Raw genomic sequence first — 54,426 nt, 5'->3', positions numbered from 1 at the left:
TCTACGCATGTGTTCACCTGGGCAAGATCTTTTTGACATGTAGATGTGATTTTTTTGTGTTATAATGAATATAATTCAGCTGTAGAACACATCGACCTGGAGTATTTTGCCAACTTAGCAATGTATATACAGACATTCATCAACAACATTGATTGACTTCATGTTAGTTCCAGGATGTCCTTGAGTAAGGGATGCCGGCAGCTGCCTCTTCCAGTGGTTAGATCTCCATTCTTGCTGGTTAGGCTTGGAAATATACAAAGATCTTTCATGAAAGAATATCCTGATTTAAGATAATCTTGACATGCTCCCCATTTTGCAACACTCAGGCTGGCACCTTGCCCGCGTCCCAGGCTGGGCAGGGCTGGTGTTTCTCTGAGTGCTGTGCAGAGGACACTTTGTCTGAGGAAGCATCGGTATCTTGGAATAGTTTTGGTTGGCAGAGGCCTCTACAAGTGGTCAGAGAGCAGTCACACCTATCAGTGAAAAGTAGCATAAACCAGGGTTAACTTTCACAAGTGTATTGAATTGTGTTAGCAGACCTGTAGCTGGATTTTGGTAGTACCAGGAGCGTGCTTTTGAAGTGAACCTGGTTCGCACCTTGTTGGTGTGAGCGAGGTGTGTTCCTTTTGCAGAAAGACCTCAAGGTGCACCTCTAAAAGATGAGTGTGTTCCAGCTGTTCCCAGGCATTCCTTCCCTTCAGCAGATCCCACTAGAACTTGTCCAAAATGAAACCTGTACAACATGTATGGACCTCAGCAGTGCTTCTTCCACGTGACAGAGCCTCTCTCACTGTCCTGCCCCGTGTTGGTGCAGCCTGTGCTCTCTCAGTTCCACTCGCAGGTGTGACAGAAGAGGCTTTTGCTCATATACACAAATCCTGACCTGTGCCATCTCCATGGGCTGCACAGGTGCTGCTTCTCTCTGTTGGGGCACCACAATACAAGAAAAATCCAAAGCTCTCAGAGAATGTCCAAGGTAGGGTTATGGAGATGATGGTGAAGGGCCTGGAGGGGAAGCCACACGAGGGAGCAGCTGAGGGCACTTGGTCTGTTCAGCTGGAGAGGAGGAGACTGAGGTCAGAGCTCACAGCAGTTCTGCAGCTTCCTCACCTGGGGAAGAGGAGGGGCAGGCCCTGATCTCTGCTCTGTGTGACCAGGGACAGGACCTGAGGGAACGGCTGGAGCTGTGTCAGGGAGGGTTAGGCTGGATATCAGGAAAAGGTTCTTCCCCCAGAGGCACTGAACAGGCTCCCCAGGGAATGGTCACAGCCCCAAGGCTGCCAGAGCTGCCAGAGCTCCAGGAGCATTTGGACAATGCTCTCAGGAACAGGATGGGATTGTTGGAGGAGTTGGACTCAGTGATCCTTCCAGCCCAGGATATTCCATGATTCTATGAACTCAGGCATGAGGGAACTTACAGTGCAGCTGGTATTGCTCACCAGTGAGGCCAGAGCTACAGTCAGTGACGTGTGAAGGAAGCTCCTTCTGCAGGTGTTCTTCTCCCACTGTTCCAGGGGGCTTTCCTCACCTGTGATTAGTAGTAGGGATCCTGTGGAGCTGGCAAAAGGAGATGTATTGTTTTGCAAAGGATGTTATGTTCTTTCATCATCAGTTCTAGTGGTCAGTATGTAAGTTGTTAAAATTTATGCCGCTGCAGACAAGCGTTCAGTTTTTTTCAGATGTGGGGGCAGACTCTAAAGATAAAAACATCCTTTGCTAAAAGTGAATAAGAAAATGTGACTAAATACACACAAAAAGACAGTTGGGATCAGTCTCTTCTCCCAAGTAAAAAGCAATAGGATAAGAGGGAACAGCCTCAAGTTGTGCAAGGGAAGGTTTAGATTAAATATTAGGAAAAAGTTCTTCACTGAAGGGTTGTCAAGCATTGGAACAGTCTGTCAGGAAAGTGGTGGAGTCACCAACCCTGGAGGTATTTAAAGCACATGTGGACGTGGCACTTGGGGACATGGTTTAGTGGTGGATTTGGCAGTGCTGAGGTTACAATTGGATTCGATGATCTCAAGGGTCTTCTCCAAGCTAAATGATTCTGGGATTCTAAGGACTTGAGAAAGTAAATTCTCACAAAACACTGCGAGCCAAATCCATTCGAACACCTATGAATTTTATGTAATGTGGTGGAAAATCAGCAGCTCACCCAGTTAGGTAGAATTGGGGAAAGAAAAAACACAACCAGAAAACAGGGATGTGTTTCCTTTGTAGATTTCAGAGATGTATGCAGAATTCACTTGTCTAAACTCCAAACTATAATCTTGAGGATGGTTCCTCAGACGCAGTCCTGAACTCCATTCGTGACATCTTTTATAATTGGAAGCTCCCAACACATTTCCCATCTGATGTGGAAGCTCCTTGTCTGTGTGGGAGTGGGCAGCTCAGCATCTTGCCCATGGCTGAGCCCAAGGGTTAGAGCACGTGGAAGGAGTGTGTGCATGGCTCTGACAGAATATTCCAGGGAACAGGCCAGGGAATCGTGGCTCCCAGCTGGGGGTGCTGCTGAAGAAATCCCACTGTACTTCTGTGACAGTGCAGTGCACACTTATTCATAAGGTACTTTTTTCCCTTGGAAATCTGACTTGTCATTTTAGAGCTTTATGTTCTGTGTAATCCCACTGTTACTACTGCAATTTTATATATATATCTCCATCATGCTGGGTTCAGTTGGTCTTGCAGAATTAGCACTGTACAGAAGGAATTACAAACCCTTTCTGCCCTAAATGAAATTAAAAAACAGCAGGGAGAGCTAAAAATCAGGAGTTTAGATGCTGTTGCTGTCTTTGAGAAAACCGTTAGTATTAAGGCATATTAATTTTATTCATATACCACAATTGATACTGAGAAAATTGTCTGAGAATTTATTCCCAGGAAGCTGAAATGTCATGTTTTGTCCTGCTAAAATACTGTCTTGCCCCAGTTTTGAAGCTGGGAGCTCCCACCTCCAGGTTTGCATCACCAGTGGACACCCAAATGTTAAGGGGATTTCAGAAGTGAGTCAGCCACACTGACTGAAAACGTTTCAGGGACTCAGGAACCACAGAAAGTTGAAGATGGCTGTTATAAAGCTCAATGAGTTAAATATTTAAATAGCTCCCCATAACTGTTTTAACAAGCTTAATAGCTAAACAGCTATTAAATACAAACTCTCTCCACATGGGAACATTATTGAGGGCATTTAAAATTTTTATTTCTTTTAACTGACTCACTAGAAACAGAGCTACTGTACCTTATTTGCATTTTATTTCATATTTTTTAGTGCAATTGCAATTCACTGCAGAAGGTTTTGGCACTAGGTCAGAAAACCAGATCAGTCTCTTGGCAGTATTTCTGCCTGTTGTGTTCCTCATCCATGGTGCAGTGTATTGTCACCCGGCACTTGGATAATTCCTACAAACATAAAGCGGTGCCAGATCATTACCACAGATTTGAGACATCATTTATTATACTTGTTTCTTATTCAAAGGTGATGATTGGACTCTTCACTGAACCTTTAATACATGACATTAACTGGTGTTTATGGCACAGTTTGCCTTGAGTCTTGGCAGAGCAGGATCCCAGTTTATGTAAGGCGCTGATTCTGAGTAGGCCACACTTGATATTTTTGCCCCATTTTCAGGTGAGCACTTTCTCTTGAGTAGCTTTCAGCTATAAAATAGGGAGCAGAATGCTTTATGTAAGCCACGGATAGCCTCTTTTCTCCAAACAACTTATACAACAACATGCTAAAGGGGTAAAAATAACAATCAAACCTCGGGGCAGTTAAATAATAGCCTGAGACTGAGCAGTTAAAGGGTCTGTATTATTCCTCCTTTTTTTCTCTTCCGTCACAGCCAAAGCATAGCATGTCTTAGCTGTTTCCCAGGACATGGGAGATGCTGTCCTGAAGAGGATGTGGATTTCTTTGTGTATTTGCTGGGGCCAAAACACACCTCACCAACAAGACCTGGGAAAGGGAACACTGGGAGTCACTCTCCATTATTAGGGTGACTTGTGTTACTTCACACAAATACACCCCTAGGTGACTGCTCAGGGTGAGCCAGAGAACTTTTTTCTGCCAAAACTTAATAGCAGGAAACTGAAGTGACTCAGCTTTGTAAGTACAATCAGAGATTTTTCATAACCTTCTCTCCCAGAACACAAATGTTTATGGTTTCTCCTCAGACCACGGTCTTACATGGCTGAAAGTACACAATCAAGTGTGGTTTTTGTAGAGGACATGTGAACAAGTTAGCTGGCTAAAAGAATTAATCTTTTTTAAAAAAAATCTATTTCAGCCTGTTATTTGTATTTTATTCTGCCTGAAGGTCACTGGATTACTTTTAAGGGCACCACAAGCAATTTGCTGACTTTGCTATAAATTCTGTGTCTGTGTATTAGTAAAATCTGCTGTCACTTTAAAGTAGAAGTTCTGCCCCAAATATGAGAGCCTTTTCCTTCAAAAGTTATATAAATAGCATAATCATACTGTCGTTGGCCAACAGTAAAAATAAGCTCTTTAAAATTATTTCTGCTCAATAATTACTATGGAAGCCCCTCAAAGAAGCAAAACAGAGCACCAAAAAAAAAAACCAACCACCAAAAAACAACCAACCAAAAAAAAAACCAAAAACCCAACCAAAAAAACCCAATTCAGGCTTCACTAACAACGAACTGTGCTGTGCTCGCACAATACCAGGAGCATGGATTATGTTCTGCAGTATCCAACCAGATTGTGATAGGGATATACTCTGGCCTTGGATATCTGGGAATCATGGACAAACTCCATGATGAAACAAGTTTAACTCAAGAAGAGCATCCAAATCCTACTTGCTCTCCTTCTCTAATCTCAGTAATAGAGCCACCAGGATGATATAGTGTGTGATCTTCTAACAAAATTAAAGGCAGTCAAAAGAATTAACATTTTCCAAAGTGCCTGCTTCATTTTGGAGTCCAGGCTGGCAAGGTTTGTGCCCACAAAATAATTCACTTGCTTCTTAATCTCTTACCCCACAGTCTCTCAATTTGATGGTGCCGCTTCTGATTTAAAAACAAAGTAATCTTCAGTTTTGAAACAGCTTTTTTGTTCCTAGCAGAAACTGCTAATTTCTGAATGCCTAATGAGAACCTAAAAATGGCATTTAAATAAATTGTACATTTTGCAAAGTTACCTCGAGGCATTAGTTTGATTTTGTTTCTTAAAAACCAGGTGATATTGTCCTGTTTAACAGCAGAAGCACCATGCAAGTTTCTTACACCACTGCATTTGAAGCCAAAAGGTCTCCTCTCCACATCCTGCTTTTCAACCAGCCGAGTTGTATAAACAGTGAGATCTTTCTGTCTCATTTGTAAGGAACACCAAAGCATGGCATCAGCAACCAGTTTGCTTTGAAGACCATTCTTGTTCCTGGCTTCTTTGGGCTTTAGATAGGGATCTTTTGCTGACATCAATGGGAGTTGGATGAGACCTCAAAGAAAGCCTGCTGGACTGAAGATCCTGACGTGTGTGTCTAGATTGCCAGTGATTTCACACTGTCCTGACCAGAAAAGTTACTGCAGTTCTTATCTGATCATTCACTAGTATTAAATAGGTATAGTGAAGTCAGAAGTAGAATTAGGGAAACCAAGTGTCCAAAACTGTTGTAGTTTTGCACTCACAGTAAGTCACTGCTCCTGTGTCCAGTCTGTTTTGTGCACGGCCACACGTGCACAGACGAGGTCAGGGGGAATGTCCTGGCATCTGCCTCCTGTTGGAGCTCCATCACCTCCATCTCCCAGCCTGTACAGCCATGCTGGGGGGCAGATCCTGCACACATCTCTGGAAGGAAGGAGGGAAGGTGTTAGCTCCATGTGTCTGTAATGCTTGCTCTCTGTAGCTGCAGTCTCTCTTGCAAGATGTGGAGCAGGGGCTGTGGTTACACTTCTGCACAACAGCTTCAAGGGGTCAGCGCTTACTCTGCTGATGAGCCGCCCTCTCATCATTCAATTCCAAGGGCAGGAAATGTAGAGGCAAGGGCAAAGATTTTGTCTTTGGAGCGGGGAGGATGGGCAGAGGCACCTGGAGGGGAAGGAGCTGCTGCCAGTGGAAGTGAACTGCCTGGGGACAGCATGGAGAGCCAGCAGATATTCCTGGAGGAGGGAGAAGCCGCAGCAGATGGTGGCTCACTAGAAACAGATTAAAGCAGCTGGTACGGAAACAAGATATAGCACCGAGGGTCGGTTCAGATCCGAAACAAACTGCTCCTAGCAGAGCTGGGGCTTGGTGGGGAAAGGAGAAACCTGCACTCATTCCCTCCTCAGCATGAGAAGGTTGAAGTCTGTGCACCCCATCTCCCCTGGGAACAGGGACCTCCACGGGCTCCGATAACCTAAGGAGTGGCACTGGGAGGAGCAGGAGACGGCAGGATAAGCTCTCTCTGCGTTGGAAAGATTCATTTCCTCTCACACCCACTGTTCCTGAGTGATGAAGTATCCAAACCCTGGTGCTAGTTCAGTGCATGACAGCCACACCAATTTTCCCTTCAGCTGTCCCAGTATCAATGCACCTGGAACCCGTGGTTTTTAGGAGCAGGCATTCCATGCTGCAGAGCCTGGCACGGCTGAACCCAGCGTGGCAGGGCCTGCATGCACCTTTAGAACCCACTTTCACTTGGGAAATCAAACTGTGGGACAGGCATTTTAGTACCTCTCTGACATTTAAAATTCAAACCTGTAATGAATCACATTACCTTAGAGAAATGGAACCACAGAACCGTGAAGGTTGGAAAAGACCTCCAAGATTTTTTGGATCCAACTTGTGACCGATGCCCACCTTGTCACCCAGACCAGAGCACTGAGTGCCACGTTCAATCTTTCCTTAAAAACCACCAGGGATGGGGACTCCAAACCTCCCTGGCCAGCCCCTGACAACCTTCTTCATTACCAAATACATTAAGCACTTCCCGAACTACAAATGTATCCCTGCCTAGTCCAGAGCTGGGAGCCACTATCGTCCTCACTCCCAAGACAGACTGTTTGGATACTCCTCCCTTCTCCTTCCTTAGGAAGATTGTCAGAAAAAGCCTTTTATTGCCCAAAGCATAATTGCTTTGCTTAGATACCAGGCACACTTTGTAGAAGAACAAAGAAATGAAAAATGTAGATGTTTGGAGTATGTCTTATAAACCCTAAATTAAGATCACATTTTAAAAGAGATTTACTAATGCTGAAGGCATAGCCTTCATATTTTCCATTCAAGTGCTTTTTCTGAGGAATACCTGATTTGGAAACACAAGGAGGTAAAGAACTAAACCTGTATTTCCTTATGATGTGTAGCTCTACCATACAATCACGCACAGGTAAGGGAAGAAAAGGGTGATCCCATTAAACAGAACTTGCAAAATTCTGTTGTATTTTTACCTTTACTGAGGGCAGGAATTCTGGAGTGGAGGGAGGGATGCCCCTTGTTCTTCTCAGGAGGGCTCCACACAAGGCCAGGCAGTGGCTGCTCACTTCTCTTGGCTTTCAGCTGCTCCACTCTGATCACTTTTTTACACAACTTTCACTGCATCTGCTGCTGCCGCTCTGAACTTGGCAGGGAAAGTGGAACAGTAGGACAGAAAGGTTTCTATAGTGGATCAAAGGACACAGCTGCCTGTGGAAGTCTTTCCTGGATAAATTACAGCCTATGGGGAAGGTAAGACTCTGGAGATCAGTAACCATTTGAGAAGCAGCTTCTTCACGTGACTGCAGGTGGGACAAGTCAAACAATATTTGCTTTCTCTGCTTTCTGATTGAGTGTAACAACACTGGGGTGTTTAATTGTCTGTGGAATTCAAGATGAGAATCCACAAAATAGGATCTCAATTCCTTAGATGCCTCCCATTCTGGAAGAGAAATCCAGTACACCAGGGTGAAAGAAACGAAAACTGCGACTTTACAAAAAGAATGCTACTTTTATTTTCAAATGCTGTAAAAAGCCTCATATAAATTTTTATAATGCTTCTATGTAACTTTCCCAACCACAACTAATGAAACAGTCTAGGAAAAATATAGCAGTTGCCATTTTGACTCCGAGAACGAGCTGCTGTGAGATCCCAACAGTAAAAGGACAAGGTACGGTGTGTTACAACGCCTGTACTTGCTCTTCTTATTGAGAAAGTGAGAGCACTTCCTAAGCATTACCTGGGCTAGGCTGCAGCATTCCCTGCTTGCTGGGCACAGGAGGAATGTCAGCCCTAGGGAAGGAGCTGACAGCAGAGCTGTGTGCCATTCCTGGTGCCCATTCCTGGTGCCCCCAGCTGATCTCCCCCCAGCAGGTGCCCTTATCCCAGACTGTCTCCAACGGCTCAGGTGGGGAACAACTGACCTATAAAAATAACACTTCTATAACTCTCCAGCAAGGCAAATTGAACAGTGCAAATGCAGTATCAACAAGATTTGATTTCTGAATGCTGGCAATTTTTTTTTTAACTCCTTCTGCACACGAGACAACCTCTGCTGATGTCCTGTACCTAAGGCCACTCACTCGCGCTGATTGGAGATGGAATGAAGTGCGAAAGCTCAGCTGCAGTTCCCAATCCAAGCTTCCTCCCCACTTTCAGGGAATTCTGATCCAGAATTTGGATTCAGGCTCTCCACTTCCATCGATGCACTCAAGTTTCCCCTGCTGGAATAGGTAAACGTCCCAGCAAACCTCTGATAACAATTTGCATACACAATTCCACGTTTTAACAAAAGCTTAACAAAACATACTTCCAGAAAATAAATTTTCACATGGTTGCAATCATCAAGCCATTTCAGGATCTTTGGTACTCCAAGAAAAATAAATGGCACAGTGACAAACATTGCCAAAGGAAAACACACAACCATCCAAAGGAATCAGACAGAAATAACAAAACTAAAGATATGTTGCACTTCCTTTTTTTTTTTTTTGAAAGCCAGTGTAGATTAACCTGCTGTTCTCTTTAATCCATTACAGTGTCACAGTTTCACCTTTAAAAAAAAAAACCCTATCATCCTAAAAGCAGTAGTTAATATTGTTTAACTTGACTTACTGATTAAAATAACGCTATGTTTACAAAAAAATTTTAAAAAGTCAACTACCACAATACAGGAGTTTATGCTAGATAGGCTGCAGGCTGTTGTTTCCTTATGGATATAGCTCCTATGTGAGCACTGATATGATTAATCATCTGCAGTTTTAAATGAGTATTATCCTTAGTGTTGCAAATAGAAGGGTTGAGCTTTTTCCCGAGTTTGTAAACCAGTGAGTATGTACAGACATAGTTGTTTAATAGATAGCTTTAAATTAAGTGTGTATTTCTCTGCCCTCCCCTAAGCCCCACAGGAAAAAAAAATCACCAGTATCACTGCACATTTGCAGTTTCCATGAAACTGAGCTTGTCTCAACAAGTCTGAGCAAAGACTTCTTTGTAGGTCATGTTAATGGGGTTACTGTGCTCTTCTGAAAGGTGGTTTTTGCAGGAATTCCAATTCCAGTCCACACGGTGCCCCACGGATGAGACTGGAAATTAAAACCAATGAAAATTGTTTTGAATAGCAGTGTCTTTTGAGGCCAAGTTTGCATCTCAGGATTTTTTTTCTGCCTGAGCTTCCCTGTCTTGGAGTCAAGGCCTTAGGAAAGGCATTTCCTTTCCTGAGAAGCCTCAGGAGCTGCTGGGGCACTGGCAGAACAATGTCTGAAAGGTGGATTTAAGTGAGTTATTGTTTTTGTACAGCCTTTGGATGGCCACAGGTTGAGCCTCACCACACTGACAAGGCTAATAACAACACTGGAGAATTTTTAAGGACCTTGCCCCAGCAGCAGTACAGGGATGTTAATTAGTGTAGAGTCTGGGAAGCAAACCTGGGAGATCAGGGAGCTGTTCCCACCTCAGTCCAGCATTCAGGCAGAAGTTCAGCTTAGCTTTGCTCTGATGTAACACTGGACAGCCCTGAGGCACTGGCTACTCCTCTTTGAGAAGCTGAAGACTGAAACTGTTTGGTATAAATAACAGATATTAGATGCTTCAAGGGAAACAAAACCATGGAGGAAAGGCAGGATCAGGGAACCTGGCTGGATCAGGGAAGACTTCCTGCACATCACAGGCACTGATGCACAGAAATCTGGCAGGCAAATGGGCTCTTATGCAGCAGATGAACATCCCACTGTGTTTTTCAGAGCATACAAATAATTCAGAACAGCTGATACCACGGTGCCTAACAGCAATAAATATTTCTCTAACGGCTTTATAACAGTAGCTTCCATATTGCTGCAAAAGCTTGTCCAGTGGAATCTTTCCTACTGTATGCCAAAACATCCTGTGCTCCACTTGGAGTGGGCTGCAGACGTTTTAGGGTGCCTTTCACTGGTGTTCAGAGGGAGACAGCAACAGTGACTCTGCTTGTTCAGCCACTGGAGAATTGTTCATTGCTGTACAGCTCTTTTGACCAGAAAATGACAGCAGAGATCTCTGCTGTACTGTGACAGATTCAAAGCCCTGCAGATAAGCTGTGAGTGAGAAAGCTGTGAGGCAGAGAAAGTCACCAGTGACCAGATAACTGCAAACTGTTCAGGGAGTGCAAGTCAGTCCTGAACTGCTGCTGGGCTGATGAACAAAAGCAGAGCCTGCACATGGAGGTATTTCTGCTTCTGTTTCCTCTGCCCAGGGGAAGGAGACCTGGCTCAGCTGCCAGGTTGTCACCATCCTGCAGACTGGCCACAAGAACATTTAGGTGGTCCCTGAAAATTGGGCTGCAGGCTCAGCTGATCCCTTGTAAACCCATGGCCATGCCAGGTGGAGATACTGGAAGAAAAGGAGGCCACTGGAGAGTCTGAATCTAGTGGGACACTGTTTCCTCTACGTGAGCAGAGGCTGCTGTTCCGGAGAGAAGAGGTTAGAGCAGGATCCCTTCTGCCTGCAGCTGCTCAGGGAGGAAAAAAACAAAAAGCACCCATCTGAACACTTCTCTAGAACACATTTTGCAGAGAGAAAAGAGGATGTTTGAATTATGAGCAGCTCAAAGATTATCTGCTTTTGAGCAGAGGCAGGAATGCAGTCTTGGAAACTCTGCCATCTCCTCAAAACTTCGTATCAGAATGTTTCTCTTCTGCTAAAAATATTGATAATTTTTATTCAGATTCCTTTTTTCTTCTGAAATTACCAGCAGGCATCATCACCTCAAACAGCAGTACTGCCAACTATCATTTAAAGCAGAAAAACCACTAAACAGATCACAGGGACTGCCTCACTGCCACAGACTGTGGGAAAAGGGACAAAAGGGATGATGATAAAGGGCTGGTAAAATCCTGCACTGGGGGCAAGAGAGGGCACACAGGACACAAGGTGGCCCAGAAGACACTGCTATTTAAAATAATTCCATGTGCTACAGTCATGGGGGATCTGCAGACCACAAATGGAGCACCCCTGAGCAACTGCTCAGAGAGGTTTGCAAATGTGGACAGTTTTTTTATACTGCATATCTAAACCCCACCAGGTGAGCAGTACAACAACAGTGCTGCATCAAATGATATGTTTCCCTCCTGGGTGGATTAGATGGTTTACAGTACAAACAAAGCCACAGTACAGAGAGGCATAATTAACCGTTATCCACACGTAGGCAGTGCAGGAAAAGGGATGCATGTTCCTTTTATTCCAGTACCTTTGTATAATAAAGTTAACAAAAATATTCAAATATTTAAAAAAAAAAAAAAAAAGGAAAGAAAAAAAAAAGCAAAAAAAAAAAGCCAGCTGGCACTGCCAACTAATTCCTGTAGTAGTCTTAGAAATCCTAATCCTGTAGAATTTCTGTGTGAAATCGATGCGCACCAGAGTCGATGTGTTGATAACTAATGCCAAGTGGGCCTGGTGATGCAGCTACCTGAGGTTTGTGTTTGCAATTTCCTTTGGGGGGTTGTGTTCTGTTTCACAACTTCCCAGCTTTCATGTAGGAAGGGATGGAGCCACGCTGGGTGAGCCCTTCAAACCTCTTGTAGGTGTAATTGAGGAAAACCCAGTCTTTGGATTTGTAGTCAGGTTCCGTCGTGTTTGGCACTAGAATTCAGAAACAAAAGCAAACACACATTAAAACAGTTAAACCCAGGCTGCTTCTGAGAGGACTTTTCACAGAGCTAAACAGCTCTGAGCTCTTATTTCCTTAGTCAGCAGAAACTCCTGGAAGAAATAGTGTTTCTAATCAGGTCAGTTGCCTTTTGTCAATGGTCTGAGTTACAATTTCAGGATCGAACTCTGAAGCAGAAAAAGGTGGTGGTGGGGGGGGTTGTTTTGCTTTTTTTTTCTTTATTATGTCTACCCACTTTATCAGGCTTCCATACCTTGAGAGAAGCCTCTAACACACCCACAGGATACACAATTACAAACCCCTTGACATTTCTGATGTTCTGATTTTTAGGTATTTACATGTACAGTACTGTTTTCAGTGGGTCTGAAATGCCAAGATAATAGAGATGTTCTTGGCATTATGCAAATATGGGCTTAACCAGCTTAGGCACTGGAGATGAGTTGCTTTGCACCAAAAGGACAAACTTCCTCACCATTACACAAAAGCCATTTCAGAAAAGAAATAACCAACAGCTTTTGGATAATTCTTATGGCTGGTAACACAATTACACTTAGCAGACAGCAATTAATCACTGTTAAACATCTGCCAATCTTCAAGTAACTGAAACAATGGGACCTGGGACTATTTGTATGTCAGAGAACCAAGCCCTTTACATATGCAAATTTCCTATAACTAGCCAAGAGAAATCAACAATTTAAAAAAAACCCTGAAGTGATTTACAGAGCCCCCCAGGTTCGTGAATTACTGTGTTCAGTAATCAACTGTCTGAAAATTCTTACCCACAAATATCTCAACAATTATGTTTGGCACAAACCTCAAAAGTCATTGAAGATGAACAGCAAATCAGTGCATGATGTTTTACCAGAATCTGGTTAGACAGACTGCCTGGCAGAAAACTCCACTGCTTTCTGTGCTCACTACCTGTGCAAACTGTTTTTACCAATGGCTTTGACTCAAAATCTCTGGGCTTTGCAGCTGTGAGAGATCACAGGTTTACACTCATATTTCAAAGAAAACATAGAGACTTGATCTAGAGACTAACTTGATGAGGGCATCAGAAAAATGAATATAAACAACAAAAAAGGTATCTGTGGAGTATTCTGGCATGTCCCAGATGGAAATTTGGAATGTGACAATGGCAGTCTCACCTGGCTGTAAAATGTCTGATTCAGGAAATTCATCGAAGTTGGAAGTATCATCAATACTCTTGATTTCTATAGGGATTGCAGCTGGTCTTTCCCTGCAAATAAAGATAAATGCCAGAAGAGTGAATATTGGGAAATGAGACATTAAGTTCCAGCTTTAACTTCACTTTTTACACTTACAACTTCCTTTAATGCAGAGCACAAAGGTTCCACTGAGTGCATCACAGATGAATGTGACTCTGCTGTTTGCTGACACCATGGGGAGATTGTTTGGTTCCCTGTCCCTGTTGGTGTCTTCCTGGCAGGCTTGGGGCAAACATCATTTTCCCATTAAGGGAGAGAACATTCCACACTTATCTGCCACACAGCCATCACCATGATCTTGTCACCAGCCACCATTGTGGTTACTCTGTTTCACAAACACAGCCCAGCAGGATTGCACTTGCTGCCAGAGCCTTATAATTCCAATGCTCATCAGCCTGGACCTCATCCAATACCATTGGACTGCAGCTCCTCTTTGTGACACTCAGCATCTCTCTCCCAAACCAGGCTGGCTCTGCTTTAGCAGCTCCACAGTCAGGGAGCCCTTGAAGGAGTTTTAAGGTGGCTTTTGAAACTGCCCAAGGAATCTGTCCCCCCAAAACATTCACACTGGGACAGAGCACTGTGGGAAAGGCAGTGATTTACACCTGTAAACTCATCACAGTTCTAATTAAATCCACAGCCACCCTACAACAATTTCTTTCCGTTCTGGGCAGTCTGGAGCAATCTGAGGTATCTCAAAACAGTTAAACTCTGATCATTTCTGTGAATGTCAGCAAGGCCTGAAAACCTTCAGTGTAACCCACCTACTGCCAGTAGCTGCCTTTCAAAATGAAAGATAAATTGGAAATAATTGTCCTTGACATCATATTACATGAAATTCTTGCTTTCATGGCTTTTATTCTCCCTGTAAAACATGTGTGTATATACATACCTGATATGTCCCCAGTCTACTCCTTCAAAAAATGGATGACTTTTTATTTCCTCTACTCCATTGCTACCAATTCTATTTTCTGAGTCAATACAAAACCTGGAAAAGGGGAAAAAACAAAGGGAATGTTATGATAAATTCAGACAGAAGCAACAGTATCCAGTATCAAGAATTTCAAGAAGTTCTTTCAATTGTTCCCCACCACTTGGGGTAACCTCAAAGCAGCCCATTGCATCTAGGAGAGAAGGGAAATACCAGAAGCAGAACATTGTTAAATCCCAGAACAAAAAGCTATGATGCCAATGACTAACACCTTTTCTAAACTGCTGCATCCCCATTTTCCAGGTTTGTGAAAAGTTGCTGCATGTTCTAGTAAGATCAGTTTGGAATGGAGGCTTAAATCCTTACTACTGAGAACTCCTCTGCATGTTCTCAACTACTTAAACATCCATGTTTCAAAGTCAAACAAAGAATGGATATACTTAGTAAATCAGGACTGCTCTCTGTTGTCATATTTTGGATCCCAGTGAGCCAGCCCATTCCAAACATGCCATGGCCCTATTCTCCCCCTTCCCTCTCCTCAGAGGTGCAGGTGGTGCAAAGACCTGGGGGCCTGTTTCTGATACAGCCCTGCTGCATAACCTCAGCTCAGACCACAGAAGAAATTGTCAGTTTATAAGGAGCAGGAAGAAAAAGGTGAAATTGGAGACAGAGACAGGATTGGTGAGAGGGGAACTGTTACCTGTTCGAGCAGGCCAGACAGGAAAAGCCTAAAATCCTAAAGAATGAAAATAGGGTGGTGGAAGCTCTCTGACAGCAACTCAGTGACCTCAGGGATTTGTTCCAGGGAACAGCAGAGGCTGACCCTTCTCCTCTGGACTAATGCTGAGCTGGCTGGAAAAGCCTCTCAAGTATCTCATCCATTTGCTCAGAAATTCATTAAATCCCAGCCATCTTCTGCATGTGTAGCATAGCAGGTTAGGCTATAAACTGTCTCCAATGATAAATTAAAGTTCTTTTGCTTGTAGTTGGGTGTCACTGGGGAAGAAAACCTGCCTGTATTTGTATTGCAGCCCAGCAGGCTGGGTGGTGCCCAAGGACTAACAGCAGATCTCAAACCCTGTAACAACACCCAGCCAGAGCAGCCACAGGATTTGTCAGGCTCTATCTAAACCTGATCTTATTTTAGTTTGGATTTATCTGCATCCATAACAAATACCTTTAACTTTGTCTGCATCTCCCTTAAGCCAAAACACACATTGTCCAACTTGTCCAAGCCATAATGAACAAAGTACCCAAAATGCCCAGATGGTTGTTGTCCAACCTGTTTTGACCTCATTTTAGTAGATTACCTATAACTAAGATGTTTTGCCCCAATTTTAACCCTTCTCCTTGTGGAGACAAACTGATAAATTCAAGTAGTCACGTAAGTAGATGCATGAGCAAGATATGCTAACAAATACACTGAAATCTCTAAAAATTCCCCAAACACAGCCAGGATTGAGGAGGAAGAAATACACAGCAGTAATGCTGTACTCTGTCCAGCAGAGAACTTGGGATGCTGACAAGGAAGGTTGAGCAGAACACTAGAGAAAGAGACACCAAAAGTGCAATGTAACTGTTTTACACAAACTTATTCATGAGGCTTAGCAGCAATTTAATTTTTTGAACAGTAAGTATCACTAACTGGATGCAGGGTAACTGTTTCTTGTATTTGTTATGTTTCTGTAGGTTACTGGAGCACTGCTTGAACTAATAATAAATTCTAGTTTTGTGAAGCACATTCCCCTTTTTGCCTGTAACAAAACTGTATAAGGCTATAACGTTAGCTTTGAAAAGGAAAAAAAGGAAAAAATATCAAACCCAAAACGAGTGTGCCCCCTAAACCCTCCCAGGACAAGAGAGTACTTCTGCCTGACCTTGTCACCAAAACCCTCACAAAAGCCTCAATGCAAATTAAAAATTGGGATTTTGAAAGAAATGAGTAAATCCAAAACATCCAAAGATTTCTGTTCAGTGCATTAAATGCTGGTGAGTGGTTATTTTCTTGCCCCCTCTGAGAAGAGAAAAATTCTGTGTTAATCACTTTATTTTTGGTCTGCTCTGTTTCTCCTTATACCATGGTACAAATCAAGATCATTCCAGCTTATTTCTTCATGTTAAACAAATGGCAAAGGGAAAAAGACTTAAAAAAAAATCCATCAAGGATGGTGACAGAAGAAACCAGCCTTCCCTCCAACATAAAGCTTCCTTCAGACAGAACAGGAATTTACCCCGATGGAAGATGACCCTGGCTGGGCAAGAGGCCAGAATTGGGTTTTTCTTACTGACCTTAGAATTAAATCCTTTGCTTTCTCTGAAATGGGCACCTCTGGAGGAAATACCAACGTTTCTTTCCAGTTCATAACTTTCCTGTAAGTCTCTTGTGGTGTTTCTGAGCAGAAAGGTGGATACCCTGCACAAACAAATAAAAAATTCATAAACTTTTCCCAGAAGAGCAGTGAGCTCTGCTTTTGTCACTGGGGCTCCCAAATCTAACAAATATTAGCCAGAGGTTTTCTCTTCTAACAAATGGACCCTGTTACCTTTGAACAACTCTTAAGCTGGGGTTTTTCACATACCTATTAGCATTTCATACATAATCACTCCCAAGGACCACCAGTCACACAGCTTGTTGTACCCAGTCTGCATAAACACTTCTGGAGCAATATAGTCTGGGGTTCCAACAGTAGAATATGCCTGGAAAAAAAGTATAATCTCTTTAAAAGATAAATACTGTGGTTTTACACTTTGCAATACCTTTTCCTGGGGATTCACATACAGGATCTTGCTGTTTAGGTGAGCAAGAATTAATTAGAGAATTCACAGGAACTAAAATCCCAGTAATATTATTCTTTTATAATTCTTTTATAACAAACAGAGAGAACCTCGAAAATAAATGGAAATCATCCTCTTTAACATGACGCAATCATAGAATACTGCAACTGCAATATCAGAAGGTCCTCTTAGCTAAAGTTTCAGGTAGCTGCTTTACAAAAATACCCAAGAAGTTCTATTGTTGTGGTCTTTGTTTACTTTTAAAGGCATAATCAGTGGTAGATTCCCAAGTGTGACACTCACGATACACAAGCTGGGTATTGGGAATTTCTCTTAACTGGTGAAAAATCTTCCATGGGGCAGGAGGGAGAGAAAAAAACCCAAAACCTGACAAAAAAAACCCCTCAAGACCAAAAAAATCCTCCAAAAGCAGTTTTCCCACAAAAATACTTTACTTTCATTTGTCTGACCATAAAGAAGCACTTTGTTGGATTGAACAGACCCGAGACATTTAGGATTGAACCAATGGAAAAGTGAAAATGTGGCTCCTTTTCCAACAGTGTTGATGCAAATTGTCATTCTGGCCTTTCACTGTCTCTGTGGGACTGTTCTTCACCACACAGTTCTGCCACATCAGCCTTCACTGGACTTGAGAAAGTGTCTTTTCAGGGATCTAATTCCAGGCTGGAATAAGGCTGTGAAATACAGTCCCATGAGGCAGTGTGGTGCTTGCAATGTAATCTCTATGTCTCATGAAGAAAGAAGAGACAACCCTGAAGGTTTTTAGGAATACTGCAGTAGATGACTTTTTAAAAAGAGTGTGGAAAAATAAAAGGTTCCAAAATTTGACAGCTGAGGTTTTTTGGTGAAAATCATGGGCAGGGATGAAAGTCTGAAATCCCATGGCTGACAGACACTTTGCTTTGGTTCAGTTCATGCCACAACTCCCCCTATTACGTGACCACTCCTCATCACAAACCCAGGCTGGAGCACTCCAGTGCCAACACCCTCCCACAGCCTTTCCACCACATTCCCATTGAGCAGAATGGGAATTCCCCCCAATTCTCTAGAGAGGAATCCTGCAGCCACACATCTGCTTGTGACTGAGCTGCAGGAATCAGAGCCAGGAGTCCACGTTGCCCACACCAGGTCAGTGCTGCAGAGAGCTCCAGACACACCTTGGCCACATGGCTGCTGACATCTGAGGTCTTGGGCCATGTGCTCACAAGGGAAACAAAGGCATAGAGAAGAGCAGGGTCTTGCTATTCCAACCTGGACCCCCTTCTTTTGAGTTATTTGTGATTTTGGGAGCTTGTAGAGAGTGACATATGAGGGCCTTGCAGGTTTTAAGAACCAGGAACACTAGCATTGAGTTTTAGTTTAACATTTTGTGTAAATAGTTTAAAAGCAAAACAAAAATTATACATTATTTAATTAACTCACCAGCTGTCGCCTGTTCTTCTTCCATGTTTCTGCTTTCCTCTTTGAGTTCATATTCTGAAATGCTAATTTACAAAATAGTTATTAAATTAACAATTGCATTTGTGAGAATGAAGAGAAAAAACATTTATAGGGTTCCAGTTTTAAATAACTATTTTGTATATTTAGAATCCTTTAGTCTGGAAACAAATACTTGATTATAACTGAAAATGGGAACATGAGAACAACTACTGTCCAATGCACAGCTGAAACTCATGTAAGTAGGACACCTCATCAGCAATTCTAAATTGGAACTTGCTAAAATTTTTAGATCAGCTTCTGAAAAGATTCATGAGACTGAAGTCACTGACTTCAGTCTTTTGGCACATGAAACCCATGTCCCTCCTGAAAGAGCAGTTCTGTAACTTCACTAGCATTATGAAAAAAACATTAAAATATAGATATATTACATTATGTGTATTCATATCTGTGTATGAACGTGCAAAAATGCATGGTTACTGCAGAAATCATAATTTCTTGCCTGTGAAATGCTCCCATGTCCCAGGGAACAAGCATTTCCAGTTTTCCAATTAAATGCAATCTGCCTGCCCCATCTTGCTTATCCCAGCAGAAACACAGGTACAATGTACAGCTGCAGCTCAAAACCATTTACATGTTAAACTAGGACAGCTCATACTCACAGAAGTCACTTGGTGGGTTGTGTGTGAGGTTCCTGTAGAACTCTGTTCTGTGGGCTTTCTTTAAACCTGTGCAGAGCCCAAAATCAGACAGCTTTACATGACCCTAAAAAAAAAAAATCATCAGAGAATGTGAAACCCTTATTTAGATAGGTAGTGCTTGGAAAAAAGACTTTTAATCACTGCACATGCCCTCTCAGGCCATGATGGACTGGCACAGGACAAGCAGGGAAGCAATGACTGAACCTTGCTGTTCTGGAAGGGTCTGTTTTCTCTTCAGCAGGCTGTGGCCTCCCAGGAATGGTGATACCTACAATTTCCCAACAGCTGAGGGCAGCTACTTTGCCTGCTTTTGTTTTGAGCTGGACACCACTTCGATTGAGAAAGCCTCCAGGACAAAATTCCTTTGCTTTGTTTTGATGGTAACCTTGGCTTTAATCAGGTTTCCAGACATCAGTGCAAGATAGAACCCATCAAACCTGACAGACTCGTGCATGCTGTGATAACACCTGGCCTCCATCATCTTAAAGATCTCTTCCAACCTAGATAATTCCAAGATTCTGTGATGCTTACTGAGTGCATTTCATGGCCAGAATGGTCAGTCTAACTGAGGGAGTTTCCACAGGTGAGTGGGTGATTAAATAAATGTAACTGTAGGAATTGAACACTTAGCATTGTCTGAATTGTCCATAGCTACTTCAAGATGCATGAAAGGAAGAGTATCACCTTTTAATGTGTATGAATATGAGCATCTGGTCACCCTGAGTAGGTTTTCTCCCTTAAAAGCCTTGCCTTAAATGGTTAAAAGGCTTCTCAGTAGGATTTGGCTTTGTTTAAGCATATTGGTGTTCTCCAAGGAAAACACAGTGGCCATTCCCTGCCTTCCGTCCAGCCAGTTTAAATCTCTGGGATGGCACCAGTGGCTCCCACTGCTCAGCAGCAGGATGTGCAGCCTGAGATCTTGGAAACACCAGCAGTTGGTGAGCCCAGTACATGCCTTGGCATCCAGCAGGAGGTTGTCTGGCTTGATGTCCCTGTGGATAAATCCCAGCTGGTGAATGGCATCGATGGCCAGCACCGTCTCAGAAATGTAAAACTGGGTCTCCTCCTCTGATAGAGTGTCCTTCTTCATTAGTAAGGTCATCATGTCACCTCATCAAAGAGAAGAAAATACAGCTTAGGGATCAGAACATTTTAAATCACAAGCCTGATGTGAATCACAAGACTATAAGAAACCCCAGTAGAATCCAAATTTAACCTTGTAACTAGCCTTATAGTTACTAATTATAAAACTATTACTGCAAGGACCTACAAACCCAACTTACTTTTTTAGTTGAAAATCCTAAACAGGAATTTTAATTGAATAGCCCAGGAAAATAGAGTTGATTTTTACACACATTAAATTTACTGCACAAACTGTTTGAACAAGGGCTTTTGTTTTGTTTTTACTGTTAATAGCTTCAGCTGTAAAAAGCAGAAATTTCTATTAGAATAATTATTTAATTAATTCAAGTCTATTTAATACCACTTCACAACCTTTTTCCTTCTCCTAAAAATCAGGAATGGTCACATGACTGGAACTTCACTTAAAAGCGTGTTAACATTTTTATTTTCACAAATTATACAGCATGTTTGTTTCTAACATTTTATAAAGCTGCCAACAAAAGCTAAGGAAGAAGTACCTCTATCACCTGATGCCACAGCACCCAGCTTACCTCCAGGTAAGAACTCCATGATCAGGTAAAGGTTCCTTTTATCCTGGAAGCTGTAAAACATTTTCACTACCCACGCTCCATCCGCTTCAACCAAAATATCTCTTTCTGCTCTGATATGGGCCACCTAAAATTTTTTTTTAATTATTATTATTAAAGGGCAAATATTGAAATATTTCAACAAAGAACATCACATTACACTCTTAGCTCCACCCCATCTTTTCATGACCTTTAGCCAAGGAACTATTTTTATAGCTCTTTCCATGCTCATATTTTCCATTATTTTTTACAAGATCCTAGGGTTTCTCTAGAAACACAAAGCACAGCTTGTTAAACTAGTTCTGTTTGTTAGAAAGAACTGACAGAGCTGGTGGAAAAAGTGCAGGTGAGTTCAGGAATATCTGACCTTGCTCAGGATATGCCAGTTCCAGCTAAGGCTTTGGAAAAATATATGCAAAGCTGCTACCCCATAATTTGCTGGAAATTAAGAATAATGGAGATTGGAGGAGGGGTGTGTGTTTTCACTACAATGTACCCTCATCCTGGAGGAAAAATTAAAGACATATGCATGGAAAAATATTTCTTGACAGCTGTAGGAAAAGCAGCGAACAGTCTTCTGCATCTCTTCCCCAGTTCTGCTGGTGAGGAACATCTTTACATGAATCTTGTCACAGGGCTGCATGGGACAAAGGTTCTCCCTCTGCAGGAGACACTCCAGCTGGGATTTATCTGCCTTTATTTAGTTCATTAGAAAGTATATCTTTCCACCCTCCACTCCTCAATGCAGCTCTAAAATACAATAGGAAAACTTTGCTTTAAAATAGCCAGGATTTCTCCCAGTGCTGCCAGGCTTGGAAAAAAAACCCACTAGATTTCTTCTTTTTATGTGTGTGTCCTCTGTTGCTCTCCATGGAACAAGCCAGGCAATGAAAATTCCAGCAGATAAACACTCTCCATGGAAGATCACTGTCCCAAACTGAATGTAGAGCATGAGCTCAGACTCCTTCCCACATCAGGTTCTGAAATGGGGGCAGCACCACACAAATCCTGGCTGCTCTGCACACCATGCTGCTCCTCTGGTTCCCTAAATTCAGGGCATGGGCTGCAGGAGACAAAATAATCTGTGCCAGGAAAAAGAAAAGTACCACTACTGCAGGGAAATGATGTGCAAATGATAGGTAAGGTTTGGTCTAGTATGAAAAAAGTCCTCTTTTATCTCTGGAGACACCCACCCTTGATTTCTTTGCTTTGTGGCACTGAAGTACTTGCTGTGTCCTCACAGTGAATTGTTAGCTAAAAAGTAAAAGCAAAAACCAAACCAAACAAAACCAAAGCAAATAAACCCCCAACAAGATTAGACCCAACTATAAAGCAAATCCAAGGAAGACAAAGCTGATGAACAATGTGATTTCTGCTGGCTTTCTTGAACAGAAAACATTAAATACCTCTGTTTTTACTTTGGCACAGGATTATTTTTCCAGAAGCATTTTCCTTGAAATGCAGTTTTACAGATTCAGTACTATCAGCTCCATGTTGATAAGGGGAGAAAAATAAAATCTTTGTCACTATTGCAAATTGGCTGTAAATAAAGTATTTTTTAAAATACAGTTACATGACCTTATTTCCTAACTTCTGCTTCTTTTGTGTTGTGGTAGCAACGCCATAGACCCTTTGGACTGCCAGACCATTACAGGGGCTTTCAAAGGTGGAAAATATTTTCTAGACAGGGTAAGTTTGAAATTTAGGGGACTTATAGATCACAAACCTGCTCTTTCTCCAGCATATCTGCTTTTCTCAGTATCTTCATTGCATAAATGTGACCTGTATCCTTCTTCTGAACGAGGCGGACCTTGAATGAGAAAGAGAGAACCCAAGTCAGTCTTCTCTGCCTCAGAAATCCACTGGAAAGCTCCCAATTGCCAGGCATGGAAAAAGTCTCTTGTTAAATTAAAAACACATTGAAAAAGGAATTATTCTGCACCATGTACAACAATAACACTAGGGAGGAACAGTTACTGTTTGAGGAAAAGTCAGCAGGCAGTCCAGGTAGCTTGGACTGTGTAGGTTAAAATTCAGGAGGAGAAATAACTGATGTTACACAGGGCAGAAAGGAGGTTTATCAAGAGGAGCTGTGCCACTGCAAATCCATAATTTCAGAGGGCCATGTGGGCAACATCAGTGTGGGAAGCCATGGGAAACTAAGCATCTTCCCAGAAGCCTTGGGAAATCAATGCATGGGATTAATCACTACATTTATCACGCTTGGAGAATGACACAAATAGCTGCCATTCTGCAATAAAACAATTCATTAAACTGTAATTAAAATGCTTCATTACAGTGGTCAGTCCCATTTCAATCTCCTGTTCAAGCAAAAATGCCACAAACCTCCCCAAATGCTCCTCTTCCTATGACTTTCAAAGACTCGAAGTCATCCAAGCCGAGCCTGGTCCTCTTGAGCCGCAGGAACTCCGTTTCCTTGCGAGCGTGCTGTGACCTGCGCAGCTTTTTCTGAGGACACAAACACAGGAATCCATCAGGCATTTGGCAGTAGAGAGTCAAGATATGCACCTTCCCTTCCTGGAAAGTTCTTCTCTGGAATTCCAACAGGAGAAAGACTTCTCCTTCTACATTTCTTTCTGAATTTCTCGAAGTATGATCCTTGAGTATGGTCTTTTCTATAGAAGCCTCAGGCACAGTTTCACCTTTTTTCTTGGTGGGTGGTGGTATTTTATTTTTATTACTTAGTTATTAAAAAAAAAAGAAAAATAATGAAGAAAAACTATCATACTGGTCCACAGTGTATCAGTCCCAAGGCCAAAGTCACTCTGAGGCAAGAACTCTTCATTTTGGGCAGCATGAAGGATCAATAAAAGCTGAAACTTGTACCCCACCAAAAAGAGGGATGACAGGCAACAAGGAGCTTAGCAAGCAGCAGAGGTCCTGGTTACAGATCTATAACAAAGTCCATTTGGTTTATGGCAGGCAAGCACTCAATTCTGAAAGAAAAATCTGTCCAAATTCCATCATATATTTCATCTGATGAAAATGTCACCGGGATTCACCCTGAGAGAAGACAAACGCTGCTCCCAAAAATGCTGAGATCTCAGAGACTGCTAAGGAGGACCCTCAATCAGGCACCTGCCAGACTCTGTGCTGGGATTACAGCATCCCTTAAAGCCACAAGATGGCAATACACACCCACACTCATTTCCCACTTCCCAGTAGTTACAGCAGTCACAAAAACTCAAAAAGGACTGAGACACTCTTCCTACTTATTTCCCAGCCTATCCTGAAGGCAGGCATGGTGTAATGGGCCTCAGAAAAGCAACTTATTGACCAAAGTTCTGAGAGATGGCAACCAGACTGAGATCCCTCCTCATCTGTATCCAAACGGAGCAAAAGTGTGACGGTTTATTGTTTAAATCAAGAAAAATTGGTGCAGCATTTTGTTTTCTACCCACTTTTAACCACAGGCCACCTTTTTTTTTCTTGCCAAATAAAATAGCAAACAGTTTTAATCTTTGAAAAGCTTGCTATATACTTGCTGTTACTATAAGAACTACAGGTAAGCATGAAAAGCTTTGTGAGTATCAGTCAAGCATACTCCCAGCTTCCCTAATAAAAAGGTTATTGATAGGGGCAACATTCATGTACAAAATAAAACTTACTGTCATGCTGGCTGATGTTTCTGTGAGCTCCTCATATGCCCATTTGAAGCAGTGGGACAAAAGCAAAGCAGTTTGTAAGGTTACTTAAAGCAGTATTTACCTCCTCATCTGCAAGGCCTTCCTCTTCCATAGCCACTTCCAGCTTCTTCTGCCTGCCAAGGGGAGAAATAGGGGATTGCACCTTTTATTATTTATTAAAACCAAACATAACACCACAGCAAGTCAACACCTTTGCTTCACATACTCCAGTTACTGAAGAATTTGCCTCAAATGGAAATCTGAAGGCAGACAGCCCCACTCCACCCAGTTACTCATTTGTGAACAAAGCTGTGGAAAATGTAGAAGCAAATTTAAGCACATGCTTATGTACTTGCAGAATCAGGCATTAAACATACATGAAAAAGGATGTTTAATGTTTACATCTTGCTGAATTAAAGCTGTTTTTATCAATTAGGATTACAAATTAGAATAAAAATGGTTTTTTTCACCATTTCTATCTCAGCTCCATCTCCCACACCCCAGTCTGCTCCAGCTTCCATCCCCTCTGTGTGACCACCTCCCCCTGGTCACACACCTGGTCCTGCCCCCCTTCCTCCCATGCCAACTAACCCTACTCCCCTGGATGCACCACCTTTCCTCCCAGTGTCCTGGCCAGGCTAGGGCTCACAGCTCCAACTCTTTCACTGGTGCCATGCCAGGCTGGGAGGTTCTGAGTGGGGAGCAAAGCCTGGGAATACTCCACAGGTGGCAGTGGTCAGCACGTGGCAGTGTGGCTGCAGGACCCCTTTTTATCCACCCACAGGATGCTTCTTTATAGCTGCCAGGGTGCAGCTTTCTGAAGGCTGGTTACCCCCAGCAGCAGGCAAGAATTCAAAGGCTTGGAGGCTGCTGGTGCCTCTCTGCACTTTAGGAAGTACAGCAGGATCCTCTAAATTAAAGGCCCTTGATAGACAGTCTATTCTCCTAACTAGAAGCAACTCCATTACATGGAATAATGACTAAATATGATGAAGAGAGAAACCCTGCTGCTTGACTGAAAACCCTTCAATTAAAAACATATTAGCAGGGGAATGATAATTTCACACAATGATGACAATCCAACTCAACATTCATTATAATCAAACACTTGGTGCTTTGACACTTAATTCAAGTGGCACTTACACCACCTCAGAGACAGGACTGGGCACTGCTGGGAGAAGCTGAGTGGTGATGACCATCACATACTCCCATGCAAGGAGTACCAGGCAGCACCACCCAGGCAGAATTTACAGATGAGGATTACATTATTCCCAAAAGTCTTCCTGCCCACCCAAGAGCCTCTCAAACCCTCCAGCATCAACCCCTTATTTCTTTGCTTCCCCCGATTTCCACACCAGCTCTCTGCCTCCTTTCCTTGCCCCATCACCCCATCAAACACCTCTCAGTCCTGTTCCCCATCTCCTATACACTCCCTCCTGCAGGGTTTAGGAGTCCTGGCATGAGCTCCATGGTGTAGAGCAGGAACAGACACCACAGCCACTGCCTTATCCCAAACCAAGCTCCCACCCCACAGCAGCTCTGCAGAGTTCATTCCCTGGGGCACATGCAGAGGAATCAGAGGTCCCCAACCCCACATGGAAGGGGAAACCTCACATGTACTGCAAAATAAGACTCTGCACAGAGCAGTTTCTACAAGGTAACTCTGAGGAGGTAAATTGCATGAAAACATCAGACGTGGAGGTCCTTGATCACTCAGGGACTGGGATGTTCACCGGTCCCTCCAAAGACAGCCTGTGCCCTCCAGGAATTCACTCCCTGCCACCACATATAGAGAAACTTCCCAGAGCTGTCCCATTGCTGTGGACTGAAGTGCCCTTGAACAAACACCAAGAACAGCTGCAGAAGGGTGAGGAAGCAGAGGCAGTACCTGGTTTCCCTCTCCTCGTGCTGTATGATTAGGTTGCTGTAGAAATTCTCCAGCGTGAGTTTGGCCACCGTCACTCGCTCCCGGGTGTGGTTACTCATGGGAAAGGATGTTGTAGTCCCTGCAGTCATCGCCATGGTAACATGTACTGAAACAGAGCAGGTCAAATCATTACTCACTTCAAAAAGAAAATTTAAAAAATATATATTCCTCTTTCCCACTCTCCAGCTCCAAATTCTTAGGCACTCCAGAATTCATAGTAAAGGCACTGTTCTTTAGACATAAGAAACTCCATTAAAAGCTGCCTAATAAAATTATCCCAAGATAGCAGGGGGATGTGCTACCCACTCTCTAAAAAATAACATGTTGGCAAAACAAAGAATGAATCATAGCAAAGAGCACTGCATGCTCTGGGCAGCTCACCCAGCTGTGCTTGTCCACAAATAAGGAAAATGTCCCTCTGGCAGACCTGGGCCCAGCCTGGGGGAGGGAAAAGGAAAAGGGGAAGGAGGGGGAAGGATCAGGCAGCTCCCAGAGCTGGACTTGTCACAACTCTATGACAATTTCAAACTCCAAAAATTCTAGATGCTAAAAAAAAGGATGGGATAAAATGAGACAGCAAGTGGACCAAATCCCTAACCCCAGTCCAGAGGAAAAGTTATTTCAAGGATAAAAACAACCATCAAATATATTTGAATTTTAAAGCTGCTCCACAAAACTACATCTGTCCAGGTGGTACTTTTGGCTTAAGGTACATGGTCACTGGGCACCTAAAAACTGGGAAGAAAGAAGAAAAAGAAGAAAGTCTGCTCTCCTTGAGAGCTTTCATCCTGAACCCAAAGAATTTGGATGTACTGGAACAACACTTTTTAATGTTGGAAAAAGACATCTCAGGGCAGCTCCGAGTGCCCTGCAGCTGATCCAGGAAAGCCAGGGGAGATTAAAAAAAAAACAAAACCCAGCACAGTTTGTTCTAAGATTCATCCCCTGCCTGGAAGTGGGCTGAAGCACTTTAGCAGAGCCTCATGGAAGAAAAGCACGAAGAGCAGCATCTCAGCCCCACTCTCATTTGGTCAGGTTGTTTAGAGGTTAGTTTTGGAAAATTACACATATGTACACATCACAGAACCATGGAATGGCCTGGGTTGGAAGGGACCTTGAATATCTTGTTGTACCCCCTGCCACAGGCAGGGACACCTTCCACTATCCCAGCTTGCTCCAAGCCCCATCCAGCCTGGCCTTGGACACTGCCAGGGATGGGGCAACCACAGCTCCTCTGGGCAACCTGTGCCAGGGTCTCACCACTCCAGAGTAAAGAATTTCGTCCTCATATCCAATCTAAACCCACTCTCTGTCAGTGTGAAGCCATTCTCCCTTGCCCTGTCACTCCAGGCCCTTGTCAAGAGTCTCTCTCCATCTTTCCTGTGGGCTCCCTTCAGGCACTGGGCTTCCTTTTTATTATTTACTTAATCCTTCTATTTCACCAGGGGATTGTGCAGAAGACAAATCCCGAATTAGGCTTAATTTAAGCAGATCCTAATAGCTTTTAAGGTGAACTGATTAGGGGTTTCATACAGAAGAAAACTCGCACGTCCACACTGGGGCAGGAGGATCGCTGAACTCTGCTCCAGGCTCTTTGTTTTGATTCTGCCTGCTACACTCTGAGAGGGTGGGATTTTACCCTGTGGATTTTTCATGGCATCTGATGTGACAATAGGATATTTGTTGCCAGAAACGCAGCTGCTGTGTCCCAAATAAAGGCGTTTTATAGCATCATGTAGATATTATTTTAGCTGTTTATTTGAAGTGCACAAGACACCAGAATTCTGAGAATTAAAAATATGTCTCTCCATAAAGGCACAACGAGGTTTTAATAGCACTACAGCTGCTTCAAAGTGATGCCAGTATTTCTATTTTTTAATCAATTTTTTTATCCCCTTCAGTTTTCTACTAAAGAAAGATGAGATCTGTCAATTCCAAGTAGTGTTTACTCAAAAGTAGGCAGCTCTATTCTTCACACAGGGACATCCCCCATGCTAGACACATCTCCAAAATCTGAGAAATTAGCACTGGTCTCACTGTTGTGTTTATTGTACAATTTTACACTTTTTCCCTCGATAGGTGGGAAAAGATAAATACAAAAAAGTTGATAAAAGCAAATCAAACAGAGCAACTGCTGACCACACGCTGGCATCTGTGATTAAGCTATTTCAAGAAATGACCTAACAGAGTAAAAACCTTCCTTCTGATCATTTTGGAACATCAGGATAGAGCAGCATTAACCCAGGCTTGAAATGGATTAACCTTTACTTAAGGCATAGCGGGCACGCTCTCGCACCGGATATTTCTCTTTTGCACGTCTTGTATTCCTGGTAGGATAAAACAACACTGCAACTTGATTTCCTGTTCATTTGTTTTCCCCATGCTCTACACTCACAGTGCAGGCACTGCCAGACAGCAAATCCATGTCACTGGGCTTTGTTAAACTTGTAAAAAGGAGATCCCAATGCCAGCACTGGCACCCCACACTATGAACAGCAGGACTGACCCCCCTGTGCTTCACAGGAGGGAAATACAGATGAGTGTCCACAGTTAGCTCTGCCACTGTGGGGAAAAAAACCCAGAACCACCACAAAGAAAATATCTGTAAAACCAAGAGACGCCTTCAGCTCTCCAGCATCCCCAAAGTAAATGAAAAAGAGCACAGACCTGGCAGGAAGCACGAGATATCCCACAAAATCCTATGTGAACCCACAGCTCAGAAAACCTCTTCAGCCTTTTTCCTCCTGTGTCTCTGCTTCCACTAAGGAGCCCCCAAACACTGCACAAATCCACATCCCAGACAAAATATTCAGCTGGGAGTCATCAAGTACAGTCCTTAAGCATGACCTTTATAAACAAATGATGCAGAGGGATGGGGGCGGGAAGGAAGGAGCTTCAAAATAGGACCTTTTATTGACAGCACACTACTTGTACTGACCTCACCACATTAACGGGAATGCTTTGAAAAGGTGCCACCCATAATTCTTGGAAATGCCCTCACAAGCCTACTAGCTCGCCCAAATTCATGCCACTTCCATAATGGAACCATTCCACTCCTGCTGCATCACCAGAATTACTTTTGGCTCCCTGGACCACGAAGAAGGTCATATTCAACCAGCTGGCCACATTTAGCCAAAACTCCTCTGGCTGACAGGGATCTTTCTGAAGGGCCTGGAATATCCCCAAGTGTGAGGAAGAAAGACATCAAACGGATGTAGTCGACAGGAGCCACTGAGCCCGCGGGACCAGGGCTAGGAGCTGCCAGGACTGGGGATGCCATATGTGCTGCCTGGCCCAGAAAATGAGCCCGTGCCTCCCGCAGGGATGGCTGAACTCCCAGCCTGAGCTCTCCTGATGCCTGCTCAGCACCTGCAGCACGGGGATAAGCAATTATGGATGTGCAGCAATGGAGGAAAATCTTGCCACCAGAGGCAGGAGGGAGAACAGCACAGCGGGGAGGGAGAGGAGGGACGTTCCCGAAGGATGAGGGAGAGCAGGGAACAGCTACAGGAAGGCGAGAGCAGCCAAATGCTACTGAACTGGAGTTTTCAAGAGATGTCTCCAAGCAAGTCTCTCCTGATCCATCATTGAATAGAATATTTCAGTTGGAAGGGTCCTCTCCTTCCTGGTAGAAAAATGTTGCCTAATCAAAGCATACATTTGACCTTTTTATTCCTAGATCTTTCCTGACTGGGAAGCAGAGAAAGGCCAAGCAGCACTGACTACAACTTCAATCTGCACTCCTATTTGTCACAACAGCTCTAAATCAAACTCTGCATCTGTTTTCCTGGAGTGTCCACCATTTAAACCCCCACACCCAGATTCTGCTACACCACTGGTAACTCCAAACCCCACATCCTCTCTGGGGCACCTCTTGGCAGGTCCCACAGCCTGTCATTAATGTTTTCATTAGACTACTGGATTAAGTCTCCTGTTAAATGAGTGCAAAAATCACTGAGGCATCCAATCCCACCTGCTGCAGCAGCTCCAAAGAGGAGAGATGGAAGAAATCAAAGCAAATGGAAACTGCTCTGCCCTGAAACACAGTGCTTTATGGGACGGCTTTCTAATCAGGAAGGGATAAGAAGATAGAATCTAAGCCTCCTGCACAGGCAAGTCTCCCGCACAGCTGTGTCAGTAAGACAAGCCACAGGATGTATCAAATCAGGCTGGATCTATACTATCAAACTAATCTGGACCTAAGTCACACAATGGAAATACCATTTTTCTTTTTGAAGCCACCTGTGTAGTAGTTATACAGTAGCCTTAGAACAGATTTACTCAGGACTCAGTGAATATTTAAGTTGGGGAGCAAACCCCACATACAATTCTGCCAGAGAGAAAAACACCCTTTTCCCACATCACAGAAGGATGCTGCTGGGCCTCTGATTTGGATTTACAATGTCAAGCTACACACATGTTCAGCAGGACAGGGAAGAGTAACCCTCCCTCCAAAACGACATCACAGAAAGACTGATAATAATTTTCATTTATCCACCCAAGCACACCCCTAAAGCCCAGCAGTTAGGAAAGCAGTTTGCTGTTACAGTAAAAACTGCCAAGTTTATGAAGTTTCCATTTAGCGTTCCAAGGGAATTTGCCTCTTGAATGAAAGCCTCTGGAAAAGGCAGATACCGAAACATATTTCTGCCTTTCAAAATTCCCGTTTTTTTCAGCATGACACTGAACTTGCTCCTGAAATGAGGTATACAAATGGCATTTTCCAAGAATTAGGAAGTGAAAGAGAAAGGAAAGACGAAGCAAACATATAAAGCACAATAAAGAGGGTACCTTCAGAAACTCCAGCTGTCACCACTGTGCCCAGTGCTGGGGCTCTTCTGTGTGAGAAGTGAGAGCAGACTCTGCTTGGCTCCTTCCAACAACACAGCCCAGCAATTCACCAAGCTGGGCACTGAAACCCACGGCTGACAAGGGGTTATATTAAAAAAATGACAAGGATTATATTTAAAAAATGAGGTGCTATCTAGGAAAGCAGCACAGACACGGCAAAGCTTTGAGCATGAGCGCCAGCCCTGCTGTCTCCAAATTGTTTGAATTCTCCTAAAGAGAGACAGGATATATATAAAACTGAAAAAAACCAACCCACCATACACAAATAACAGCATGATTCACACCAAGGGGCAGTGGGCAGGGCCAGACAAATGAAAAAAACAGCCCAAGGCTCAGCGGGATGATGTGGTGGGACATACCCTGACCAGCTTCTGAGACGTGCAGCTGTACGTGGGGTGAGCAAAGAGCAAAGATAAAAATGCTGTACAACAGCTGATAGTTCCAGTGAGGGAACAGAAAGAGAAAGTACCATCAGCCCAGAGGGAAAATTACTTTTTGCACTACAGTTTCTGCTAGCACAGGTTTGGCAACTGTGCTGTGCATATTTTCACCACCCAATTGTTTATACTGAACCTCCTCCTGTTGAGGATCACAGAATGGCCTGGGCTGGAAGGGACCCTAAAGATCATCCAGTTTCAACCCCCCTGCCATGGGCAGGGACACCTTCCAGTATCCCAGCTTGCTCAGAGCCCTGTCCAGTCTGGCCTTGGACACTGCCAGGGATGGGGCAGCCACAGCTCCTCTGGACAATCTGTGCCAGGGCTTCAGCACCCTGAAAGGAAACAATTTCTTCTTCCTATCACACCTAACCCTGCTCTCTGTCAGTGTGAAGCCATTCCCCCTTGCCCTGTCACTCCAGGCCCTTGCCAAGAGTCTCTCTCCATCTTTCCTGTGGGCTCCCTTCAGACACTGCAAGGCCACAGTGAGGTCACCCCAGAGCCTTTTCTTGCCCAGGCTGAACAATCCCAATTCCCTCAGCCTTTCCTCCCAGCAGAGCTGCTCCATCCCTCTGCTGCCCTTGGTGTCCCTGCTCTGGACTGGCTCCAGCAGCTCCCTGTCCTTCCTGTGCTGGGATCCCAGGGCTGGATGCAGCCCTGCAGGGGGGTCTCAGCAGAGTGGGGCAGAGGGGCAGAATCCCCCCTCCCCTGCTGCCCACGGGGCTCTGGGCTCTGCCCAGCTCAGGGGGGTTCTGTCTTATTTTTCTATAACCCACTTTAAATCCAATTCCAAAGCTTTTGACTAACCTCCAGAAACACCCAAAACTCTACAGGACTCTGAAGTCTCCAAGCAGCAGGCTGACAAGAAAACCCCACTAGTCCCATCTATGTCAATCATAGGCCAGTACTTTTCAACTCTTGGGGTGTGATCTTAATATTTGTGTTATTTCTAAATACAGCTTTCTGTACTTAGAACAGAACCTTGTCCAAAGTTCATTCATGTCAACAAAAAAAGCCTTCAGCTCAATAGGTTTTGACCTAATATTCCCATTCCAGCCTCAGGACGATGCTTCCTGCCGTAACTGAGGTTCATAATTATCAGATCAGCATGTTTGCCAGGCACTGCCCTGGGGTACATTTCAGACAGAAAAATAAACATTTAGTTCCTCGTATTTTCAGTAGTTCCACCATTCACAAGCCCCTGTTTAATTTAATCTGCTACCTAAAGGAGGCAACACTCCCTGCCAGATAAAACAAATCAGATATTTCATGTGCAGATTCTTCTTCAACATTAGTGCCATGACCAGATCCTTCTGACACCCTTCAGTGTTTACAACAGTCCCCCTTTGGACAGGGAAAACAAAATAAGACTGCAACACGGCATCACAGACACTTCAGCATTTCATTTACTTTGTTTATTTACTTCATCTCCTTTACCTTTCCTTCCCCAACATGCATTGCTACTTTGAAGTTACAAAATTAATTATATTTGTTCTATTTAAAGTACCACTAAGAAACTGAGTAAAATTAGCCCCATTGGAACAGGCTTTGCTATTTAAAAACCAAAGATGTTCAAATGTTTTAGCCATTCTCAGTCATTCTTTCCCCATGGGGCATCTGGGTGAGGCACCCATTATAGTCACAGCTAAAAGCAGAAAGTGCTCCATGACTCGTGAACCAAAAGGAGTGGACACTCCCAGTGCCTGATCCCCAGGGCTGTGAGAAAACCCTGGGGAGACTCCCAGGCACACAGGACTTGGAATACAAACACTGCACGAGTCCTGCAGCCACGTGGTGATGCTGCTGATGACACCAGGGAAACCCAGGGGACAATGAGACCCAGAGAGCATTTTGGGATGTCAGCAGCCAGCTCCAACACGCTCCCTAAACTCCAGAAGAGTTTAACGCACCCAAAAAAGATGCTTTCAAGATGAAGGAAGGTACTTTCCTGCCTTGGGGTAGATTCCTAAAGCTAAAAACATCCCAAAATGTCAGTGTGGGGCTCTGATTAGAGCAGGCAAAAAAGCCCTCTGCCAGACAGCAGGAAGCCCTCCCAGCCCAGGCTGTGTGCATGCCATAAGCTGGCATGAGCCAGGACTGTCTCTGAAAGGAGCCATCCCATTTTCCATCCAACCATCTGTTTGTTTCCCTCCCGCTGCTGCTCTGTGCTTTGTGCCAGCACAAGAAGCTGTACGACCCACGCTGAGGAACCATTACCAGGCTGAAATTAATTCTTTTTAAAATAGCTTGGGTGAGGCTGGTTTCACCTGCAGGGATTGACAATGGCTGCCCTGCCCCAGGCTGAGCCTGCTCGGCCCTTCCCACAGAGTCTGTCTGAAAGCGGGAAATAAGCGGGCAAGGCCTCCTCGTCTTTTAATTTGGCTCGCAGAAATTAATCTCGGAAATCATTCCAACACACCCGCAGTAATGATAAGGAAATATTTCCTAATATGGAATAAAAACTGAATATTGGAGTTGTGCTGCACTCCAGGATTTCCTGCTATTCAACACAGCTGAGCAGCAGAAGTCTCCCATGAACAGCGGCCGAGGTTCAGCTCTCTGCCGCTTTCGACGAGCAGCAAGTGCAAATTCACTTCCCTGACAGGAAAAGGTACAGGCTGAAACTATGTATGGGTATACAAGAGTATACAGGGGAATAGAAACATAAAGTAAGTCTACCTACACCTATGTAAGATACAAAAACTGTTTATTTCCCTTAAGAATCAATCTTTTGTCCATTTAAAATAGCAAAGAAACTTTTGATTCAAATGTCGTAACCTTGGCTTTCACAAACAGTGGGAGACTGGTCATCTAAAGTTTCAAAAAGCAAATCTACTAATAAGGTCACTTCCATCTGAGCTCCACTTGCCTCAGCCTTTGGTGATACCATTACATGCTTTATGCTTGACTGTCAATAGCTCTGTTCCAAAGTGAGGGGCACATTTGGAGACATTCCCTATCCAAAACACTCACTCAGAATTGAAGGACATGTAATGACTTACCAAAACCTTCCTGAGCTGAGTTCTTTCAAATAACTCATTTTATTTTCTTTACTTCTTAAGGCAATCCAACCATTGGGGTTTAGCAGTAGCCACTGAAATTGCCTCACCATGCATGGGTGTGTGGCTGCGGGCAGGACTCCCCCACCCACCCCAACCTCACAGAGAGAGGACACACGGTGCTTGTACTTCTGTTCCACCAGCAAGGATGGAGGGCTAGAGCCAGGCACAGGAAGGGAACAGAGGTGCTGTTCCTTGTCTTCCAAGGAGTGCTCCAAGTGGGAGGTCAGCTCAGGACAACACTGTGGATGATTAAATGAAGCATGAGACATGATGAGGGAACCAGACCTGCAGAACCAAGCAGCCACTCTTTTCTTCCAGTGTTTAACACTGGGTGCATTTTAATTTCCTGGGGACAAGAGAAATCAGTAGCTTGCTGGAAAGCCAACAATGCTCTGCAGCGAAATAGCATTTCATAGCTTGCTTCAGCTCACTTGTATCTGTCCTTTCTCCTGGCTCTCCCCAAGTTTCACAGTGCTGCAAATCTTTGTCATCTCAGAAGTGTCTAAAAACAGGAAGTTCTTCTATTTACTGGAGTAATTGCATTCCTGTGCACTTCAGCATTTTCACAGCTCTGAGCAAGTACTTGCATCCAGGCTTAAGAAAACATTGTTTTAAGACCTGTTAAATTAATTGACATAAAAAAAAGCCCGTGCTAAATATCTTGCTGCAATGTTTTGGATCATGAAATAATTACAAACAGGTCAACAATCATAAATCTGCTTCCTCCATAGTTATTAGTTTTCTGGATAAAGTCCTACTCAGGTCCAATGAAAAATACATCCCACTCTAAACATGTACAACTGTCCAAAGGTAACATTCAATCACAGGGAATTTCTCTACGTCTTTTGTGACCAAGAGACACAAGTTAGAAGCAAAGAAGCTTCTAACACAGCAACAGTATAAAGTTTCAAGGAAACTTGAAGTATTACACTTTCAGATGTCAAACAAGAAGCTCTACTCTTACATCTTAGGTCTTTTGTAGAGCCCTTCTACTTCCTAAGGAGCCTAGGAGAATTCCCATTCTCCTTGGGAATTAGGAGGGACTCTTGCATTTAAGAATGCTGGAGAAGAAGGCACCAAGTTTGCTTTTTTTTTTTTTTTCACTGATGTATGTTCAAATCCCTGACTCTTGCCAGGCTCTTTTTAGATCATATCAATCAAATTAAGTAATTACACATGATAAGTCTGTGCCAGCAAAGGAGCTGACTGCTAAATGAGATGCAGAACATCAGTGCCCGGCCATGGCCTGTGCAGTGCCTCCAGTCAGGGTTAATGAGCACAACAGATCCCTCTGGCCCTGCAAAACTGTAAATGCAGGTAGTGCCTGTTGTCAGGGTACACAACACCGGAGAACAGATGTTTGCCCGTTCAAATCCCACTACAGCACTTCATTCCTTTAACTGGGATTCTTGGAGCAGCAGACAGCTGTTGGCACACAAAGCAGACTAACTCGGTGAGGCCCAGAGATAAAGAGATGTGTGTGGTTTCTTGACGTAAGAGAAGAGTACATGGTACCACCCTCCTGGTGCCTGAAGCTGGGAAGCAGATTTGGAATAGTGGGGATGGAGCTGAGCCATACTCTAACCACCAAAACATCCGCAGCCCCAGCAATCAGTACCAAAGGTGGAGAATGAAGCATTATCTCATAAAGGAACCATAATGGGAACACCTAATCCCCACCGTGGTAATAAGGAAAACTGAGAAGGGAAAGCTTTACCATTGTGCCTTATTATCAGACTGGTTTAGGGGAGAACAGTCAATACAGCTGTGGTCTTGTATTTCAACATTTCTATCCCACTGAGAATGTATATATCACAAACACACAGCAAGTGGGTAGCTGGGGCTTATCCTTCTGAGATTTAAGGGTTCAGGTACACAGGAAACAACTCTTGCAGAGGCAGAGTGCCTCATGAAATCTGCAGCCTTTCCTTCACATCCCAACTGCTCATCTCCTTCAGGGCTGAGGGGCACCAAGAATGCTTTGTTATGACTGTCTGTATGTACACATGATCCCTCCTACACAACTGCATATTCACCCTTACAGGAAGAGAAGAGAAAGGCAAAAAAGAAATTGCATGTAGGTGAAAGATGACGAGGTTTATGAGGGGCACTAGCTCCCTGTGAGAAGTAATTCTCCAGCCTGGACCTGGGAAAATTCACTCAGAATGGGTGCTGTTTTAAATTAATCTCAGATATTTGATTCTATTATCTGGTTTCCAAGTTAAAGGAAAAGAGAAGCAAACCAGGGTGTGGATAAAAGCTCTGGCTATAGCCAGCTGCAAGGGAGGAAGAGGGAAAAGGAACAGAAGAGATCTGCTTAAGTTTCTGTAAGATATTAAGGCTGTATATTAAACAGGCATGAAAGAGTAAATTTCCAGATTAAAAATAAATAAATAAATCTTAAAGAGCCCAGTTTCCTCTGCTTTCCAGATGAAATAGGTTATGGCAAGAGTAACAGAAAAAGATGACAAATTCTCTAAGAGCAAACTTTTCCCACCAAGGAAGCCTTCAGAAGAGAAAGCCTTGGAACATGTCCTGAGGGCTAAGCACTCTCTTGACCGAGAAAAGGAGCAGGACTCATTAATAAAAGAAGGACTCTTCATGGAACAGGGGCCACCTTAAACAAAGGAGAAGAAACACTTGTGTTCCTACAGAATGGCTCTCACTGTTCCTTTTCAAGGTGAAAGTCTCTACTGCCCTGTAAGGTGACCAAGCATCATTGTCCCTCCATTTCTTTATCTGTCAAGTGCAGATAAATACAAGTGGAGCTACCTGCAGGAAATCTGAACGGAAATACCAGTTTTGTACAAACAATGGGTCAAGACGGAGACTGGTGGCATGGCAAATAAAGAAGTCTTTCAGGCAGCGATCTGAATTGCTTGACAAGTTGGATACAAGCAGCTATTTCCCATAAATAGTAACCAGAGAAAAACCCAAATAAGCCGTAGGAAGAATGAGATCATTTCCACTTTTGAAATATTATTTAACATTAACATTTCCTTATGGGGATGGGCCCAATGCTCAAGGCCCTTACACAGAAAGGACAGACATTGCTGCCAAGTCCTGCTTCAAGGACTTGTCAGTACAGGTCTACAACTGGTTCTTAGAAAGACAAGTCCCTTCCTCTCCACTGGGCTGATCCCTCAAGTCCCAGCCACACACTCCTACAGTTTTCCTAATAATGCAGCCACAGGCCAGTTAGGGGAACTTAAAAGCCTAAAAACCAGGCCATGCTCTTGTGAAAAGGAGACCACCCTTCCATAAGATTAGCAAATTGGTTTGTCCCATCCTCCAATCCGACAAATTCAGTGAAAGAGGAGCAATTAAATAGGGACGGGCACAGAGGACAAGGGGGAGAACAGCACTGTCCCTTTTGCAGGCAGCCAGACTTGGACTACATCCCAGTAAAGTTTGGATACACTTGTGGCAGTGAGAGGACAGGGCTGCCCCTTTTGACAGAAGCCATTTATGTCAAATTGGGTGCAACAGAAACCCCAGAGCCCCACGGCGACAACTGCTACGCAAACATTGACTCTCACCAATGAGTCACATCCCTCTTGCCCCCACTTTTGCTGGCTCTGCTTGGAAATGGGCTGGTGGAGAGGAGAGCTGTGCAAAGCTCTCAAAACACAGGCTGTAACTACTTTCTGACATTCCTTTTACTTCAGGCTGCAACAGTACAGAACACAATCCATTTGATTCTGACGGAAATGGTCGAGGTGAGGCTAATCATGACGAACAGCTGAGCACCCATCCATGTGCTGCACTCTCCATGGATCACCCCAGTCATACTTACGAAGTCTAGGAAGGGTTTGTACCCTGTCCTGCTCCTGCTTGCCTCGTGAGCTCTCCCAATTCTCCTCCTGGGGCACTGCTTGGCTCCTGCACGCTGGGAAAAGCCCAGCACGGACAGCAAGCTCAAACAGCAGTGCTGAGCTGCAGCAGAAGCCCAGTCACTCTGCAGAAGACACAGACACAACCTGCACTTGAATCTGAACAGTTTTATGGTCACTCAAAGACTTAAAGCAATGCCCGATACCTGATCTACGGGAACACACCAGGAACATCCACTTAAAGGCCCATCCTAATTTCTCACTCATTCCATAATGCATCTCCTCTCAATCTACTCAAGCACTCTCTCAGCTTGAGAACTCCCAGAAGAGTTCCCAGTTCAGGTTCCCCAACACAACCTCTAATGGTGACTTGGAAGTGGACAAATCCTGCAAAATAAAACCACATTAAATTCCTGTCACTTGCCAATGATGCAAGCATTGAAGTTGTGAATATTTTGAGCTTTCTGTTTCTAATTGCAGATGATGTAAGTACAGAGGAAGGATGCTCTTGTGGCTACAACACAGGAAACTGCATTAAGTAAAAGACGATCTGGATTCTATTTTATTTCCTATGTGCAAAAACAAGCCATACAGAAAAAAAAAAGAAAACATGTACTTAGGGTGTGCCTCAGTTATCCTACAAGGAAGCAAACATCATTCCTGTAGCCAGCAGGTCATGTTAGGAGGCACAAGGAGTTCACAGGCACAAAGGACTAGGGTCTTAATACTTAAGAAGTTATTAATTAATCCCAAAAATTTATTATTTAACCCAAAACATACAAGACCTGTGGGCCCTCCTTTCCAAGTACACTTGTGTGAGCCCATGTGAGGGCTGCAGCCAGGCATGGATTTGTATATTGTGGGTTTGGAAGGGTGTGTGGTAAGAGAAGCACCCGAGATGGTTTTGCGCTGCTCCAAGGACAGGGCTGAAATCTCACTGTGAATTCAGAAACAGGGAGAAAAATATATGGGAAAGAGCAACAGAAAGGACCACTGAATATCAATACTCTGCAGGAGGCCAAATTTGGTGATAACATTTACAAGCTGAGCTACAGCAGCCTTGGAGAAATGCTGCTCTTGTGAGTCCAGCTGAGAGCATTCCTCCAATGACTCCCCAGTCAATGTTTACATATTCTGTTGCTCATATGCAAATAACATTAATCAGCTGCCTTTTAAAGCACTGATAAACAGGCAACCTTTGGGAAGTTTCACAGTTTCCCAGCAGAGCCACAAGCAGTATCAGGAATGTGGTTTGTCACACTGATATAGCACAGGGTAAGAGAGAATGTGTCCCAATTTCACAAATCACAAGGAAGCAGCTGCTCTGCTCTATTCACTTCTGAAAACATAAGGAGCACCAAAAAATAAAGAGAAAGTAGTCTAATAATGTAGTATTAGCACAGAATCAAAACCATTTACATCTGTGATTCCTCAGATGACTAATTACTGCTTCAATTGAGCCTTAAACTATATTTTAACTTGCACTCATTTACAAAATGAAAATCAAGTGAAATCCCTTATTTTAGAAATACCCCTGGCAGTCAGAAAAGGTCTGGGAAAAACTAGCACTTTTTACTCCACAGATTATGCTCCATTGATACTGAGCCCTACCTCCCTTGCCTAGATCCATGATAAAAATTTCATTACTCTCCCCAGATCTAAGATGGTAACTCAGGGTTGGAAGCAAGATCTGGAGGCTAGTCTACCTCTTTTTTTTTTTTTTTTTTTTGCATCCCCTTGAGTAAAATTTTGCAAAATAAATTATGGAAATTTCAGCAAATCCTGAAAGCACAGGGAAGCTGCTCTGCTGGCAGCCTCCAGGAGGGAAGGTGTGCCCTCCCTCTTCCCAGCATGCCCAAAGCTGCAAAGGTCTCCTGGGGTTGCTAGCAAGCCTCAAGCTTCTTTCCTCTCCTCTGGGTTATCCCTCATGTTAATAATGCCAGAAAGGATCTCCATCTTCCAATGAACTGGAGCTGCAGGCTTTATTCTGACTCCCTGTGTCATGTACTTTCCTCTCAGCCTTCAAGCAAATTATGTTCTGCCCCTTTAAAATATTTTCCAACCATATCTGGAGGTACTTTGCAAAACTGAAACATAAAACACATGATCTTGATAATGCAAGTCGGCAACTTTATCACCTGGACTGAGAAGGAAATGAAGTAAACCCAGGCTCAGTCCTGGCAGGATCTTGAAGGTGTATGAGCAAGGGAAGATCCCTGACTTGTAACAAGTATCCAGAGCAGCCTGTAGGGAACAGACCCCTTCCATTTATTAGCAGAAATACATCCAAGGCAACAGAGAATCCTAGAGTCATTATGGTTGGAAAAGGCCTGCAAGATCAAGTCCAGTCCTTGACCAAACACCACCACGTCAACTCAATCACAGTATTAAGTGCCACATAAAATCATTTCTTGAACACTTCCAGGGATGGTGAGCCCCACAGGCTGACACAGCACGTTCCACATACAGTTCTCAAAAAATGCAGACAACTTCAGTCTGATTTCAGAAATGCAGAAAGCGAGGCAAAACAAAATTAATCAGAGCCACCAAAAAATAAATTAAATAAAAAGTTAACTATGCAGCACCATACCAGCATCTGAGGCACAAAGAGTAACTTGCAGGAGCTGCCAAAAACCTGAAGGAAGAGCTGAGACACAGAATCAGTGCATTAGTCCTGACTCTCACCTTGAGTTTAGTATTACAGTCAGATCAGGCCAGCACTGGGCAAAGACACGCTGCTCCTCTGGCAAGGCTTCACACAGACACACGTTTGAAAAATAAAGTGTGTGCACTTCAGGAACATAAAAATGCTTTATGGAATCCTATTTTTAACACTAAATGCTACAATGAACTATGGGAAAATCTAGAATTACAGCAGGAAACAGACAAAAAAGCTCAGTTGACCTGAGCCCGGGGATTTTTCAGAGGTGCAACTGCAGAGGATCACAGGAGCCCTGGGGCTCTCGCAGCTGCTGTTGAGGGAGCACATTCTTCATGCTCTTCTGGAGAAAAACAAACAGATCCTGACCACACTGCTGGCAAAACAAAAGGAGTCTGTGAAATCACAAGTTCTTGCATGCACCTGCAGGGATATTTGACAAAAGTGAACCTGCTAGATCCTGTTATTGTTGACATTTTATCAGCCACAGGGAGCCACTCAAAAGTCACAGAGCAGTATCAGGGTGTTCATTCAAGGCAGCACTACTGCAAATCCACCCAGGCCTTCCCTACCCCCATATTTTTCTCCATCTGTAGTCACCCTTGCAGGAGGCAGAATCAAACATCTCCTCCTGGTGCTTTTCCAACTCCACTGACTACACAGGATGGTTAAGATGTCAAACTGCCTTGGATGTGCAACTTGTAAGCACCCAAGGGCAGGTAGATAAATCCTGCCTGGTATCTGACACAATGCCAGCTCTCATTGTGACGACGATATCTGGAATGAGTCTTTGGATTTAGCAGTTTGCTTCTCCTCATAATTTCCAAAGCCTCTAGCTGTTGGCCGTGCCTGTTGTAACAGGTTTCTCAAGCACTTTTAGAGACCCATCCTACAGCAAACAGATTTCACTTTCAGTTAAATTATGTTCCAAAAGCCAAATGAAGCAAACAAAATGGGTGTCATCCCTCCTCCCCTCATCCTCATCTGCACCACAGGGCACTGGACTCTCTAGCAGAGGAGGGCCAGGCTACTGTCTGTAATGTGGATAGGCACAGCTCCCACCAAATTTAAGACAATTTGAATCCAACTGTGGCTTGAGCATCTTGTAATTTTTACAGCCTTTAACTCTGGGCACCTCACAGACTGTAAAAATATTCTCCACATAAAGAAAGAAGATGAAGATCTGAGGCTCTATATATAGTGTTTGCTAAAAATACCTCTTTGGAGACATCCCTTGCCAAATAGGTGCCAAAACTTCAAAGGCTGAATTATCATGTTGAAATATTTGAAATGCGAGTTGTTATGATTCTTGTGAGGCACGGCTGGCAGGCAGAGGTGGCATCTTTCAGCTCCAAGACCTGGTCCAGGCAGTAACTGGAAACAGCTCTTTGGTGGCTTACATGAAATGAGTCAAGGGATCTCAGTCCAGCTCTCAGCAAATTAGGAGCCACATCACAAAAGCATCTGTAAGAGTCACTTCCTCTGTTGATACCACTCTAAAAGCCAAGGACTGAATAAGGTAGGGAAAAAGAATTATCCTCCCTCAAAATAGTACACTCCTTCAAAACACAAATTGCTTTTATCCAGCATCTTTGATGAAAGCATCCCAGCTCATTTTTACAAAATATGAACTAATCTCAGTATTCCTTTATGTAAGACCTGAAACCCAACACTTTACCAGTAGTAAAGCCCAAAACCTGCTGGCTTCCAACATGCTAGAACCGTGCAAAAGGAGAGCAGGAATATTCCCACCCCACATTCTACCTGCATTTCTTTCTGGAGACAACAAAAGTTTCAGAGCTCTCAAGCATTTTTCCTTTAAGAAAATTTAACACAGAAACAGAGGTTCACCTTGAACCAACCACTTCATTTCAAAGAAATCAATCATTAGCTGTATTTGCCTTCTATCTTGCCAGTAAAAGAGCATGAAGCAAGAGATACAAATTTAGAAAACTAAGTAAGAATATTTTAGACTCTGCTTTAAGAAAACAAGTAATTTTAGCTGGATGTGTCACAAACACAATTCAGAGCAACAGCTTTGAAAGCATCAGTCGATTCCATTAATTAACTAGAACTTTTTGCATTGGGATGGCACAAGGTAACTGAATCTAATCACACTGAATATTAGGGGATTGGTGCTGCTCAGTAAATCCAGAGATGCCAAGTTGAGCAAAAAGAATGTGTTTCATTCAGAGATGAAAGCCTTCTGAATTCTGGTGCTTTGTAAACAGCTGCTAAACTGATTGAATGATGCCTGTGAAGTACACAGGGTCAAATGTGGTCAGTACCTCAAAGAGTACCACATGTTTCAATATTGAAAAAGCACTCGTGAAAAACATCTCGGTACACTCTTATCTGCCTAGCACTTCAAAAAATGTCCTAAGTATCCACAACAGAGGGAGCATTATCCTTTGTCAGTCCCCTCTCCCTCAAAGCTGATGAGAATTATACCGCCAAATTCAATATGGGTAGTAGATTTATCAAACAAAAAGGCTTCTTGGTTAGAATTAGCATTGACTGAGGTACCAAAAGAAATCAAGAATTACAAGAAATCTTAGGTGTTTATTTTATTCCCACATTAGTCAATGCCATTAATCTGGAAAGCCACTGGAATGCATTCAGTAAAGCTTCCTTAGCTAAATTTTATTTCATTAAAGACCCTACAGTCAGGGTCAAGCACAAACTACATTCCTGATCTATCCAAGGAAGGGAAAACTGGAGGGAAAAGCAAATGCATATGCTTGCTATAGCACAAGACAAAAAGCCCCAGTTTCCCTGCCTAGATGTACATAAATACTGGCAGCCCACTTGTGTCAGTGACTTCATCTTGTAAAACAGGTGCTTTGTTGACAAGATCATCCTCACCCCTGAATAGAAGGAAGTTGCACCCAAAGCACCAATTCAGATGTTCCAGACAGGAGTCTGGCCTTCCATCCAAGACAAATATGGAGCTTGATCTGCATTGCACTTACTGGGGTTTACTAGCCTGCAATATCTGAGGAGGATTTACTTTAGGATTCAAGGAGAAGGGGGGTGGGTGGCCCTTAATTAACCAGTCTTTGTGGCAAAACTCAGCCTTGCCTTGGCACACGAGGGAGGGAAAGCACTTGGATTCCACACTGACATAAGAAAATCTCATCCTGCAACTGCATTCTGCAACTGCACACAGGCAGATGCAGATTCACTCTCCCTCGTGTCCTAAGTAAGGATACAGAAGCTTTTATCCTTGCAGTCTGTACATCTTTAAAGATGACACGACTGATGCAGAGCACTTCAGCAAAAGGAACCAAGAAAATACATTTATGCTCTGGTTTTCAGACTGAGAAAATTACAGCCATAGAGAAATAAGAAAGACACTGTCAGGACTAATTTCAAAAATTAGCTTCTACAAGGAAAAAATGCAAATAACACTAACAGCTTTCAGTTTCTTGGATTTTTTTTTTTTTTAAGCAAAACAGTATAAACAAAATTGTCATTATAATTCTTCTCTTGCAGCCCTTGCTCCCTAAGCAGCACAAGCTCCATCCCATGCCTGGGGGGCAACACCTGAAACTCTGGTTTATGGACTGAACCATAAACAAAACTGAAACTGGCTTTCTAATGTTGCTGCTTGTTTAACAAAAAAAGAGAGAAAATTAGCTAAAACTACTTATCTTTATTATAGTAATTTTACTTCATAATTACTTCCTTTTTCTTTTTTAACTTTCCACTATGATTTCAATCCTTTCAAATGCAGTGATCCAAAGTACACATTAAAAGAGTATGTGTATCCATTGGCTGTTCCCCAAACGTTCCTTTTGACTGTAAAGAATTTTTTTAGAGAGCAGAATGTTGTTTTGCTTATTTAAACATAAAAAGGGCAAGCGTATTTCTTCATTGTACCCTCACAAAGGCCAGAGTTTTGCATCTTACTGAGGACCAAAGGTGAAGGCAGCAGTATTTTTGGCAGGCTCCAAGGAAGCTCTTTGCAGCAGAGGTGCTCAGCAAAGTTATTCTGTCAGCAGCCAGGCTGCAGCACAAGCTGTGAGCAGCAGCTCCAGTCAGTGCTGTAGGTCAGTGTATTCAGACATGAGGAATTCCCTCGTCCCTGATTTTGGTGATACAATGTTCATCTCTTTCTCCTGAACTCTGAAAGGGATTTATTCTTTTTTTTCTCATGTGTCACTACAAAAGTGGCTTATGTGTCTGTGAGCAAAAGCAAACAGTTCACATCAATCAGGTGCCCTCTGGGATTAAATGGGGCTTAAAGGTATCCAAGTGTGAGCCTGAGACTCTGGAGTTATGAATGAACCCCAGCTGTCAAAGACTATGCTTTCAGCCTGAACTGGGAGCAGGGGACAGGGCAGGTTGGACTCAGATGCCTCCTGAAAAACCAAATGGAAAGTTCCTTTAGGTCACCCTACAGCAGCATCAGCATCACTGATCCCCACTGAAGGAGTTGGGATTAGAGCTGAAATACACTAAATTAACTTAAATATCCACATATTGGTCAAGCCCACAGCCCATCCATGGCCTGAAATTCTCTGCATTGATCATATCAGTGTGGCATTCATTTCACACTCCTCATCATGACAAAGCCCAGAGCAAGGCCAGGAAGACATCATCATTCCTGTCACAAGAAACTTTTATACAAGTTCACTTGCATCTAAATTACATCCCAGATATAACCAACCCTTTGGAAGTGCCAGGATTTACCTGCTCAAACTGATTAGCTGGTAAACTCATTCTAATCCTCACCTGGACACCTCCATCCTTCTATATATGACTGCCTCACCAGCACAGCTGGAATCCAAGGATTCATCCTGAAGATTTATTCTCCTGTAACACTCCCAAAGCTACATGGCCTCAAATATTGGAGACACCTTTGCACCTGGGGCTCACCATGACTTCAGTGTGTTCCTTCCTGTTGAAGGAATGGATGAATGTTGCCTGTAAACATTGTAATTACTGAGAACTAGAGCAGTCAAGAACTGGTGAAATGTAAGAAAGGTAAAAAATTTTCCAGTTTCTCTGAAGATTTGCCAGCAAAGCTTGAAAATTTAAAGCATTCCACTTTGTTCTTTTCCCTTTACAACTGCCTCATGGGAAAAAAAAAAAAAGAGGACAGGGAGAAAAGAGAGGGAAAAGATTTAACAGGCAGAAGAATCCCCTTCTCTATTCCCTTCATCTTCCAAACAACTGGTATTGTTTTTCCAGATCTCCTCAAAATCTTCCTGCAATTCAATCTCTTACCTGCAACTATTTCTGAAGATGCTTGTTCCTACTACCACAGCTCATCAAAACTTAGTGATTTCCAACCTGTGGTCCAGAGGGCTAGGAGGTGGATGATGGGCTGAGAGTGTGTTGTGCCTACACAGCAGTCTGGGATTCACTGGACTTGGGAACCACAGCCTCAACCTCTGTTGCTTATTGTCATTTCATCCAACTTCACTTTGATTTCACAAAGAATAAGCAATTTACAGGAGATTATTCCAGGTGTTCTTAACATAATTGTTGTGAATTTTTGTTTGGTTGTTTTTTTTTTTTTTTTCTTTAAAGAAGGAAAAAAAAACCTCACAGGAAAGTTTCTAATTGCTACTTAGGCAATTGTGCAGTGAGGTCACCATATCCAGACTACAAGTGGGCTCAGAGGCTCAAGTGATACAGACTTTATATGATCTCTCCTTCTCTGTTAAATTGAACTCCCTGAAAAGATAAACACAGAGCAGGAGGTGCCATACAACAATTAACCATAAGAGAAACCATCTAACACACTTTAACATAAAGTGGTCATTTATATCTTTGCTCACAGGAGATTTAAGAGTTGTATTCGTGAAAAACTCATGTTTTAATAAACCTTGATTCTTTGCCCTTAGTCACTACTTCATAAGACTCTGCCTATGGCTGTGAAGATTGGGGAAGGACTAAACAGTAAGACTCGACTAGAAATTGTGCTTACAGTATCATCAGGGTTGGTTGGTTTCTCTCCTCTCCCCTCCAATAAACCTGAATATGAGTATTTTCTACAGCATTCATGGAAATGGAGATACATGCTATAACTAATTTCATGAAGTAAAGGAAATAAATTAAACTATCAGCAAGCAGATTAGTTTAGCGAGAGAAATTTTCTTTAGGCACTACAAAACTTCTGATTTACACAAGTGAAATACAGCAAGTCAGTGAAAGAACAGCCACCCACCTGTTCAACCAGAGCTCTTTATCACTTTAGTGGAACCAACCAAGCACAAACAAAACCAATAAAATCCAGTGACAAAGATGCATGTTAATGACACCAGAAATGATAAAATTCCTTTCTTTCACCTTATCTTGAAAGCCGGAATTTGCTGCGATGCACTTGACTGCCTTCCAAAACACGCAACTGTAGGATCTGCACCACAAGGCGACCTTACTTCAGGGAATCACAGACAGGTTGGGGTTGGAAGGGACAGTAAAGAGCATCCAATTCCATCCCCCTGCCAGAGCAGGGACACCTTCCACTATCTCAGCTTGCTCAGAGCCCTGTCCAACCTGGCCTTGGACAGTGCCAGGGATGGGGCAGCCACAGCTGCTCTGGGCAATCTGTGCCAGGGCCTCCCCACCCTCACAGCCAAGAATTTCTTCCTCATATCCAATCTAAACCCACTCTCTGTCAGTGTGAAGCCATTCCCCCTTGTCCTGTCACTCCAGGCCCTTGCCAAGAGCCTCTCGCCTGTGGGCTCCCTTCAGGCACTGCAAGGCCACAATGAGGTAACCTAAAATCCTTCTCTTCTCCAGACTGAACAATCCCAGTTCTCCCAGCCTTTCAAACTGCTTTGCTAAGTCTCACTGAGAGTATTTGCTACAAAAGTGTCTGACAGCCAACAGTGATTACTCCACTAAACAGGAATGTGCTTTAACAGCTGCCTGTTACCTGGCTGTACCAACCATGGCTCTCATTGCTGAGTGACTGTGTCCCACAGAGAACCTTGTATGCAGAACACAAAATTCCCTTACAGTTCCAGATTTTACAGCTTGTTAAATCATACTTTTAATTAAACAGGCTTCATTCTACATATCCAGTTGCTACTGTTTGAAGAAACAGGTACTCCCACTAAATCCTTACCTTGTGATTAAATTTGTTCTCCTTTCCTGCTCTGTGAACACTGCAGAGCACAGAACAGAGGAATCTTTAACTTCAAGAAACAACAACTGTCTTTAAACAATGAGGAGCAATGCTTTTGTCTGGGGAGCTACTAATATAAGCTTTCCTCTTCATACAGGACTCAGCAGGCTAAAAATTAGTGACATTTTAAGTGGAACAATTCTTTCATCATCAGGCTGATATTTGGCTGCCATTCTGGTTACCTCCCTTATAAGGCACCAGCAAGAGGGAAGGGCAGGGAACACATTATGCAACTGTTCATTGTAAAAAATAATTAAAACAAATTTTAAGAAATGTCTGTAATAAACACTTTTCCAATATACAAAAAACAAAAGGAGCCTGATGCCATTGGTCTAAGGTCTGCCCTTTTTACTGGGCTAATTTGGGAAAAGGGAATTTCTCCTGAAAGGTTTTTCTCATTTTTGTGGGAGAGTAGAACACTGAAGCCTGCGAACCACCCCTGCCTTCTCCAGAGTCTGGTTCAAATCTACCTAATCAGCCAAAGAGGCAGCTCTGCATTGGGAAATAAAGGACAATACTGGGACACCTGCATCTTGTGCCCTCCTCTGTGCTCAGGTGTGATCCATGGAAATCTAAGATACCCAATTCCAAGGTCAGCTTCAAGGAAGGGTAAGGAGGTTCTGTGGTGAGGTCATTCACATCTTGGTTGATTTGTACACAACAGCCCTCATGCAGACAAGGAAATATCCTTTGGAATTTACCTATCAGTTCAGCTGTAAGTAGGGGGTTTTTTTACTAATGGAGTCATAAAAACACTGAGACCTTCTACCCACAGAACAGACTCAAGAGTCTCCAAACTGGCAGTGACCTGGCAGGATGAGGCCCCATCTGTCCTTTGGGGGGTTCTCAGTGGTCCTGGAGGAAGTTCATGGCACAGCACGAGCGTGCCAGAGAAGCTGTCTCACTCTGTTGCATCAGGGACAGGGACACAGAGCCTGTACCACCAGGAGAGCCCCCTAAGCACACACAGCTCCCCACTTGTGACAAGCTGCTTCTGCCAAGCCCCTTTCCTTGGTTAACAGTTTCTGCCTTCAGCAGTCATTCAGGGTTGTCAGGCATCTTACTGAAGTGGTGACTTTTGTTCCCCTCCTCGTCCCTCGGTAATGGGAATGGGAGTTAGGACTATTCCCCCTTCCATACACTCCTATGTATGGAAGCTGAGTGTCTTTGCAACTCCCATGGCTTGATGCGACCCAATATCTTCATTTTAACTGCAGCCAATTGATGCACAACTGTGTTTCTCATATTATTACTTATTATTCTACTACAGTGGCTCATAAAAAGGGCCCTCAACCAAGTACAACTTTCTGGGAAGGCACCCACTTGACTCAAGTTTTCCAAGTGTTTGTCTGGGAGATGGTCAGCTGGGTTTTGTTTCCCTACCAGGCAATTTAATTGCTAAAATACCTCAGCACATTTTATAAATGCAGTACTTAATGTGACATTACACACAGTGCTCTCAGAATTGTAAACAGCTCTCTCTCTTACACGTAGCATAAAAAGGTTTCACAACCTTTCATCTGGTCAAAGAAAATAAAAAGTTTTTTTGTTTTCCCTTCTGTGGAAGGAAATTTAACACACTCCAATATGCCAAGGTCTTTGCTACAACTGGAGCTCCTCTACAGCATGTCAGTGATCATAGGCTCAAACTCTGGAACATAAGAGACATAGCTAATATAAGCTGCAATACAGTAAACACTCTTCCTCTCCCATATATAGATGCAAGTTATCCCTTTACTTCCTCCCTCCCATTCACTCTGTCACCTTTGATAAACTCCATCTGTTTGCACAACCTGCACACACCAAACTATTATTTCATCTTGGCTGTTCCGTGTTACTAAAAGGTGAATAGTTGATCCCTTTTTACTGCTTCAGGACATTCTCACTCTTGTGAAATCCCAAAAACCCAGGCTACCATTTTAACCAACCATTGCTCCTTTTACTAGTAAAAGCATAAAGACAGCTGTTCCTTAGACAATCAAAATCCCATGGAAGTAGTCTTCCAAATTCCATTTGTATCTGTTTTCTTCACATTCTGATCAGCTGCAACTCTCATAAAACCATGTGTCAGCTAACAAATTTGCAAGTTTGTAGGTATACATATTAAAGGCATACAACACAAACTAAGTTCCAAGTCTACAGTTCAAACCAGAATATAAAATCCAACACCTAAATTACTGAGAAATCAGAAAACCAGATATTTGAAGCATGAAGATTCATGCTCTTTCCTGATCCACCGTTTTCCTTTGCTTTGTTAATCTGTAAAAAGTATTTAATGAGATATCAATGCACGCCTTGCAAGATTACCTCATTTCACAAGTAAGGCAGTATTAACTATGACAAGTGCCCATTTTAATGCTTCCCATACTGATCAAATTATTTATGACAAGGAAACTGAGTTTTTCTTGATAATTTATTTATTACCTTACTTCCTGTTTTGTTTTACATTGTTAAGAGAAAAATGTTCTATTACTTCCCCAGGCAAATACAGGAGCAGTGGGACTGCCAGAAGTTACTCTATAGTTTTAAACTACAGACTTGTGGGATTTTCTCTACCAAACAAGTTATAAAGTCTGCTCTGCTGCATTTGACAACTAATTGCTGAGCCTTCAAGACAAGATTCTGCCACTTTAAATGCAGTTCACTATTTAAATTCATAACATGAAATAAATAACTCCTCCCTGAGTTCCTACCCCACAATATCAAATTGGCTTACCCTTAGTGCAACAATTTTTTGCACAACAAAAGCTGTTATTTAATCACCAGACTTGGAAAAATTCTGCACCAACCTATCTCAAAAATTAGACTCCAGTTATTTATCAAACCCATATTTTCAAGCCACAGCAATGCAATTACCACTAGTGGCAGGTCTGCTCTAAGTGCAGCTATATGTTGAAATGAGCAACAAGAGAAGATTAAATGATTTTGTGGACAATTGTATGTTTGATTTATGTCAACTGCCATTACTCTAAGACACAAAGCCTCTTTCTGGGAGACTAAAAGCAAACCATTTACCATATAATATCAGCTTAGCAGGCTTTGTGCTGATGAATACTGCATTCAGAGAAGCAATTTTTTTAACTGCAATTTCCATGTCTACCCTGCATCTCCTGGAATACAAATATCAAAGTTTATCAACTGCCTTCACATTTTAACTAATGCTCAGCTTAAACTTGGTGGAAGAACAACATTTTTATTGGAATAAACATGGACTGAGCAAAAACTGAATCTATAGGGAGAAGACAAGCTTCGAAAGCAAGACAAACCCACTGCCTAGACAGATACAGAGGACACAGGCCGTGACTAAGCTCCTTGTGGTCACTACAGGATTCAAGAGCCATCCCAAAATACAGCAGGAACCTTAAGGATTAAAAAAACTCCTACCCACCATTCAAACTTCGGGGACAAAAAGACAGATGAGCCAAGGGAGGCTACACAGAACTCCTGAGAAAGGACAGGTAAGCAAACCTCAGCCCCGTGCACTGTGCATGTACTGAACTCCAGTGTGATATCCCACAATATTACAATCCCACCAGGAGAGTCCCACCAGGGACTCCACTGCTGATCAGAGCCTCCGAGATCAGCACCAAAAAGCTTACACAAGCAGGTCCACAACAGATCATCTGACAGAAATCCAAAATTTCTGTTCTCCTGGGAACATTCCCTCACCAAGAGCACGGGTCTGGTGCAAGTCCACTGCAAGTTAAAGATGGGGTGTGGATTTGCTGTGTTTTTTAAGACAGACTAACTTTCTGGGGAAAAAAAAAAGGGGGGGAGGGGGCAGAAAGAACTAAAGCATGATACCTGTCCTCTGTAAATATCTGCTTCTGAATTCTGCTTAGCTAGTGGCTTGGGATTTGTCTTCCCCCGAAATGTTTGAGAAATAAATGAATAAATGTTTAGAGTTTTTTAAGCTCTGTTAAGCAAAATTATTTAAATTGAACATACAGTATGCCATGTACATTATGAAAAACAAATGAGTTCACAGAGCTATGCAAATTTGACTTTTCCTATCCAAGATACTTCTTAACAAAACCAGGAAAACGTGTCTACATATGGCACAGAAGGTAAAACTGCAGCAATTCTATTAGATATAGTAACAGATTTTTCCCAGTCAACGAGGGTGCCCACTGATCATCTCAGGTAAGTAGCTTGTGGGCTACTATTTCTTTTCACTCTTCAGAGTACAATTAAAGCTGATATTCTTTCATTCCTAAAGGATAAGGAATGAAAACAATTTTTCAGATTCCTGTTTATATTTAGGCACCTTTTATGGTGCAGGCACAACAACTTAGCGAGATTTATTAGCGTTATAAATACTCATAAACAAGATCCCTCTGCTTCAAGTGACTTTTACAAACTGTAATCAAAACACTGAATCAGCACACCTGACAAACCCCAACATCTAGAGTCAACAAAAACCCCACTGCTTTCCAAAGAGAAGGTAAAAGCAAAACCAGTACATCCCACCAAGTATCTTACAGGAAGCTTTTAAAAAAAACCAAAACCAAACAGACTTCGGCATTGCTTTTGATTGAGAGGCTAGAGCAAGGCTCATTTATTCCCAGTCAGGATTTTGCAAGAGGAAGCCAGGTACACCAGCGGAGGCACGCGTGTGAACTCTGCTATTCTAACCCAAGGCGTTCCAGATCAAGTAAAACCAAACAACTGCAAGACCTCTGTTCTTAGCATTTAACTTTTACCTGAATCACTGAGAACTGTCTAAAGACAGAGCACGAGCCGGACACCCAAACCACGGGGGCCCCAATCCCAAACTCCTCCGGCTCAGCAGAAGGTTTGGGATTTGTTCCTCCCGCGACTGGAAACTTGTGAAGGTTCTGCTTGCTTTTCTAAGCGCATTATGGAGATAATTTCGTCCCTTTATTTATTTATTTCTAAAGAGGGCAGGACACCCTTAAGCCCAGAGCCACGTTCTGTAGCACGAGTACAGCCCAGCCGTGACCCTCCCGGCGGGGTGCCCGCGCAGCCCCGGCCCCGCTCCCCCCGCCGGGCTCACCTGTGTTCCCGCACCGACACCCCCGGGGAGCACCTCAGCCCCCCGGCCGGCGGCAGCGGGACAAGTCACCCCGGGGACAGCGGGACGAGCCGCCCCGGGGACTGCGGGACGGGTCACAAGTCACCCCGGGGGCAGGGAGACGAGTCGCCCGAGGGGCAGGCGGGCGAACTGCCCCGCTGCCCACAGCCACCCCCGATCCTCCCCGCAGCGGAGGCTGAGGCTGCGCTCCCACAGCCTCCACGGCGATGGCTGCTCCTGCTGCCTCACGGTGCGGGGGGAGGAAAGAGGGAAGGCATGGGGAGATTCCCAGTCTCCAGCGGCAGCGTGCCACGGCTGTTTCTGCGGGCAGCGCCGGGGCGGCGGGTGCCCGGTTCCCCTCAGGACCCGGCTCGCCTCAGGACTCACCTCCCGCCCGGTCCGAGCGCGGCGCCGCCCCCGCGCTAATGGCAGCGGGCGGGCCCGCGGCGGGGGCCGATGTTTACCCGCCGGCTCTCGCGAGAGCCGCGCGCCGCCGAGCCCCGCGCCGCGATTGGCCGCGCCCTCCTGGCGCGCGCCGCCCGCCCCGCCCCGCCCCCCTGGTGCCGCCCGGGCCGGCGTCCCTGTGCAGCGGCGTCCCGGGATGGCCGGGAGCGTCGCCGCTGCTGTGGCCACGTCCCTGCCCCAGCAGGGCCATCCCGGAGCACAGGGCACAGGAGTGTGTCCACACGGGTCTGGAATATCCCCAGCGAGGGAGAGTCCCCATCCTCTCCGGTCTCGGTCACTGCGCAGGACAGAAGTTCTGCCTCCTGTCCAGGTGGAACTCCCTGGGCATCAGTCCCTGCCCGTTCCTCTGGTGCCATGGCTGGGCCCCCCGGAGCAGAGCCTGGGCCCTGCTCGGAGCCCTCCCTGCACACAGGGACACACAGGGCTGCGGGCCCCTCTCAGCTGGGGCTCCTCTCCAGGCTGAACAGCCCCAGCTCCCTCAGCCTTTCCCTGTCAGGGATGCTCCAGGCCCTAAA

General features: G+C 43.7%; 1 protein-coding gene across 4 annotated transcripts; it reads right to left on the bottom strand.

Moving 5' to 3' along the window:
* Positions 1-7,902: 7,902 nt before the first annotated feature.
* On the bottom strand, positions 7,903-53,903 carry STK38L (serine/threonine kinase 38 like). 4 transcript variants are annotated; one of them, XM_069003291.1, is made up of 14 exons: positions 53,834-53,903; positions 26,390-26,534; positions 24,584-24,635; positions 23,201-23,323; positions 22,581-22,664; positions 20,819-20,942; positions 20,101-20,255; positions 19,107-19,209; positions 18,430-18,491; positions 16,791-16,908; positions 16,501-16,624; positions 14,173-14,268; positions 13,200-13,291; positions 7,903-12,023 (listed from the first exon to the last, which is right to left on the bottom strand). In XM_069003291.1, exons 2-14 carry the CDS (start codon positions 26,521-26,523, stop codon positions 11,896-11,898), a joined length of 1,395 nt encoding a protein of 464 aa, XP_068859392.1. In that variant the 5' UTR covers positions 26,524-26,534; positions 53,834-53,903; the 3' UTR covers positions 7,903-11,895. The 4 variants fall into 4 exon arrangements, with proteins under 4 accessions (XP_068859392.1, XP_068859394.1, XP_068859393.1 ...); XM_069003293.1 differs by lacking the exon at positions 53,834-53,903 and adding an exon at positions 53,429-53,815; XM_069003292.1 differs by lacking the exon at positions 53,834-53,903 and adding an exon at positions 31,220-31,302.
* Positions 53,904-54,426: the final 523 nt, after the last annotated feature.

Source organism: Aphelocoma coerulescens, chromosome 1A, assembly GCF_041296385.1.
Source record: "Aphelocoma coerulescens isolate FSJ_1873_10779 chromosome 1A, UR_Acoe_1.0, whole genome shotgun sequence".
Taxonomy (NCBI): Eukaryota; Metazoa; Chordata; class Aves; order Passeriformes; family Corvidae; genus Aphelocoma; species Aphelocoma coerulescens.
The sequence above is the reverse complement of the archived record's forward strand: the minus strand, read 5'-3'. Positions and strand labels throughout refer to the sequence as shown.

What these genes read in the sequence shown, in the direction of transcription:
- STK38L (XM_069003291.1), bottom strand. Translation starts at nt 26,523, where the DNA reads ATGGCGATGACTGCAGGGACTACAACATCCTTTCCCATGAGTAACCAC. An exon ending in TATGTATGAAATGCTAATAG is followed by an intron (nt 16,625 to 16,790) that starts GTATGTGAAAAA and finishes TTGTTTGTGCAG; the next exon opens with GGTATCCACCTTTCTGCTCA. An exon ending in GTAGACTGGGGACATATCAG is followed by an intron (nt 13,292 to 14,172) that starts GTATGTATATAC and finishes CTTTATTTGCAG; the next exon opens with GGAAAGACCAGCTGCAATCC.